The following is a 72089-nucleotide window of genomic DNA, read 5'->3' as shown; positions in this document are numbered from 1 at the left end:
TACAACATATTATCTGCAATATTGCAGAGAGTTAGTTCACCAGCACCGCTGGGATTCTGCTCGATCATTTTCTTTATAGCCAAGCAAGCGATATATGGGCTACTTTTTATTCCCCAAGGGTGTACACAAAAACGAAAGGGTACCATTCTACCATTTTCAAGGTCATCATCTTCAAACCACAATATACGAAACAAATCCCTTTGCGACTCAAGTAACTTTATTTGAAAGAAGCATTTAGTCACATCAGCCATGAGACCAAATCTACTAAGCCGAAATCTAGCCAAGACATCTACCAGAGGGTTTAACAAGTCAGGACCCGAAAACATTACATCATTAACACAAGTTCCTCGAAATTCAGACTTGCCATCGTAAACAATACGCTTTTTTAATTGTGACGTCACAAAGTATGGTAAATACCATTCAAATCCCTTGACATTTCCTGCTTCACCAGCACGCTCAATATAGCCATTAGATTTAAGATCTTTCATGGTGTCAGTAAGGAAATCACGAAGTTCAGGTTGTTTTAAAGCCTTCTTCCTTAAAGCAGCAGCTCTATCTGACGCCAACACAAAATTGTTAGGTAGATCAATAACTTCCTTCAACGGTACAGGTATCTCAAATCGACCATCTTTCAACTCAATATTCGGTTCGACAAGTTCTCTAGCCAAAATGTCATTGCGAGACAATTCACAGGTTTCATTTTGCAAGGTCAAATCCTGAATGACTTATTCAGGTCTGCTATTTCCATATCACGAGACTCAATTTTACGCTGAAAGCCAGAGATGACATCCGACTCTGAAGACGTCTGCACTCTGCACACGTTAGCAACGCTTTCATCTAAGGGTGACTTACCACCACAAGCCAACCAGCCGAGAGGAGTGAGTAAAGCATGCGGTTCACTACAATTTTCACCAACACGCTCTTCTTTTGCACACACCAAATAAGCGTTGTCGTTGCCAAGCAGTACATCTACAGTACTACAATCATACAAATGAAACATATTCACGTCATGAAAATGACGGAAACCATTTAAATCTTGTTTATGCGGTAAAGTTTTAACATCGTCAGCCCAAGCTGGGTTAACCACCGAATTTATATCACAAAACAGTTCATCAGTCTCTAACGACTGGATGTTGAGTTTTACAAGGTTAGCACAAGTAGGTTTCTGACCAGCCAGAGTATCCATTTTAAACGACGCTTTATCATACTGTGTAAGGCCAAGTTCGCACATCAAATCACTCGAAACAAACGTCAACTGCGAACCAGGATCATGCTGACAATACACCAACTTCGATTTGCCAGTTATTGGATTCAAAACACGAGAAGCAGTAACGCGGTTAAAAGCTGCTTTCATTTCCAATCTTAACATTACGCACAGGAACTCTGGCACCAGCATCATCTTTGCCAATCGAATCCAGAGAATCACGTGACGTCACATAAAAATCATGCAGAAGAAAATAGTGTTTCCTATCGTTGTTAGGGACACACTTACGACAGTTGTTTGCATGAACGCAATCCCTAACCATATGCTGGCGCAAACAATTCAAGCATTTGCCAGCTTTCACAATGACATCTCTCCGACCTTTAGGTGTCAAGCGCAAAAATTCTTTACAGTTAGACAAAAAATGAGATTCAACTTGACCACGTGACGAACAACAAATGCATGCCGGTAGGTTTTTACGTCTGGCTTCACCACCGCGCGGTGCGCCAACAGCAGTCGAGTACTGCGAACTCCCTGACATCACATCATCATGGGGTTTTACAGACGTCTGCCTAACCGGACATGAAGGCAATTTTCCTTTGCCAAACTTTTTAAAATGCTGCGACTCACCAGAATCGCCCATTAGCATAATGCTAAAATCAGTCGACTTGCGCGTTTCCTCCCGTACTACAAATTCAAACAAACTCTGAAAAGTAGGCTCATCAGTGCCACCATACTGATCACCTAAAAAGTCAAGATAACGCTGCTTAGCGTCAAACGGGAGTCGCTTAGCCAAATCCAAAACAAAACGTCCTTCTAATTTATCACGCTGACCATAAGCTTGCGCGTAAAGCAAACACTGCGACAATTCATCTTTAAACTCTTTCAAATCACTGGAAGAGATTGAATTCAATTTGCTACCATAGCGATACTTCCTAATTTCCGGTTTGGCGAAAAGACCTCCACGAACTCCAAAACGTTGAGACAAGCGAGCTAATGACATTTCTATCCTGTCTTCCTCTGACAAGCCAGGAGTGTCGGAAACCAAATTAGCAATCATTTGCGCAGCTGTTCTAACACAAGCTGCTTGTAACAATTAAAGTCAAACGAGTTCGTTTAAAGGGCGAAGCTGCCATTAAGGCCGTAACACGATTTTTAAAGAAGATAAATGGCATATTATTACCATCGCAACCAATCAAGGCCGCCTTATCGAAAAACGTCCTACTATTTTGATATTCAAAAAAGCAATCCTGTTGTTGAGAACTCGATTTATCGGAAGAAGACAAGCTATATCCCTTAAGGGGCTGAGGGGGCTCAGTCACATGCACAGCCCGATCACGCTCTTTACACAAGTTAAATTCAGGAGACACGATACGCCTCTCACAACCACCCAAATTACGTGTAGCTGGGAGATCAAAACCTAGCGGCGCAGAAAACTGTGAAGGGGGCAAAACATTACTTCTGATGGCGGCCCCGTGACCTGTACGCTCTGGGGGAGGAGTTTGGCTAAAATTCGCTGGCCTTGGCTCTAGAGCCTTCGTAAGACCCTTAGCCGCGTCCCCGAGACCTCCTGAAACAACTTGAAAACATGTGGATTGTACTGGTCCACTTACAGATTGAACAGGCGTCTGGAAAAGGTTATGTAAATTGAACCGCAATTGATGTTCACTTCTGGAATGCCTAGAAGAGCCCTTCTTAGAGCTACGTCGGGAGCCCGCCTCTGATCGATATTCAGCTAAAACTACCTGTTTACGTTGTTCAGCCCTCAACTGTGCGTCTTTGAGTGCGAACTCAGCAGCTCTCGCGGCAGCCTCAGCTCGTATGGCCTCAGCTCTCGCGGCGGCCTCAGCAGCTCTCGCTTCGGCCTCAACTCGTATGGTCTCAGCTCTCGTGGCGGCCTCAGCAGCTCTCGCTTCGGCGTCAGCTTGTATCTGGAGCTCCTCTCGTCTTAGCTGCAGGTTAATTTGTGCAAATATCCGTGACGAGCTCTCAGACATCCTAGTGCTTACATTTGAGGCGCTATCCTCAGGATGTATGTCAGCATCCAACATATCTGAGAACTCATTTACTTTTTGTTCGAAGTTATTTTTTAACGAGTTAAATTCCGGATCTACCCTATCACGAAGTTCTGCCAGAATTGCAGAGTTACAAATTTTACTCAAAAGAGCATGGAAATGCAGTAATTCCTCTTCTAAAGTAGATAAGTTAGATCGAAAAATTAACAGTTCTTGCTTATCACTCAAAGAACCTAAGGCTACAGAAAGTTCCCCAATTTGAGTCAAAATATCCCGTCTAAGATGCCGGGCCTCTCGAACTGACTTAGCCTCATCGTTACTGGGTCCCTCCCCAGAATGGCCTGCCCGACCGCAAAGAACATCATCAGGCTTAAACTCAGTCGAGTCGACGGCGGCCGAGTCCCTGTCGCCACCGAGTGTAGACATATTAAATGTTGGGGCTAAATTTAACAATTAAAAAATTAAGTTACACAAACACACAAAATTACAGTAGTTATAAAAAACTTAACTGCAAAGACCGTAAAATACAAAAAGAATTTAAATGCACGATACCGTAGCTGTACGAGTATATGAAGTCCAAAAGTCCACAAAACTTGCTTGGATTCGTTCACTTGAATCTTCAAGCACAGATGGATTGTCTTCAATCTTCTTTCTTGCCAATGAATGTCAAAGTTGTTTTCCTTCAGAACCAACAAAGAAACGCCTTTAATTTTTAGCTTGAAGTTCTTCAGTACCAACTGAGAAGAAATGTCTTTAATTTTCTTTTGCTTCTGTAGACTACCAACCAACAAGATCTTCTTTTATTATTTCTTGCTTCTAAGTGCTTTCTTGGCCTACCAACTAACAAGCCACGTCTTTATTTTTTATGTCTTGCCTGTGCTTCCGTACAAACACTAGCCAGAGAATCGTCTTTATTTTTTATGGTTACAACGGTAAACCATAATCTCTTCGTGGGAAAATTGTAACGTAAGATTCCCGAATCCGTTCGTCTGTATGTAATGACCGAAAAAGAAACACTCTTTGAAACGTCTTTTCAAAAAGTGTATTCCTGTAAAATTAGCCCGCGGCTATCGAAATCGAGATGCAACGCCGTACACCTCTAAAAACTGTCACTACAATACAAACTACTTAGATAAAGACGGAATTTTTGTCCAGCTAGCAAGCACTAAGCAAACAGTTAAATGTGCGACTAACTCTCAAGCAACCATTTCACGAATGACCAGAATAGATATCAATATCTCAAATTTACGTATGCAGTTCTGTGACGCAATAGTGAAAGACATTGTCACGCAATTCAAAACAGGTGTTCAAAGCTGGTAATCCAATGTTTCATGTTTAAACAGGTTTCAAACTGAAACAGGTTTAAACAGGTTTGACACAAGTCTTATGAACGATGGTGCAATTTTGGCACATTTTCTAGCAACTTCCATGACGTAATATTCAGTAGACTTGAACGGTTTTTATATGACGTTTGATTAGGTGAACAATTGTCTGGAACATAGCGGCCCCTAGTTATGACAGTCTGACATGGCATAACTAAAAAAGAATTAACGACAATTGTGAGCAAATGAATAAAAACACATGATACACAAATTGTTTGAATCACTCACGTTTAAGTTGATACGCAAATACAAAGGGCATGCAAAGAATGAACAGCAATAAGAATAATACACGACGATACATGAAGTTGGTACCATAGGTATATGCTAAAATGACGCTATATACAATGGTTGCGATAACAACCTACTGTTCCGGGCTCAGACAAGGGTCGGCCACCGCAGACAAAACCAGGCTCAAACCCTAACACTTAGGTGTTCTTTACGGGGGCGAGGCACGAAATATCCCTCAACACGTAGTCTACTTTCACTTTCCCCGTACTCTCATCATAGTTGCAGACGGCAACTTTGGCTCTACGAACCACAGGCTTCCCTTTCCTAATTTGTGGAACTACCTCATGCACTCTCCCAAGTTGATATTTCCCACGTTTACCAATGTCTTGGAGAGAACCCACCACTACAAGTTGACCAGGCTCCAAATTCTCGGCCATTTTTTGCCATTTTTTCCGGCCCTGAAGCCCTGGCAAGTAAAAATCGATCCATTTACTCCAAAACTGCTGAGAAAGTGACAAATTGAACCGATAATCCCTTCTTAGTTGGTCACGATCATGTGGTTGCCCAACAGCACAGTATGGGTCTAAGTATGGGGTCAAAAGTGAGGCAGGGGTGATGACAGTAAAATCTCTAGGGTCATCACTCAAAGGTACCAAAGGGCGTTCGTTCACGATCCGAACGGCACTGCTGGTGTACGTAAGCAATTCAATAAAATTAGGCTTACGTATTGAAGCGTCCAAAATGTGAAAAAATGCAATTTTAAATTGTTTTACCATTGCTTCCCAGGCGCCACCTTGCGCCGGAGCATACGGAGGTATAAATTCCCAGTTTATCTCCTTCTGTCTCAGGGCGTTGTGAAATTCAGCTGATTTTATCAACTCGGGTAGCTTCTTAGATGCCGCCTGAAAGGTGCTTCCATTATCGGAATAGATAGCATTAACCTGCCCACGTAAATCTGTAAATCTTGTAAAGGCAAGTAAAAAATCACTCAGCGACAATGACGTAACCAGCTCAACATGAATAGCGCGAGATGCCATACATGTGAACAAGAGTCCCCAAGCTTTTTTGTGACTTCTACCTTCAACAAAAGTTAAAGGTCCAAGATAGTCTAAGCCGCAATCAAAAAAGAGTTTCCTATGGGCAGTTGTGCGAGACAAAGGTAAATCAGACATGAGCTGCCTTATAGGCCGCGCTTTCTCAATCGCACATACACCACAATCATTAAGATACCTCTTCACGGAGGCATTACCATTAGCGATCCAAAACTTCTGTCGCGTAGACAACAAAGTGTGCTGTACTCCACAGTGCGCATTTCCATTATGATGCGACAGTACAACAAGCCTAGTGAAGGGGTGTTTCGAAGGCAAAACAATCGGATGCTTTGCTTCTAGAGAGATCTCGGGAGAATTACTTAAGCGCCCTTCAATGCGGATTACACCAGCGTCATCTACACAAGGTCTGTACTTTTTAAGTGAACGCAATTCTTTCAAGCGTTCCTTCTCACGTTGCGAAGCGCCAACACTACCCCGCTTTATCACTTCTTCAAGGGCATCCGGCGATCGCTTGGTCATTAAATGTACCACATCACCATACACGCTCTTCTGAACAAACTTCACAGTTAAGTCTAAGGCTCTATTAAGATAAGAGGCGTCCAGTTTTGGCTTCACAAAGCTACGCTTTCTCGTTTTACAGCACAAAAATTCAACAAAGGCGACTAAATAAGCGATTCTCTTTTTCATAACATACAAAGAAGGTGCGGCCTCGATCAATTTGTGAAGGCCACCCTGTCCAACGTCAAGCGACTCCTCTTCATCACGAAGATATAGGCTATGGACAGGTACTGAAGTGGCATTCTCTACAAATGGAATTTCCTCACACTGGTAGAGAAGACTAGAACCATTCAACCACAACTCTCGAAATTCTTTCTTTGTAATAAGATTTGGCCGTGTGCCAACATCAGCTGGGTTCATATCGGTAGGGCAAAAACGCCAATCCTGGGCTCCAGACAACAATAAAATATGCTCAACTCGACGCGTGATAAACTTATTCAAACGTAAATCAGGGTTTTTAACCCACTGCAACACAGTACGAAAATCACACCAAAAATATTTAATGCAGTCAGGCATCTTCAATGCCTTGTAGGCCTGCTTCACGAGTCTTGCTGTATTCAAAGCGGCAACAAGCTTTTTCCTAGCTATCGGCCAAGAAAACTGATTTTTTTACAACAATGGTAGATTTACCCAAAACGAAAGACACACTAGGAACTCCGTTAACCAGTCTACGTAAGTAAACAACAGAAGAGAAAGCTTGATTCGAAGCATCACTAAACCCATGCAATTGATATGAAACAATATCATCCGGACTGCACACACCAGAGTTTGCAAAATACCATCTCGGTAACGAAAAATCCTTAAGCAGGTCCGAAGAGCGAAGCCACGACTCCCACTCTTTAACAAAGCTATCAGGGACCTCGGTGTCCCAATCAAACTTGTCTATCGCCAATTGCTGAAGTATAAGGCGTGCTTTTAGAAAAAATGGCGCTCCAAAGCTTAGCGGGTCAAAATTTTGTCCAAGCTGACTGAGCATACTTCTGCGCGTGTGTTTAGCTAAGGGCTTTAAGGAACATGCGATACGCATCTCGTCAGACTCGGTTTGCCACACACAACCCAATGTCTTCGCTGATGGCAAAGTCATATTTTCAGTCTGAAAGTCAATGTCACGAATCAAAGGTGAAAGCATCTCATTATCCAAATTTGACAAGACAATCATAGCTTCCTTGTTAGCACTCCACTTAACAAGTTTAAACCCACGGCTATCAAACAAAGCAATTGATTCATGAGTGATTTGCTGAGCTTCCTCTAAGCTATCAGCCGAAAATATAAAATCATCCATGTACAACATATTATCTGCAATATTGCAGAGAGTTAGTTCACCAGCACCGCTGGGATTCTGCTCGATCATTTTCTTTATAGCCAAGCAAGCGATATATGGGCTACTTTTTATTCCCCAAGGGTGTACACAAAAACGAAAGGGTACCATTCTACCATTTTCAAGGTCATCATCTTCAAACCACAATATACGAAACAAATCCCTTTGCGACTCAAGTAACTTTATTTGAAAGAAGCATTTAGTCACATCAGCCATGAGACCAAATCTACTAAGCCGAAATCTAGCCAAGACATCTACCAGAGGGTTTAACAAGTCAGGACCCGAAAACATTACATCATTAACACAAGTTCCTCGAAATTCAGACTTGCCATCGTAAACAATACGCTTTTTTAATTGTGACGTCACAAAGTATGGTAAATACCATTCAAATCCCTTGACATTTCCTGCTTCACCAGCACGCTCAATATAGCCATTAGATTTAAGATCTTTCATGGTGTCAGTAAGGAAATCACGAAGTTCAGGTTGTTTTAAAGCCTTCTTCCTTAAAGCAGCAGCTCTATCTGACGCCAACACAAAATTGTTAGGTAGATCAATAACTTCCTTCAACGGTACAGGTATCTCAAATCGACCATCTTTCAACTCAATATTCGGTTCGACAAGTTCTCTAGCCAAAATGTCATTGCGAGACAATTCACAGGTTTCATTTTGCAAGGTCAAATCCTGAATGACTTATTCAGGTCTGCTATTTCCATATCACGAGACTCAATTTTACGCTGAAAGCCAGAGATGACATCCGACTCTGAAGACGTCTGCACTCTGCACACGTTAGCAACGCTTTCATCTAAGGGTGACTTACCACCACAAGCCAACCAGCCGAGAGGAGTGAGTAAAGCATGCGGTTCACTACAATTTTCACCAACACGCTCTTCTTTTGCACACATCAAATAAGCGTTGTCGTTGCCAATCAGTACATCTACAGTACTACAATCATACAAATGAAACATATTCACGTCATGAAAATGACGGAAACCATTTAAATCTTGTTTATGCGGTAAAGTTTTAACATCGTCAGCCCAAGCTGGGTTAACCACCGAATTTATATCACAAAACAGTTCATCAGTCTCTAACGACTGGATGTTGAGTTTTACAAGGTTAGCACAAGTAGGTTTCTGACCAGCCAGAGTATCCATTTTAAACGACGCTTTATCATACTGTGTAAGGCCAAGTTCGCACATCAAATCACTCGAAACAAACGTCAACTGCGAACCAGGATCATGCTGACAATACACCAACTTCGATTTGCCAGTTATTGGATTCAAAACACGAGCAGCAGTAACGCGGTTAAAAGCTGCTTTAACATTTCCAATCTTAACATTACGCACAGGAACTCTGGCACCAGCATCATCTTTGCCAATCGAATCCAGAGAATCACGTGACGTCACATAAAAATCATGCAGAAGAAAATAGTGTTTCCTATCGTTGTTAGGGACACACTTACGACAGTTGTTTGCATGAACGCAATCCCTAACCATATGCTGGCGCAAACAATTCAAGCATTTGCCAGCTTTCACAATGACATCTCTCCGACCTTTAGGTGTCAAGCGCAAAAATTCTTTACAGTTAGACAAAAAATGAGATTCAACTTGACCACGTGACGAACAACAAATGCATGCCGGTAGGTTTTTACGTCTGGCTTCACCACCGCGCGGTGCGCCAACAGCAGTCGAGTACTGCGAACTCCCTGACATCACATCATCATGGGGTTTTACAGACGTCTGCCTAACCGGACATGAAGGCAATTTTCCTTTGCCAAACTTTTTAAAATGCTGCGACTCACCAGAATCGCCCATTAGCATAATGCTAAAATCAGTCGACTTGCGCGTTTCCTCCCGTACTACAAATTCAAACAAACTCTGAAAAGTAGGCTCATCAGTGCCACCATACTGATCACCTAAAAAGTCAAGATAACGCTGCTTAGCGTCAAACGGGAGTCGCTTAGCCAAATCCAAAACAAAACGTCCTTCTAATTTATCACGCTGACCATAAGCTTACGCGTAAAGCAAACACTGCGACAATTCATCTTTAAACTCTTTCAAATCACTGGAAGAGATTGAATTCAATTTGCTACCATAGCGATACTTCCTAATTTCCGGTTTGGCGAAAAGACCTCCACGAACTCCAAAACGTTGAGACAAGCGAGCTAATGACATTTCTATCCTGTCTTCCTCTGACAAGCCAGGAGTGTCGGAAACCAAATTAGCAATCATTTGCGCAGCTGTTCTAACACAAGCTGCTTGTAACAATTAAAGTCAAACGAGTTCGTTTAAAGGGCGAAGCTGCCATTAAGGCCGTAACACGATTTTTAAAGAAGATAAATGGCATATTATTACCATCGTAACCAATCAAGGCCGCCTTATCGAAAAACGTCCTACTATTTTGATATTCAAAAAAGCTATCCTGTTGTTGAGAACTCGATTTATCGGGAGAAGACAAGCTATATCCCTTAAGGGGCTGAGGGGGCTCAGTCACATGCACAGCCCGATCACGCTCTTTACACAAGTTAAATTCAGGAGACACGATACGCCTCTCACAACCACCCAAATTACGTGTAGCTGGGAGATCAAAACCTAGCGGCGCAGAAAACTGTGAAGGGGGCAAAACATTACTTCTGATGGCGGCCCCGTGACCTGTACGCTCTGGGGGAGGAGTTTGGCTAAAATTCGCTGGCCTTGGCTCTAGAGCCTTCGTAAGACCCTTAGCCGCGTCCCCGAGACCTCCTGAAACAGCTTGAAAACATGTGGATTGTACTGGTCCACTTACAGATTGAACAGGCGTCTGGAAAAGGTTATGTAAATTAAACCGCAATTGATGTTCACTTCTAGAATGCCTAGAAAAGCCCTTCTTAAAGCTACGTCGGGAGCCCGCCTCTGATCGATATTCAGCTAAAACTACCTGTTTACGTTGTTCATCCCTCAACTGTGCGTCTTTGAGTGCGAACTCAGCAGCTCTCGCGGCAGCCTCAGCTCGTATGGCCTCAGCTCTCGCGGCGGCCTCAGCAGCTCTCGCTTCGGCCTCAACTCGTATGGTCTCAGCTCTCGTGGCGGCCTCAGCAGCTCTCGCTTCGGCGTCAGCTTGTATCTGGAGCTCCTCTCGTCTTAGCTGCAGGTTAATTTGTGCAAATATCCGTGACGAGCTCTCAGACATCCTAGTGCTTACATTTGAGGCGCTATCCTCAGGATGTATGTCAGCATCCAACATATCTGAGAACTCATTTACTTTTTGTTCGAAGTTATTTTTTAACGAGTTAAATTCCGAATCTACCCTATCACGAAGTTCTGCCAGAATTGCAGAGTTACAAATTTTACTCAAAAGAGCATGGAAATGCAGTAATTCCTCTTCTAAAGTAGATAAGTTAGATCGAAAAATTAACAGTTCTTGCTTATCACTCAAAGAACCTAAGGCTACAGAAAGTTCCCCAATTTGAGTCAAAATATCCCGTCTAAGATGCCGGGCCTCTCGAACTGACTTAGCCTCATCGTTACTGGGTCCCTCCCCAGAATGGCCTGCCCGACCGCAAAGAACATCATCAGGCTTAAACTCAGTCGAGTCGACGGCGGCCGAGTCCCTGTCGCCACCGAGTGTAGACATATTAAATGTTGGGGCTAAATTTAACAATTAAAAAATTAAGTTACACAAACACACAAAATTACAGTAGTTATAAAAAACTTAACTGCAAAGACCGTAAAATACAAAAAGAATTTAAATGCACGATACCGTAGCTGTACGAGTATATGAAGTCCAAAAGTCCACAAAACTTGCTTGGATTCGTTCACTTGAATCTTCAAGCACAGATGGATTGTCTTCAATCTTCTTTCTTGCCAATGAATGTCAAAGTTGTTTTCCTTCAGAACCAACAAAGAAACGCCTTTAATTTTTAGCTTGAAGTTCTTCAGTACCAACTGAGAAGAAATGTCTTTAATTTTCTTTTGCTTCTGTAGACTACCAACCAACAAGATCTTCTTTTATTATTTCTTGCTTCTAAGTGCTTTCTTGGCCTACCAACTAACAAGCCACGTCTTTATTTTTTATGTCTTGCCTGTGCTTCCGTACAAACACTAGCTAGAGAATCGTCTTTATTTTTTATGGTTACAACGGTAAACCATAATCTCTTCGTGGGAAAATTGTAACGTAAGATTCCCGAATCCGTTCGTCTGTATGTAATGACCGAAAAAGAAACACTCTTTGAAACGTCTTTTCAAAAAGTGTATTCCTGTAAAATTAGCCCGCGGCTATCGAAATCGAGATGCAACGCCGTACACCTCTAAAAACTGTCACTACAATACAAACTACTTAGATAAAGACGGAATTTTTGTCCAGCTAGCAAGCACTAAGCAAACAGTTAAATGTGCGACTAACTCTCAAGCAACCATTTCACGAATGACCAGAATAGATATCAATATCTCAAATTTACGTATGCAGTTCTGTGACGCAATAGTGAAAGACATTGTCACGCAATTCAAAACAGGTGTTCAAAGCTGGTAATCCAATGTTTCATGTTTAAACAGGTTTCAAACTGAAACAGGTTTAAACAGGTTTGACACAAGTCTTATGAACGATGGTGCAATTTTGGCACATTTTCTAGCAACTTCCATGACGTAATATTCAGTAGACTTGAACGGTTTTTATATGACGTTTGATTAGGTGAACAATTGTCTGGAACATAGCGGCCCCTAGTTATGACAGTCTGACATGGCATAACTAAAAAAGAATTAACGACAATTGTGAGCAAATGAATAAAAACACATGATACACAAATTGTTTGAATCACTCACGTTTAAGTTGATACGCAAATACAAAGGGCATGCAAAGAATGAACAGCAATAAGAATAATACACGACGATACATGAAGTTGGTACCATAGGTATATGCTAAAATGACGCTATATACAATGGTTGCGATAACAACCTACTGTTCCGGGCTCAGACAAGGGTCGGCCACCGCAGACAAAACCAGGCTCAAACCCTAACACTTAGGTGTTCTTTACGGGGGCGAGGCACGAAATATCCCTCAACACGTAGTCTACTTTCACTTTCCCCGTACTCTCATCATAGTTGCAGACGGCAACTTTGGCTCTACGAACCACAGGCTTCCCTTTCCTAATTTGTGGAACTACCTCATGCACTCTCCCAAGTTGATATTTCCCACGTTTACCAATGTCTTGGAGAGAACCCACCACTACAAGTTGACCAGGCTCCAAATTCTCGGCCATTTTTTGCCATTTTTTCCGGCCCTGAAGCCCTGGCAAGTAAAAATCGATCCATTTACTCCAAAACTGCTGAGAAAGTGACAAATTGAACCGATAATCCCTTCTTAGTTGGTCACGATCATGTGGTTGCCCAACAGCACAGTATGGGTCTAAGTATGGGGTCAAAAGTGAGGCAGGGGTGATGACAGTAAAATCTCTAGGGTCATCACTCAAAGGTACCAAAGGGCGTTCGTTCACGATCCGAACGGCACTGCTGGTGTACGTAAGCAATTCAATAAAATTAGGCTTACGTATTGAAGCGTCCAAAATGTGAAAAAATGCAATTTTAAATTGTTTTACCATTGCTTCCCAGGCGCCACCTTGCGCTGGAGCATACGGAGGTATAAATTCCCAGTTTATCTCCTTCTGTCTCAGGGCGTTGTGAAATTCAGCTGATTTTATCAACTCGGGTAGCTTCTTAGATGCCGCCTGAAAGGTGCTTCCATTATCGGAATAGATAGCATTAACCTGCCCACGTAAATCTGTAAATCTTGTAAAGGCAAGTAAAAAATCACTCAGCGACAATGACGTAACCAGCTCAACATGAATAGCGCGAGATGCCATACATGTGAACAAGAGTCCCCAAGCTTTTTTGTGACTTCTACCTTCAACAAAAGTTAAAGGTCCAAGATAGTCTAAGCCGCAATCAAAAAAGAGTTTCCTATGGGCAGTTGTGCGAGACAAAGGTAAATCAGACATGAGCTGCCTTATAGGCCGCGCTTTCTCAATCGCACATACACCACAATCATTAAGATACCTCTTCACGGAGGCATTACCATTAGCGATCCAAAACTTCTGTCGCGTAGACAACAAAGTGTGCTGTACTCCACAGTGCGCATTTCCATTATGATGCGACAGTACAACAAGCCTAGTGAAGGGGTGTTTCGAAGGCAAAACAATCGGATGCTTTGCTTCTAGAGAGATCTCGGGAGAATTACTTAAGCGCCCTTCAATGCGGATTACACCAGCGTCATCTACACAAGGTCTGTACTTTTTAAGTGAACGCAATTCTTTCAAGCGTTCCTTCTCACGTTGCGAAGCGCCAACACTACCCCGCTTTATCACTTCTTCAAGGGCATCCGGCGATCGCTTGGTCATTAAATGTACCACATCACCATACACGCTCTTCTGAACAAACTTCACAGTTAAGTCTAAGGCTCTATTAAGATAAGAGGCGTCCAGTTTTGGCTTCACAAAGCTACGCTTTCTCGTTTTACAGCACAAAAATTCAACAAAGGCGACTAAATAAGCGATTCTCTTTTTCATAACATACAAAGAAGGTGCGGCCTCGATCAATTTGTGAAGGCCACCCTGTCCAACGTCAAGCGACTCCTCTTCATCACGAAGATATAGGCTATGGACAGGTACTGAAGTGGCATTCTCTACAAATGGAATTTCCTCACACTGGTAGAGAAGACTAGAACCATTCAACCACAACTCTCGAAATTCTTTCTTTGTAATAAGATTTGGCCGTGTGCCAACATCAGCTGGGTTCATATCGGTAGGGCAAAAACGCCAATCCTGGGCTCCAGACAACAATAAAATATGCTCAACTCGACGCGTGATAAACTTATTCAAACGTAAATCAGGGTTTTTAACCCACTGCAACACAGTACGAAAATCACACCAAAAATATTTAATGCAGTCAGGCATCTTCAATGCCTTGTAGGCCTGCTTCACGAGTCTTGCTGTATTCAAAGCGGCAACAAGCTTTTTCCTAGCTATCGGCCAAGAAAACTGATTTTTTTACAACAATGGTAGATTTACCCAAAACGAAAGACACACTAGGAACTCCGTTAACCAGTCTACGTAAGTAAACAACAGAAGAGAAAGCTTGATTCGAAGCATCACTAAACCCATGCAATTGATATGAAACAATATCATCCGGACTGCACACACCAGAGTTTGCAAAATACCATCTCGGTAACGAAAAATCCTTAAGCAGGTCCGAAGAGCGAAGCCACGACTCCCACTCTTTAACAAAGCTATCAGGGACCTCGGTGTCCCAATCAAACTTGTCTATCGCCAATTGCTGAAGTATAAGGCGTGCTTTTAGAAAAAATGGCGCTCCAAAGCTTAGCAGGTCAAAATTTTGTCCAAGCTGACTGAGCATACTTCTGCGCGTGTGTTTAGCTAAGGGCTTTAAGGAACATGCGATACGCATCTCGTCAGACTCGGTTTGCCACACACAACCCAATGTCTTCGCTGATGGCAAAGTCATATTTTCAGTCTGAAAGTCAATGTCACGAATCAAAGGTGAAAGCATCTCATTATCCAAATTTGACAAGACAATCATAGCCTCCTTGTTAGCACTCCACTTAACAAGTTTAAACCCACGGCTATCAAACAAAGCAATTGATTCATGAGTGATTTGCTGAGCTTCCTCTAAGCTATCAGCCGAAAATATAAAATCATCCATGTACATATTATCTGCAATATTGCAGAGAGTTAGTTCACCAGCACCGCTGGGATTCTGCTCGATCATTTTCTTTATAGCCAAGCAAGCGATATATGGGCTACTTTTTATTCCCCAAGGGTGTACACAAAAACGAAAGGGTACCATTCTACCATTTTCAAGGTCATCATCTTCAAACCACAATATACGAAACAAATCCCTTTGCGACTCAAGTAACTTTATTTGAAAGAAGCATTTAGTCACATCAGCCATGAGACCAAATCTACTAAGCCGAAATCTAGCCAAGACATCTACCAGAGGGTTTAACAAGTCAGGACCCGAAAACATTACATCATTAACACAAGTTCCTCGAAATTCAGACTTGCCATCGTAAACAATACGCTTTTTTAATTGTGACGTCACAAAGTATGGTAAATACCATTCAAATCCCTTGACATTTCCTGCTTCACCAGCACGCTCAATATAGCCATTAGATTTAAGATCTTTCATGGTGTCAGTAAGGAAATCACGAAGTTCAGGTTGTTTTAAAGCCTTCTTCCTTAAAGCAGCAGCTCTATCTGACGCCAACACAAAATTGTTAGGTAGATCAATAACTTCCTTCAACGGTACAGGTATCTCAAATCGACCATCTTTCAACTCAATATTCGGTTCGACAAGTTCTCTAGCCAAAATGTCATTGCGAGACAATTCACAGGTTTCATTTTGCAAGGTCAAATCCTGAATGACTTATTCAGGTCTGCTATTTCCATATCACGAGACTCAATTTTACGCTGAAAGCCAGAGATGACATCCGACTCTGAAGACGTCTGCACTCTGCACACGTTAGCAACGCTTTCATCTAAGGGTGACTTACCACCACAAGCCAACCAGCCGAGAGGAGTGAGTAAAGCATGCGGTTCACTACAATTTTCACCAACACGCTCTTCTTTTGCACACACCAAATAAGCGTTGTCGTTGCCAATCAGTACATCTACAGTACTACAATCATACAAATGAAACATATTCACGTCATGAAAATGACGGAAACCATTTAAATCTTGTTTATGCGGTAAAGTTTTAACATCGTCAGCCCAAGCTGGGTTAACCACCGAATTTATATCACAAAACAGTTCATCAGTCTCTAACGACTGGATGTTGAGTTTTACAAGGTTAGCACAAGTAGGTTTCTGACCAGCCAGAGTATCCATTTTAAACGACGCTTTATCATACTGTGTAAGGCCAAGTTCGCACATCAAATCACTCGAAACAAACGTCAACTGCGAACCAGGATCATGCTGACAATACACCAACTTCGATTTGCCAGTTATTGGATTCAAAACACGAGAAGCAGTAACGCGGTTAAAAGCTGCTTTAACATTTCCAATCTTAACATTACGCACAGGAACTCTGGCACCAGCATCATCTTTGCCAATCGAATCCAGAGAATCACGTGACGTCACATAAAAATCATGCAGAAGAAAATAGTGTTTCCTATCGTTGTTAGGGACACACTTACGACAGTTGTTTGCATGAACGCAATCCCTAACCATATGCTGGCGCAAACAATTCAAGCATTTGCCAGCTTTCACAATGACATCTCTCCGACCTTTAGGTGTCAAGCGCAAAAATTCTTTACAGTTAGACAAAAAATGAGATTCAACTTGACCACGTGACGAACAACAAATGCATGCCGGTAGGTTTTTACGTCTGGCTTCACCACCGCGCGGTGCGCCAACAGCAGTCGAGTACTGCGAACTCCCTGACATCACATCATCATGGGGTTTTACAGACGTCTGCCTAACCGGACATGAAGGCAATTTTCCTTTGCCAAACTTTTTAAAATGCTGCGACTCACCAGAATCGCCCATTAGCATAATGCTAAAATCAGTCGACTTGCGCGTTTCCTCCCGTACTACAAATTCAAACAAACTCTGAAAAGTAGGCTCATCAGTGCCACCATACTGATCACCTAAAAAGTCAAGATAACGCTGCTTAGCGTCAAACGGGAGTCGCTTAGCCAAATCCAAAACAAAACGTCCTTCTAATTTATCACGCTGACCATAAGCTTACGCGTAAAGCAAACACTGCGACAATTCATCTTTAAACTCTTTCAAATCACTGGAAGAGATTGAATTCAATTTGCTACCATAGCGATACTTCCTAATTTCCGGTTTGGCGAAAAGACCTCCACGAACTCCAAAACGTTGAGACAAGCGAGCTAATGACATTTCTATCCTGTCTTCCTCTGCCAAGCCAGGAGTGTCGGAAACCAAATTAGCAATCATTTGCGCAGCTGTTCTAACACAAGCTGCTTGTAACAATTAAAGTCAAACGAGTTCGTTTAAAGGGCGAAGCTGCCATTAAGGCCGTAACACGATTTTTAAAGAAGATAAATGGCATATTATTACCATCGTAACCAATCAAGGCCGCCTTATCGAAAAACGTCCTACTATTTTGATATTCAAAAAAGCTATCCTGTTGTTGAGAACTCGATTTATCGGGAGAAGACAAGCTATATCCCTTAAGGGGCTGAGGGGGCTCAGTCACATGCACAGCCCGATCACGCTCTTTACACAAGTTAAATTCAGGAGACACGATACGCCTCTCACAACCACCCAAATTACGTGTAGCTGGGAGATCAAAACCTAGCGGCGCAGAAAACTGTGAAGGGGGCAAAACATTACTTCTGATGGCGGCCCCGTGACCTGTACGCTCTGGGGGAGGAGTTTGGCTAAAATTCGCTGGCCTTGGCTCTAGAGCCTTCGTAAGACCCTTAGCCGCGTCCCCGAGACCTCCTGAAACAGCTTGAAAACATGTGGATTGTACTGGTCCACTTACAGATTGAACAGGCGTCTGGAAAAGGTTATGTAAATTGAACCGCAATTGATGTTCACTTCTGGAATGCCTAGAAGAGCCCTTCTTAGAGCTACGTCGGGAGCCCGCCTCTGATCGATATTCAGCTAAAACTACCTGTTTACGTTGTTCAGCCCTCAACTGTGCGTCTTTGAGTGCGAACTCAGCAGCTCTCGCGGCAGCCTCAGCTCGTATGGCCTCAGCTCTCGCGGCGGCCTCAGCAGCTCTCGCTTCGGCCTCAACTCGTATGGTCTCAGCTCTCGTGGCGGCCTCAGCAGCTCTCGCTTCGGCGTCAGCTTGTATCTGGAGCTCCTCTCGTCTTAGCTGCAGGTTAATTTGTGCAAATATCCGTGACGAGCTCTCAGACATCCTAGTGCTTACATTTGAGGCGCTATCCTCAGGATGTATGTCAGCATCCAACATATCTGAGAACTCATTTACTTTTTGTTCGAAGTTATTTTTTAACGAGTTAAATTCCGGATCTACCCTATCACGAAGTTCTGCCAGAATTGCAGAGTTACAAATTTTACTCAAAAGAGCATGGAAATGCAGTAATTCCTCTTCTAAAGTAGATAAGTTAGATCGAAAAATTAACAGTTCTTGCTTATCACTCAAAGAACCTAAGGCTACAGAAAGTTCCCCAATTTGAGTCAAAATATCCCGTCTAAGATGCCGGGCCTCTCGAACTGACTTAGCCTCATCGTTACTGGGTCCCTCCCCAGAATGGCCTGCCCGACCGCAAAGAACATCATCAGGCTTAAACTCAGTCGAGTCGACGGCGGCCGAGTCCCTGTCGCCACCGAGTGTAGACATATTAAATGTTGGGGCTAAATTTAACAATTAAAAAATTAAGTTACACAAACACACAAAATTACAGTAGTTATAAAAAACTTAACTGCAAAGACCGTAAAATACAAAAAGAATTTAAATGCACGATACCGTAGCTGTACGAGTATATGAAGTCCAAAAGTCCACAAAACTTGCTTGGATTCGTTCACTTGAATCTTCAAGCACAGATGGATTGTCTTCAATCTTCTTTCTTGCCAATGAATGTCAAAGTTGTTTTCCTTCAGAACCAACAAAGAAACGCCTTTAATTTTTAGCTTGAAGTTCTTCAGTACCAACTGAGAAGAAATGTCTTTAATTTTCTTTTGCTTCTGTAGACTACCAACCAACAAGATCTTCTTTTATTATTTCTTGCTTCTAAGTGCTTTCTTGGCCTACCAACTAACAAGCCACGTCTTTATTTTTTATGTCTTGCCTGTGCTTCCGTACAAACACTAGCCAGAGAATCGTCTTTATTTTTTATGGTTACAACGGTAAACCATAATCTCTTCGTGGGAAAATTGTAACGTAAGATTCCCGAATCCGTTCGTCTGTATGTAATGACCGAAAAAGAAACACTCTTTGAAACGTCTTTTCAAAAAGTGTATTCCTGTAAAATTAGCCCGCGGCTATCGAAATCGAGATGCAACGCCGTACACCTCTAAAAACTGTCACTACAATACAAACTACTTAGATAAAGACGGAATTTTTGTCCAGCTAGCAAGCACTAAGCAAACAGTTAAATGTGCGACTAACTCTCAAGCAACCATTTCACGAATGACCAGAATAGATATCAATATCTCAAATTCACGTATGCAGTTCTGTGACGCAATAGTGAAAGACATTGTCATGCAATTCAAAACAGGTGTTCAAAGCTGGTAATCCAATGTTTCATGTTTAAACAGGTTTCAAACTGAAACAGGTTTAAACAGGTTTGACACAAGTCTTATGAACGATGGTGCAATTTTGGCACATTTTCTAGCAACTTCCATGACGTAATATTCAGTAGACTTGAACGGTTTTTATATGACGTTTGATTAGGTGAACAATTGTCTGGAACATTGTGGCCCCTAGTTATGACAGTCTGACATGGCATAACTAAAAAAGAATTAACGACAATTGTGAGCAAATGAATAAAAACACATGATACACAAATTGTTTGAATCACTCACGTTTAAGTTGATACGCAAATACAAAGGGCATGCAAAGAATGAACAGCAATAAGAATAATACACGACGATACATGAAGTTGGTACCATAGGTATATGCTAAAATGACGCTATATACAATGGTTGCGATAACAACCTACTGTTCCGGGCTCAGACAAGGGTCGGCCACCGCAGACAAAACCAGGCTCAAACCCTAACACTTAGGTGTTCTTTACGGGGGCGAGGCACGAAATATCCCTCAACACGTAGTCTACTTTCACTTTCCCCGTACTCTCATCATAGTTGCAGACGGCAACTTTGGCTCTACGAACCACAGGCTTCCCTTTCCTAATTTGTGGAACTACCTCATGCACTCTCCCAAGTTGATATTTCCCACGTTTACCAATGTCTTGGAGAGAACCCACCACTACAAGTTGACCAGGCTCCAAATTCTCGGCCATTTTTGCCATTTTTTCCGGCCCTGAAGCCCTGGCAAGTAAAAATCGATCCATTTACTCCAAAACTGCTGAGAAAGTGACAAATTGAACCGATAATCCCTTCTTAGTTGGTCACGATCATGTGGTTGCCCAACAGCACAGTATGGGTCTAAGTATGGGGTCAAAAGTGAGGCAGGGGTGATGACAGTAAAATCTCTAGGGTCATCACTCAAAGGTACCAAAGGGCGTTCGTTCACGATCCGAACGGCACTGCTGGTGTACGTAAGCAATTCAATAAAATTAGGCTTACGTATTGAAGCGTCCAAAATGTGAAAAAATGCAATTTTAAATTGTTTTACCATTGCTTCCCAGGCGCCACCTTGCGCCGGAGCATACGGAGGTATAAATTCCCAGTTTATCTCCTTCTGTCTCAGGGCGTTGTGAAATTCAGCTGATTTTATCAACTCGGGTAGCTTCTTAGATGCCGCCTGAAAGGTGCTTCCATTATCGGAATAGATAGCATTAACCTGCCCACGTAAATCTGTAAATCTTGTAAAGGCAAGTAAAAAATCACTCAGCGACAATGACGTAACCAGCTCAACATGAATAGCGCGAGATGCCATACATGTGAACAAGAGTCCCCAAGCTTTTTTGTGACTTCTACCTTCAACAAAAGTTAAAGGTCCAAGATAGTCTAAGCCGCAATCAAAAAAGAGTTTCCTATAGGCAGTTGTGCGAGACAAAGGTAAATCAGACATGAGCTGCCTTATAGGCCGCGCTTTCTCAATCGCACATACACCACAATCATTAAGATACCTCTTCACGGAGGCATTACCATTAGCGATCCAAAACTTCTGTCGCGTAGACAACAAAGTGTGCTGTACTCCACAGTGCGCATTTCCATTATGATGCGACAGTACAACAAGCCTAGTGAAGGGGTATTTCGAAGGCAAAACAATCGGATGCTTTGCTTCTAGAGAGATCTCGGGAGAATTACTTAAGCGCCCTTCAATGCGGATTACACCAGCGTCATCTACACAAGGTCTGTACTTTTTAAGTGAACGCAATTCTTTCAAGCGTTCCTTCTCACGTTGCGAAGCGCCAACACTACCCCGCTTTATCACTTCTTCAAGGGCATCCGGCGATCGCTTGGTCATTAAATGTACCACATCACCATACACGCTCTTCTGAACAAACTTCACAGTTAAGTCTAAGGCTCTATTAAGATAAGAGGCGTCCAGTTTTGGCTTCACAAAGCTACGCTTTCTCGTTTTACAGCACAAAAATTCAACAAAGGCGACTAAATAAGCGATTCTCTTTTTCATAACATACAAAGAAGGTGCGGCCTCGATCAATTTGTGAAGGCCACCCTGTCCAACGTCAAGCGACTCCTCTTCATCACGAAGATATAGGCTATGGACAGGTACTGAAGTGGCATTCTCTACAAATGGAATTTCCTCACACTGGTAGAGAAGACTAGAACCATTCAACCACAACTCTCGAAATTCTTTCTTTGTAATAAGATTTGGCCGTGTGCCAACATCAGCTGGGTTCATATCGGTAGGGCAAAAACGCCAATCCTGGGCTCCAGACAACAATAAAATATGCTCAACTCGACGCGTGATAAACTTATTCAAACGTAAATCAGGGTTTTTAACCCACTGCAACACAGTACGAAAATCACACCAAAAATATTTAATGCAGTCAGGCATCTTCAATGCCTTGTAGGCCTGCTTCACGAGTCTTGCTGTATTCAAAGCGGCAACAAGCTTTTTCCTAGCTATCGGCCAAGAAAACTGATTTTTTTACAACAATGGTAGATTTACCCAAAACGAAAGACACACTAGGAACTCCGTTAACCAGTCTACGTAAGTAAACAACAGAAGAGAAAGCTTGATTCGAAGCATCACTAAACCCATGCAATTGATATGAAACAATATCATCCGGACTGCACACACCAGAGTTTGCAAAATACCATCTCGGTAACGAAAAATCCTTAAGCAGGTCCGAAGAGCGAAGCCACGACTCCCACTCTTTAACAAAGCTATCAGGGACCTCGGTGTCCCAATCAAACTTGTCTATCGCCAATTGCTGAAGTATAAGGCGTGCTTTTAGAAAAAATGGCGCTCCAAAGCTTAGCGGGTCAAAATTTTGTCCAAGCTGACTGAGCATACTTCTGCGCGTGTGTTTAGCTAAGGGCTTTAAGGAACATGCGATACGCATCTCGTCAGACTCGGTTTGCCACACACAACCCAATGTCTTCGCTGATGGCAAAGTCATATTTTCAGTCTGAAAGTCAATGTCACGAATCAAAGGTGAAAGCATCTCATTATCCAAATTTGATAAGACAATCATAGCCTCCTTGTTAGCACTCCACTTAACAAGTTTAAACCCACGGCTATCAAACAAAGCAATTGATTCATGAGTGATTTGCTGAGCTTCCTCTAAGCTATCAGCCGAAAATATAAAATCATCCATGTACATATTATCTGCAATATTGCAGAGAGTTAGTTCACCAGCACCGCTGGGATTCTGCTCGATCATTTTCTTTATAGCCAAGCAAGCGATATATGGGCTACTTTTTATTCCCCAAGGGTGTACACAAAAACGAAAGGGTACCATTCTACCATTTTCAAGGTCATCATCTTCAAACCACAATATACGAAACAAATCCCTTTGCGACTCAAGTAACTTTATTTGAAAGAAGCATTTAGTCACATCAGCCATGAGACCAAATCTACTAAGCCGAAATCTAGCCAAGACATCTACCAGAGGGTTTAACAAGTCAGGACCCGAAAACATTACATCATTAACACAAGTTCCTCGAAATTCAGACTTGCCATCGTAAACAATACGCTTTTTTAATTGTGACGTCACAAAGTATGGTAAATACCATTCAAATCCCTTGACATTTCCTGCTTCACCAGCACGCTCAATATAGCCATTAGATTTAAGATCTTTCATGGTGTCAGTAAGGAAATCACGAAGTTCAGGTTGTTTTAAAGCCTTCTTCCTTAAAGCAGCAGCTCTATCTGACGCCAACACAAAATTGTTAGGTAGATCAATAACTTCCTTCAACGGTACAGGTATCTCAAATCGACCATCTTTCAACTCAATATTCGGTTCGACAAGTTCTCTAGCCAAAATGTCATTGCGAGACAATTCACAGGTTTCATTTTGCAAGGTCAAATCCTGAATGACTTATTCAGGTCTGCTATTTCCATATCACGAGACTCAATTTTACGCTGAAAGCCAGAGATGACATCCGACTCTGAAGACGTCTGCACTCTGCACACGTTAGCAACGCTTTCATCTAAGGGTGACTTACCACCACAAGCCAACCAGCCGAGAGGAGTGAGTAAAGCATGCGGTTCACTACAATTTTCACCAACACGCTCTTCTTTTGCACACACCAAATAAGCGTTGTCGTTGCCAATCAGTACATCTACAGTACTACAATCATACAAATGAAACATATTCACGTCATGAAAATGACGGAAACCATTTAAATCTTGTTTATGCGGTAAAGTTTTAACATCGTCAGCCCAAGCTGGGTTAACCACCGAATTTATATCACAAAACAGTTCATCAGTCTCTAACGACTGGATGTTGAGTTTTACAAGGTTAGCACAAGTAGGTTTCTGACCAGCCAGAGTATCCATTTTAAACGACGCTTTATCATACTGTGTAAGGCCAAGTTCGCACATCAAATCACTCGAAACAAACGTCAACTGCGAACCAGGATCATGCTGACAATACACCAACTTCGATTTGCCAGTTATTGGATTCAAAACACGAGCAGCAGTAACGCGGTTAAAAGCTGCTTTAACATTTCCAATCTTAACATTACGCACAGGAACTCTGGCACCAGCATCATCTTTGCCAATCGAATCCAGAGAATCACGTGACGTCACATAAAAATCATGCAGAAGAAAATAGTGTTTCCTATCGTTGTTAGGGACACACTTACGACAGTTGTTTGCATGAACGCAATCCCTAACCATATGCTGGCGCAAACAATTCAAGCATTTGCCAGCTTTCACAATGACATCTCTCCGACCTTTAGGTGTCAAGCGCAAAAATTCTTTACAGTTAGACAAAAAATGAGATTCAACTTGACCACGTGACGAACAACAAATGCATGCCGGTAGGTTTTTACGTCTGGCTTCACCACCGCGCGGTGCGCCAACAGCAGTCGAGTACTGCGAACTCCCTGACATCACATCATCATGGGGTTTTACAGACGTCTGCCTAACCGGACATGAAGGCAATTTTCCTTTGCCAAACTTTTTAAAATGCTGCGACTCACCAGAATCGCCCATTAGCATAATGCTAAAATCAGTCGACTTGCGCGTTTCCTCCCGTACTACAAATTCAAACAAACTCTGAAAAGTAGGCTCATCAGTGCCACCATACTGATCACCTAAAAAGTCAAGATAACGCTGCTTAGCGTCAAACGGGAGTCGCTTAGCCAAATCCAAAACAAAACGTCCTTCTAATTTATCACGCTGACCATAAGCTTGCGCGTAAAGCAAACACTGCGACAATTCATCTTTAAACTCTTTCAAATCACTGGAAGAGATTGAATTCAATTTGCTACCATAGCGATACTTCCTAATTTCCGGTTTGGCGAAAAGACCTCCACGAACTCCAAAACGTTGAGACAAGCGAGCTAATGACATTTCTATCCTGTCTTCCTCTGACAAGCCAGGAGTGTCGGAAACCAAATTAGCAATCATTTGCGCAGCTGTTCTAACACAAGCTGCTTGTAACAATTAAAGTCAAACGAGTTCGTTTAAAGGGCGAAGCTGCCATTAAGGCCGTAACACGATTTTTAAAGAAGATAAATGGCATATTATTACCATCGCAACCAATCAAGGCCGCCTTATCGAAAAACGTCCTACTATTTTGATATTCAAAAAAGCAATCCTGTTGTTGAGAACTCGATTTATCGGAAGAAGACAAGCTATATCCCTTAAGGGGCTGAGGGGGCTCAGTCACATGCACAGCCCGATCACGCTCTTTACACAAGTTAAATTCAGGAGACACGATACGCCTCTCACAACCACCCAAATTACGTGTAGCTGGGAGATCAAAACCTAGCGGCGCAGAAAACTGTGAAGGGGGCAAAACATTACTTCTGATGGCGGCCCCGTGACCTGTACGCTCTGGGGGAGGAGTTTGGCTAAAATTCGCTGGCCTTGGCTCTAGAGCCTTCGTAAGACCCTTAGCCGCGTCCCCGAGACCTCCTGAAACAACTTGAAAACATGTGGATTGTACTGGTCCACTTACAGATTGAACAGGCGTCTGGAAAAGGTTATGTAAATTGAACCGCAATTGATGTTCACTTCTGGAATGCCTAGAAGAGCCCTTCTTAGAGCTACGTCGGGAGCCCGCCTCTGATCGATATTCAGCTAAAACTACCTGTTTACGTTGTTCAGCCCTCAACTGTGCGTCTTTGAGTGCGAACTCAGCAGCTCTCGCGGCAGCCTCAGCTCGTATGGCCTCAGCTCTCGCGGCGGCCTCAGCAGCTCTCGCTTCGGCCTCAACTCGTATGGTCTCAGCTCTCGTGGCGGCCTCAGCAGCTCTCGCTTCGGCGTCAGCTTGTATCTGGAGCTCCTCTCGTCTTAGCTGCAGGTTAATTTGTGCAAATATCCGTGACGAGCTCTCAGACATCCTAGTGCTTACATTTGAGGCGCTATCCTCAGGATGTATGTCAGCATCCAACATATCTGAGAACTCATTTACTTTTTGTTCGAAGTTATTTTTTAACGAGTTAAATTCCGGATCTACCCTATCACGAAGTTCTGCCAGAATTGCAGAGTTACAAATTTTACTCAAAAGAGCATGGAAATGCAGTAATTCCTCTTCTAAAGTAGATAAGTTAGATCGAAAAATTAACAGTTCTTGCTTATCACTCAAAGAACCTAAGGCTACAGAAAGTTCCCCAATTTGAGTCAAAATATCCCGTCTAAGATGCCGGGCCTCTCGAACTGACTTAGCCTCATCGTTACTGGGTCCCTCCCCAGAATGGCCTGCCCGACCGCAAAGAACATCATCAGGCTTAAACTCAGTCGAGTCGACGGCGGCCGAGTCCCTGTCGCCACCGAGTGTAGACATATTAAATGTTGGGGCTAAATTTAACAATTAAAAAATTAAGTTACACAAACACACAAAATTACAGTAGTTATAAAAAACTTAACTGCAAAGACCGTAAAATACAAAAAGAATTTAAATGCACGATACCGTAGCTGTACGAGTATATGAAGTCCAAAAGTCCACAAAACTTGCTTGGATTCGTTCACTTGAATCTTCAAGCACAGATGGATTGTCTTCAATCTTCTTTCTTGCCAATGAATGTCAAAGTTGTTTTCCTTCAGAACCAACAAAGAAACGCCTTTAATTTTTAGCTTGAAGTTCTTCAGTACCAACTGAGAAGAAATGTCTTTAATTTTCTTTTGCTTCTGTAGACTACCAACCAACAAGATCTTCTTTTATTATTTCTTGCTTCTAAGTGCTTTCTTGGCCTACCAACTAACAAGCCACGTCTTTATTTTTTATGTCTTGCCTGTGCTTCCGTACAAACACTAGCCAGAGAATCGTCTTTATTTTTTATGGTTACAACGGTAAACCATAATCTCTTCGTGGGAAAATTGTAACGTAAGATTCCCGAATCCGTTCGTCTGTATGTAATGACCGAAAAAGAAACACTCTTTGAAACGTCTTTTCAAAAAGTGTATTCCTGTAAAATTAGCCCGCGGCTATCGAAATCGAGATGCAACGCCGTACACCTCTAAAAACTGTCACTACAATACAAACTACTTAGATAAAGACGGAATTTTTGTCCAGCTAGCAAGCACTAAGCAAACAGTTAAATGTGCGACTAACTCTCAAGCAACCATTTCACGAATGACCAGAATAGATATCAATATCTCAAATTCACGTATGCAGTTCTGTGACGCAATAGTGAAAGACATTGTCATGCAATTCAAAACAGGTGTTCAAAGCTGGTAATCCAATGTTTCATGTTTAAACAGGTTTCAAACTGAAACAGGTTTAAACAGGTTTGACACAAGTCTTATGAACGATGGTGCAATTTTGGCACATTTTCTAGCAACTTCCATGACGTAATATTCAGTAGACTTGAACGGTTTTTATATGACGTTTGATTAGGTGAACAATTGTCTGGAACACCCCTATACATCAAATTTTAACTGCATGCACGAAAAAATGCTTTAGGAAGAATTGTTTTACGAAGAATTAATTTTACGAACAATTGTTTTACGAACAATTGCTTACGAACAATTGCTTTACGAACAATTGCTTACGAACAATTTGTCGGACACCGTTGTGCTCGGAGTGCTAAAGCAGTGCACTTGTAATCAAGCTGTATGGTTGTTTTTTAAGGTTTTCTTAACACCGAGACCAATCAGCATAATAATTGTGTTACGGTATTTTTTGTTTTTATACTCAAATAATTTTTGAAAATTTCACTTAGCTGCCCTTTTTTTCTGTTTGTTTTCTAAATTTTAAAATTTTACTAACGTGTTGCGACCATGTCATGTTTTAAACTGATTGTCCTGTTTCTGTGTCATGCACGTTATAACGTCCGCGTTTTGTCATTTTTATCTTTTTCTATACCTCTGATATGTTTGGCATATATTGTTTTTCTTTATAATTGTCAGAAATAAAAACAAACTGAACTGAATAAAGTTTTAGATTGGAAACTCTATTTTGACAATCTTTACTCTTCGTTTGCAACTTTGCATAATGCATTCAGTGCTTCCACTTTGGTGGAAATTACCACAAATGTGGAAATTTCATCATGCTTGTGGTAAAAATGTGGTAATGAAAAATTTGTGGTAATTCAGTGGTAATATGGAAATTTTGTGTGGAAATGTTGCCAAAATGTGGAAATTAAAAGTTTGACATAAAATACTATCAATAAATAAGAGCATTTAAACTGTCGTTGTTGAAACTTCCGAAATCAAACAGATATGCAAAAAAAAAATACTTATAATAGCATGCGACTAGGATGTTCGGCTGTTTTCGGTTTGATTTTGGAATGTGTCCTGACTTTGAATGTTCGCTTCCTTCCTCTCTCTCTCTTCTATGTAATGTAGGCTACTAGTGTATTTATCGTGATATTTGAGAAAAAAATAAACCATTGATTGATTGAACCGAGGGTGACAAGTCATAGTCAAAGTGTCTTTCAGATTCTAGCTGCGGTGTCAAATACAGTACTTTGCTTACTTATTTCGAACGCTTTAATAAACTGAGTAGTTATTTTAGACCTTATGTTACACTATAGCCTATAGTGTAAATATAACCAAATAATAGCATTGCCGGATAAAGAATTCTGTCCTACTTTGAGGAAACTTTGCAACTGTTGAAAACAAAAACTTGTATTTTGGAAACTTTTTTAAGTTCTGGGTAAAGATCAAAACCCTTAGTACCTTACCTTAACCCTTCCTAACTTTAATCCTAACTCTGGCAACACCTGATTGTAATAATAGCAACAAGTGGGTAAAAATAGCCACTTTGTTAATGTAAAAGTAAGTCGAAATACGGTTAAAATCGTGAAGAAAATCACAGTAAAATATGTGGTAATCTGAGGACATATGTGGTAATGCAAGTGGTAATCTAGCTTTGTAAAAGTGGAAGCACTGAATGCATTAATTAAGTGCCGTAGGCTACGGTATCAAACTTTATGAGTCTTGGCATTTAGCATTGATCAATTTTTGTGCAATGCAGGGGGAGCGTGTATGAGCTGTGTGTTTTGAAAACATGGAAAACGGAAACTAAAGCTTGACCACATAAGCAGGGGTACAAGTAATTTCAAAGCAAGATTTGCTACGAGGTTTTGGTTGTGTAGTGTTGTAGGGATGGTGATATGTAGGCATAGGCGCCGGGTTTTGAAAATTGCCGGGGGGGCAAACTTTCTAGCCGACTGATAGCTTACATTCAAAATGCTGATGTTTGTTTGTTAGCATTGATGTTTGTTTGCGTCTATCTGCCATTGTATATTGCCAAGCTTTATAATGTAGGTTCAGGCCTCGAAATTCACGGCGGACATGTCTGCTGTCACAGCATGTGATGTCCGCGGGAAGTACCATCTAGATCGGTCATATTTGTCCGCCGAGAAATAACGCAAAACTAGCGATACAAATCGTCATTGCATAGCACGAACAATTGTTGCAATAATATATTTTCCAGCGCATTCTAGCGCGCATGTAGAAAATGTGAATACTGTATCCCTTAGCTTCCATTCAAGCAGGAAAACTTTCGATTTTGGTGCTGGTTTAGGATCGGCCGCCTTGGTTAGTGACGTCACAAAAATCTGTGACGTCATGCAAAAAACGCAACTACTTGTAGGAAGGGTGCAAAAACGCGGAATAGAAGTAAAAGCGGAAAGCCTATCGATTTTTAAATATTTGTAGGCATTATTATTGATCTAGCGCTAACTTAAACTATTACTATTTTGTACCAATTTGAATTTGTACCAATTTGAATTTTTACAATAAAAATACTTGCTTTATTAACGTAACAACTTTCACGTTTATATGTTATCTACAAAACGAGCAATCGTGGTTCAGTATAAGCCACCCACAGTTTGCTGTGATCGATGAATGCTGCCTCCACCAAATATGCTGTAGCTTTCTCATTTCTGCTCGGATTCTAACAATTTTACTATCGTTGGATGGCATTATGATTCATCTACTCGAATGGATTAATTGCCAGTCTAAAGTAGGCATTAAATTTATGTAGCGCTAACTTAAACTTTACTATTTTGTACCAATTCTCAGCAATTCAATTTTTACAATAAAAATACCAAACCAACACAAATCAAAAGAGTATGTCTTGGTTTATTCATATGTTAACTTTCACATTTATATCTAATCCACAAAACGAGCAATCGTTGTTCAAACGTAACCGCTCGACTAAGCTTTTTACCAAAACAATGCAAACACAAAGCGATCAGTTTCGAGTGTTCATTACAAGCCGCCCACAGTTTGACGCGATCGATGAATAGTGCCTCCACCAAATATGCTGTAGCTTTCTCATTTCTGCTCGGATTCTAACAATTTTACTATCGTTGGATGGCATTATGCTTCATCTACCCGAATGGATTAATTGCCAATCTAAAGTAGGCACTATATTTATGTAGCGCTAACTTAAACTTTACTATTTTGTACCAATTCTCAGCAATTCATTTTTTACAATAAAAATACCAAACCAACACAAATTAAAAGAGTATGTCTTGGTTTATTCATATGTTAACTTTCACATTTATATCTAATCCACAAAACGAGCAATCGTTGTTCAAACGTAACCGCTCGACGAAGCTTTTTTCCAATGCATTTTTCAAGGCGATTCGATCGTGGTTCAGTATAAGCCGCCCACAGTTTCATGTGATCGATCAATACTGCCTCCACCAAATATGCTGTAGCTTTCTCATTTCTGCTCGGATTTTGACAATATTCCTATCGTTGGAAAGCATGATGCCTCACCTACCCGAATGGATTAATTGCCAGTCTAAAGTAGGCATTACATTTATGTAGCGCTAACTTAAACTTTACTATTTTGTACCAATTCTCAGCAATTCAATTTTTACAATAAAAATACCAAACCAACACAAATCAAAAGAGTATGTCTTGGTTTATTCATATGTTAACTTTCACATTTATATCTAATCCACAAAACGAGCAATCGTTGTTCAAACGTAACCGCTCGACTAAGCTTTTTACCAAAACAATGCAAACACAAAGCGATCAGTTTCGAGTGTTCATTACAAGCCGCCCACAGTTTGATGCAATCGGTGAATAGTGCCTCCACCAAATATGCTGTAGCTTTCTCATTTCTGCTCGGATTTTGACAATATTCCTATCGTTGGAAAGCATGATGCCTCACCTACCCGAATGGATTAATTGCCAGTCTAAAATAGGCATTACATTTATGTAGCGCTAACTTAAACTTTAATATTTTGTACCAATTCTCAGCAATTCATTTTTTACAATAAAAATACCAAACCAACACAAATTAAAAGAGTATGTCTTGCTTTATTCAAATGTTAACTTTCACATTTATATCTAATCCACAAAACGAGAAATCGTTGTTCAAACGTAGCCGCTCGATGAAGCTTTTTTGACAATTTTACTGATGTTGGAAAGCACGATACTGCATCTACCCGAATCAATTGGTTGCATGTCCATTGTCCAAGGCAGTAGCGTATTTAGAGGGTAGGATAAAGGGCGATGGCCTCCCCCTAATGATCAGGTAAAAAAATAAAATACAAATTTTGCGAAAAAAAAAGTTGTAGCGCAATAATTGCTTGGATGATTCATCCTAGCGCGGGGGGCGGGGAATACTTTTTGCAATGTAATTTATCAACAGTTTTTCTTCCTTTTCTTGACAATTGCATGGCACAAATTCACGATAGATTCAATGAGCACTGCTCAGCTTTTAAAGTCAGCACATTTCTGCTTTCATTGATTCATGAAGATGAGGTCTGCACGATCGACGAGATTTTCGACTTCTACCATGGAATGCTGGATGTTGAACCAAGCAATTGCTTTGCAGCTACTATTGAATTGCGAAGATGGAGAGCGAATTGGCTTGCAGTTTCTGTGGATAAACGACCTGCGACTCTTGTGGATGCGTATCAAGCGGCTGAACAACTCGGCACTTATCCGATTATCCATAAATTATTACTTCGAATCTTTGCTACGCTTCCAGTTACAACTGCCTCCAATGAGCGATGTTTCAGTTCACTAAAGTACCTGAAAAATTATTACCGCACGACCATGACCGAGCCACGTTTGGATGGTCTAGCTCAGATGTATTTAAATAAGGATATTGTACTCGAGCATGATGCAGTCATTGATATATTTGCCAAGCACAGCCATCGCATTAAACTGTAAATTGTCATTGCGAATCGCAGAGAATGTTCAAAAGGTATTCGAGGTCGGGAAGACTAACTTATTGTTTATGTTCTGAAGTGTTTCATATCTTTCGTTGGTTCATTGATCGGAACAGTAACTTACATCTGCGGATTCGCTCTTGATTTTGGACCCTCTCTCCCCTTATCTGACAGTTTCAGCTAACCCCCTCCCCCCGTTCTGACGCATCATATGACATTTTGATATACCCCACCCCTATTTAAAGGCTCAAACAAGTCTAATTTCAACCCAAGTAGAATAAATTTAAACCAAGTAACTGCCATTTTCATCAAGTTTGAGCTTTCTGTGTACTACCGTTGACTACCCCGTGTGTACTACCCCCAGACCCCCATTGGACTCCAGCCGCCGATTCAGCCGCTGCGCGGCTGACTGACACAATGTCTTGGCCTCCCCCTAACAAAATTTCTAAATACGCCACTGGTCCAAGGTATACAGTACATTTATCTAACGCTAATTTAAACTTTACTATTATAACATCAATTACTCCAAAAGTGATATGACATTTGGACAACACCATGAACTCCAAACAGACTTAAGCAATGATATCCATATGCAGACAATAGGCAAAAAGTGTTTACTAATTCCTTTTAATTGAATCTTGCTTGAACATTTTTAAATGTTCCAGACATGTTGGATCAATGTGCTTGGCCTACGCAGTTCTTGAAGTCAAGATTCAGTTGGTCAAGCAAAAATAGTAGGCTACACATTTAGCCAAACGCAGCAGCACCACTTTTCAAGATTAAACAATAGAAACCCGTTAATGATGCAGAAATCAGTAGTCTAAACAACATCAAATTTTACGTCTTGAAGCAGTTTAACATCGCCTGTCTTAATACGAGAAGTAGAATGGGGTGACTTTGGTCCAGTTATGAGACACCGCTTACTTTAATTTTACAATGGTTCTGGGAGAAAACTTTAATTAACCCATATTGAGGGCTATCAAGAGCCCTTACATGTTACCAAGTTTGAAGTCATTTGGTCCATGCGTAGAGTTAGAAAAAAAAAAAAAACTATAAGTGGTTTTCACTCCAGTGTTTTCAAAAACTATAAGCAGTAATCTTTTTTCAAGACATGCTCATTGCCAACCCCAAAAAGGGGTGTCACTGGCCCCTTTCAGAGTTTTTAAAATACTTTCAACAATCAGCACTCGTGATTACGTATCAAATATCAAGTTAATCGAACGAAAATGTACCACTATGGCCTGGCACCTGGTTTCCGTTTGTATTTCCTATAGGTGTGGCACGAAGCAGCTAAATCCGTTTTCGGGATTTTGCTGTACTTCGTTACGTACCACAAACCTAAGTTGTTTCTGATAGAACACAAGGGTCGACTTGCCTTCGCTGAAAACCCCAACATCGGGAGCTCCCACTCTCGCATGTATGGCAACGTCGACCAACGGGTGTGAGGACTAGCGAACCTCCCCCGCATAGGCATGTCAATTTTTGAAATATTAATCTGCGCTCCATCAAGCCAAAATTGATGAAAATGGATACATAAATAGCGCTACATAAATATAGTGCCTACTTTAGATTGGCAATTAATCCATTCGGGTAGATGAAGCATAATGCCATCCAACGATAGTAAAATTGTTAAAATCCGAGCAGAAATGAGAAAGCTACAGCATATTTGGTGGAGGCACTATTCACCGATTGCATCAAACTGTGGGCGGCTTGTAATGAACACTGGAAACTGATCGCTTTGTGTTTGCATTGTTTTGGTAAAAAGCTTAGTCGAGCGGTTACGTTTGAACAACGATTGCTCGTTTTGTGGATTAGATATAAATGTGAAAGTTAACATATGAATAAACCAAGACATACTCTTTTAATTTGTGTTGGTTTGGTATTTTTATTGTAAAAAATGAATTGCTGAGAATTGGTACAAAATAGTAAAGTTTAAACCATCAGTTAATGGCTCCAGTGTTTATTTGTGAATTAGGGTTAACTGATTCGTATAGATGAAGCATAATGCCATCCAACGATAGTAAAATTGTTAGAATCCGAGCAGAAATGAGAAAGCTACAGCATATTTGGTGGAGGCACTATTCACCGATCACATCAAACTGTGGGCGGCTTATGCTGGACCACGATCGAATCGCCTTGAAAAATGCATTGGAAAAAAGCTTAGTCGAGCGGTTACGTTTGAACAACGATTGCTCGTTTTGTGGATTAGATATAAATGTGAAAGTTAACATATGAATAAACCAAGACATACTCTTTTAATTTGTGTTGGTTTGGTATTTTTATTGTAAAAAATGAATTGCTGAGAATTGGTACAAAATAGTAAAGTTTAAGTTAGCGCTAGATCAATATAATGCCTACTTTAAACTTACAACTAATGAATTCGGATAGATGCAGTATCGTGCTTTCCAACGATGATGAAATTTCTCAAATCCGAGCAGAAGTGAGAAAGCTACAGCATATTTGGTGGAGGCAGTATTCATCGATCACAGCAAACTGTGGGCGGCTTGTAATGAACACTGGAAACTGATCGCTTTGTGTTTGCATTGTTTTGGTAAAAAGCTTCTTCGAGCGGTTACGTTTGAACAACGATTGCTCGTTTTGTGGATTAGATATAAATGTGAAAGTTAACATTTGACTAAACCAAGACATACTCTTTTAATTTGTGTTGATTTGGTATTTTTATTGTAAAAAATGAAATGCTGAGAATTGGTACAAAATAGTAAAGTTTAAGTTAGCGCTACATAAATGTAATGCCTACTTTAGATTGGCAATTAATCCATTCGAGTAGATGAAGCATAATGCCATCCAACGATAGTAAAATTGTTAGAATCCGAGCAGAAATGAGAAAGCTACAGCATATTTGGTGGAGGCAGTATTCATTGATCACAGCAAACTGTGGGCGGGTTATACTGAACCACGATCGAATCGCCTTGAAAAATGCATTGGAAAAAAGCTTCGTCGAGCGGTTACGTTTGAACAACGATTGCTCGTTTTGTAGATAACATATAAACGTGAAAGTTGTTAGGTTAATAAAACAAGACATACTCTTTTAATTTGTGTTGGTTTGGTATTTTTATTGTAAAAATTGAATTGCTGAGAATTGTTACAAAATAGTAAAGTTTAAGTTAGCGCTACATAAATATAGTGCCTACTTTAGATTGGCAATTAATTCATTCGAGTAGATGAAGCATAATGCCATCCAACGATAGTAAAATTGTTAGAATCCGAGCAGAAATGAGAAAGCTACAGCATATTTGGTGGAGGCAGCATTCATCGATCACAGCAAACTGTGGGCGGCTTATACTGAACCACGATTGCTCGTTTTGTAGATAACATATAAACGTGAAAGTTGTTACGTTAATAAAGCAAGTATTTTTACTGTAAAAATGAATTGCTGAGAATTGGTACAAAATAGTAACAGTTTAAGTTAGCGCTAGATCAATAATAATGCCTACAAATATTTAAAAATCAATAGGCATTCCGCTTTTACTTCTATTCCGCGTTTTTGCACCCTTCCTAAAAGTAGTGGCGTTTTTTGCATGACGTCACAGATTTTTGTGACGTCACTAACCAAGGCGGCCGATCCTAAACCAGCACCTCGATTTTTGCGTTGCTTCAACGATTGATGACATTGACTCAGCGTAACAAAGGTGAATTCTTCGCTAAGAATCGATAGGAGTACAGGTACTTCTACACTCATCACGCGCAATTTAGTTCAAGTTTTACGTCACAATGTCTGGCTTTGATCTCCGAGTAATAATGATACGGCAAGGTTGGTTACTAAATTAGATTATACGAGTAGGCTATTACAGCAAGATGCAACAAAATTTGTTAAGTTTTGGTATTACAGTAAGAAAGAAAAGACCCAAGGAAAATCCACTTTCGCTCACATGACACGCAAAAATAAACTTAAGGAAAAAAGCCTGTGAAACTTTGCACAGCAGAAAATAGTAGCGTTGGTGTAGAAATTTTCCGACTCCTGCCCAGAGTATTGTGACGCACTAAGCCACATGACCTCGTTCGGGGGAAGTTAATCAGTTATGCGACGTATTGACCAGCTACACGGCCCTTTGACTCTTCAAGCGCAAGTCGTTGGTCTGATGAAAGCCTTTCAGAGTGACTTTACTGATTTTTTAAAAAGCCTTCTAAAACCGTAGTTATAGTTCTGAAATGGCGAAGAATTATTATCAAGATAAAGTGATTAAGCATGACGATCGACAGCTAAAACTGGTGTGTCCGCCGTGAGACTTGATTTGTCCGCCGAGATAGCTGCTCAGACCGGACATGTTTGTCCGCCGTCAACAAAAACGAATTTCGAGGCCTGTAGGCTACTTCGAATTATATGCTGGTCACTTTGAACTTTAGCTCTTAATACGCGTAGATACTAAACTGAGCAAACTGCACCTCGTTATTGACACTCCCAAGAAAAAACAAAGCAGAAGAAATCAAGAAAAACGTTTTTCAATCATTGTTACTATGCTTCAACGGCACCATGCTGGCGTTTATCAGCTGCCGTACTTCTGTTTCTTTTGTTATCTCAGGAGCAGCGCTCTTGTTGCAACAAGTAGATCTTTTAATTGAGATCGATTCGCAATGAAGGTCAAACTGACGCAAATTTGAACTTACAAACATTTGTTTTAGAATTTTTTAAAACTAATTTGCGGGGGGCAGCCACCCCGAGCTAAATTCATGGGGGGGGCTCCGCCCCCCCGGAGTCGGCGCCTATGTATGTAGGGATGGGCAAAATAGAATAATTAGCTATTCTAGAATATTCTAGAATACTGAAACCGAATATAGAATACAGATATCTATTCTAGAATAATTGACCGTTTTTACCATCAACACATTTTAATGATTTTACAAAAACAATGAACATCACAAAATTGCTTATTGCAGTGTAACAAATTTAGGCTTTTCAGATGTTGAAACGGGATCTCATCTTGGTGGCAGTTAGTGTAGGGCGATATATCGAATTAAAATTTTCGATACGATACGATATCTTTTCAATATTTATTTCAATTTCGTTCGATGTTTTAACTACCACAGCCCAGGGGCGCCGGAAGCGGGGGGGCAGGGGGGGCGGATGCCCCCCCTGCCCTCAATTTTTGTGCAGATGGAGGGGCAGGGGGGCAATAGTGCCCTTTTAAAGTCATGTAAGCTACTGCACATTTTGCAATATAACAATTTCTGCTATTCGCTTTTAGCCTAATTATAATCTTTCATTTTTGCCTCAAAATAATATTACGGCACAAAATTTTGCAACACAGTAGGCCTACAGGCCTTAAAACTCGTTTTTTTTTTTCGGCAGCCGTCGTGCCCTACCGGGAGCTCCCTCTCGGCAGATAAACCTGCGTGCTTTGAGGCCAAAATAAAAATAACGATATCACAAGTAAATAAAATTAAACTTGCAACAATGCGAAAATGATCACTTAGCGTTGTTGAAGTCTGGGCCTGGGCGACGTCCTACAATAGAATCGTTGCACTACGCAATAACTGCTTTATCAGGATTGTAATCCAGTACTGCGGGACCATCTGACGACACTCGCACGAGTGTCTCCAATGTGGCTGATTTTAAAGAAGTTCGCCACTCCCCTAGAATTCTGTTTAGCAACGAAAAACAACGTTCGACATGTGTTGACGATGACGCCAAGGTAATAAAATAAGTATTTCAATGATGTGAAGGACATTACTAAACGAAGCATGATTTTTGCAAAATATGATCAAAAAATGTTTTCCCTTTGGATGTCAACTAACCTAGTTCTCCTTTTTAACTACGATTCAACGTCCGACAACATCGAATCGACATAAAAACGACAATATTGCCAGGGGATGTAAATTAGCACTTCGGATTAAGACTTTGTTAAAATAAACGTCGGGAATTACAAACAAGACTGACAGCGCTGGTGATCGCAGATGAATATATTCCATCTGTTTAATTGTATCCGAAGTAAAACGCAATAAGCTACTTCGGCATTGATGCTCAAAGCGATATTTTTAGGATTCAACCATTGGGATGCATGTTGTATGAAATATTTCAAGACAGCATTGAACACGGGTTCATCAATTTTTTGTATTCAAGCGGCAAATCTCTTGTGAACATTATATACAATTGAGAGACCATCAGCTGAGGAAGGTTCAAGGTGAATGGCTGAAAATATTGGTGAATAAATGCAAACGGTATACAAAACTATACGCTGGATTTTTTCAAGTTGTTGAGGTTCAACACTGCATGCAAATATATAATATACCAGTATTTTTACCGGAGGAGACCGGAAGGTCGAAACGGTGTGCACTGTCTGGCGTCTGCAGTTACCAGTATTTTTAAATATCCATTCGCTGATAGTGATCCATCGCACATGGGAAAACTACAAGGTTTAGTCTTTAAAATGGTTGGTTGGTTTTGAATCTTTATGCTCGGACTGACAAAGCCTTGATTGGTTATTCCTGGTACTTTCGCATACTTGTAGAGGCTCTTGACACAGGGCCGGTTACCGAGATTGGCAGAGTGAAGTTTCCGATTGTTGAAGTCTTGTTGCTGGGGAATTATTCCATTCACTAGGTGCCGCTGAATGGAGAGCAGTCCTGAAATGCGTTGCTCAAGCGCACACCCCGAGAGTCGAACTTGCGCCGCGTGATTATGAGCCGAGCGTGTAACCACTGAGCTAACGGGGCGGAAATGATAGGAAGCTATTGTTGTCACAGAAACTTTCAGGTCATTTTTAGATCACTGGGCTTAAGTTTTGGTAGTTATTTAATTCTGTTGATCAAAGCACTACCGTTGGCTGCATTGCCAAGTAGTGAGAGCCCTTGAACGATACTCGAACGAGTGCAAACTTTCATCTTTAATTTGTATCAAAATGAAAAACCAGGAAGTTAGAGGAGGGGAAGTTGGCTAAAATTACTGGGTTACCAAATAATTGATGGTTAAAAATAATTTATTGAAATCCCCCCCTCCTTGCTGATTGGACCTGATGTGCTCCAATCAAGTGTTCAATTCCAATGGGGCCTTGCCGATTCACCATCTTGTGCTTTTGGCTCAAATTCTCAGACTGCACACCACATTCTCTACCATTGTCCTGTATGTCACCCCAGGACAGATATGTGGACCTCACAACGCTCGATGAACACACAATCCATTGGCTGCCGCCCCTGGATGTAACAACGTGATCTGTGGCGACCTCAAACACAAGAAAAAGAAGTGTTCAATTGACTGTAATGTTTGTTTTTTATTTTGCTCTGCCAGAACTTCATTTGACAATAACGCATTGTTGTACTTTGGTTATTTTATAGCTGATATTTTGTTTGAGTTTTTAAAGCATTTGTTGACATTAACTTGATGTCTGTTCAATGTTAGTGGCATTGGTATGGATGAAGTTGATCAAATTATCTTGACATCATTTGCAAACATTGGCTGGTGAGTTGACTTCATCATTTGGTTTCGTGGCTATGCTGCTGAGATATAACCACATTGCTCATCCTGGATGCGCCTTCATACCGATCTTTCAAACATGTTTTCAACTTTGCATGGTTTGCTCATTTTCACTGGTATCTTAGTTTATCTCTTGTAGCTTATATTCATTGTTTCATCTTAATATGTTGGTGATAAATATTATGATAGTGGTAAGCCAAGAATTAGTTTGTTGTTTAGTTAGTTTCTTTTCACCTTCACCTAATTTAACAGTGGAAGTCTGATTGATCCAGTCTGGCTCAAGGTTAGCAATCAGCATTATGTGCCGTGCTCAAGGGATCTGCAAGTTCTGGCAGGGAATCGAACTCCTTACCTTTTGATTTGCCTTAAAGTTATATACTTGCCATCGACTTCCAAAGCCATGACGTTGTAATTTTTATTATTATTAATGGTTTCACTTAGGAACTGGCTAATGGCTATAATTAGAGCACCATGCATATAGCAGTTCCATTGAATAGGTTGTGTTGATGTCTTAATGTGCATTGCATTTCTTAATGAGCCTACCTGCAATTTGTGTTGGTTGATGTCATAGAACTGGGTTAAGCCATCCTTCATATATTTGTGATTTCAGTGAGTTTGCAGAGAGTCTTGAAAGCCTTAAGCAACTAACAACTGAAAATGTTGTCGAGGCGACCGTGAAATGTTTGAAGATTATTAATCCTGACTTGAAGATGTCTCCAATCTTCCCACCAGGTATGTAATATTAACGTGGATTTGTATTTAGCACTGTATCCATCACAGATATGCATTGGTAATGCTTTTCAGGGCTGATTTTTTTACATTGATTCAGCATCTGCCGATGTTGCATCAATGTGAAAATGATGTATGTTGCTGTCTGGGTATTTAGTGCTGTACCCATCACAGATATGTGTTGCTAATGCATGTCAGAACAAACAGTTGAAGCAATCTGTGGTTTGTAAACAGCTTTGTATGGATCCGACTGATGTTAAACACCTTGGTTGCCAGTTCAATAGGATTGCTGTTGCCAGGGTTGTGCCTGTGATATGCCCTTCACATAAACATTTGCGGACATGAAACGATAGACACAGATGTATTTGCTCTCAAGAGAACATTCCTGTTGCAAAGTTGGGCTATTTCATGTTGCTGTACAAGCTCATGATGTTGCCTGGTTGTAAGCGGGTGATTGATGTAGAGTTGACTCTTGAATGAGCGTCAGCCTGTTCTGGATGACTTCAAAGCGTAGGCCACGCTTCAAAGCCATGGATGCAACTAAATGGCCAAGTAGGCACCAAGATTATGGTTGAGTGAACAAACCTTTGCATTTTATTTCCAGGAATGTCCGCTCGGTTTCGTGTGGGAAGTGCAATCGCTCAAGCGTGTCAAAATGCTGGTTACCGTGGTAACATCGGCTATCAAACCTTCTTGTATTCATCTGAAAGTGAAATCCGAAAGATCTTCATGTTTCTCGTTGAGAAGCTCCCAAGGAAAGAAGGAGCGAAAGAGGATGGAGGTAGATGCTCAGAATATCATGTTGAAAAATGAACATGCAACTTTGTGTGAGATTTCCAGCTAGCGAGGCTTTTAGCCTAAAGACGGTTTTAATGAAAACTATGTTTACGGGCTTAGATTTAGCCGTGGTTGCCATGGTGACAACCCTAACCACCATTCACAAGCTTATGGTGTTGTTCAGTTTCAATCTGAAAGTCTTGTGTTCTACATCGTTGCAAATTACCTTTCAGCTTCCACTTCTGCTATGAAGAGAAACATCAGCCAAGTCCTGCTGGCACAGTGCGCCACCATGTGGATGCCGCCATACTGTCGAGCAAGGAAAAGAAACGTTCCGTTTCGGACCCAGAACCTTCGATTCCCTTCCATGAAAGACAGTGAGAAGACTGGTGAGTTGCTTTGTGGGCTTGATTTCATTCACACAACGCAAGTAGAATGGCAACTGAATTTCAAAGTTATTTTATTCCAATTATCCCAATGTTTCAACTTTTAATATTTTCTTTTTCGACTTAATGCTTTGATTCACTATAAACTTTAAAAGCTTATTTCGTGATGACAAACTGTTTTGAATTTATCTTTCACTCGGAATAATGACGAAACAATCTCTTCGTGATGTCATGTCTCTACAGCGCCACCTTTCATCCACCAGCAGCCATCCAACCGTGACGCTCTATCGCCGTCAGTTCTCGAAAGGAACGCGAACGACATCGCCCTGCAATACGTCGCTCCCACCTGGGTACGTCTGGTTCTACTACTTCTTACTTATGAGGCAACATCTCCCAATTGTTGCAATCAGTGCAATGTCTTCATATCAGGGCCTATGAGATCCACATGTTATGCAGGTCGAAACACTGGACAGTGATTTATGATGTGCTGTGCTGTTTAACAGTCACCACAAACACAGGCTTTTGAGTCACACAATCCCCAGATAAACATATTATGTTTGAAGCGACCAACACCAGTACGGAGGCGATTTAAAGTCACCCATTCTTTTCTCGGCAGGTCTGAGCCAGGTGGTACTATAGTGTCTGGTGTGACTTGGAGCTGATCGGGCGTGAGATGGTTAGAATAGTTTAGTTGGCCTTCACTAGTTCTAAAATGTCGATTTTAGCCTTGGCCAGGCCTTCCACATTCAACTGCAGCAAGGTGATGTCTTCCCATACGACAACTGAAGTTGCCCGCCCTGAACAGCTATTTGACATGAAGGGCGCATGCTCTGGGTCGGTATCACTCTGTACAGGATGTAGTTGCATCGAGCTTTGTGAGCTACAACTGCTGTCTCGATTTGTTGTCACTCGCTTGATTGCAAGAATCAATTACCAGGTCTCACCACTAAGAGGTTGACAACTTGAGCCCTGGGCACGTCTGGTTGTTAGGTCATCAATGATGACTCTGTTCATTTTGGTTACGAAACAATGTGTGACGTTACATAATTTGATTGGTTAGAAAGAATCGGCGGGAACGAAGAAACCACCCAAGCAGTCTTTCCAATGGAAGCTACAGGCAGCTCGCACAGGTCAGTGGTTGGAGTGATTTGTTGAAGCATTCCCTTCAACCTCGCTGCACCCTCAGAAGTTGGTTCTTCTTAGCCTCTGCTTGCCAAACCTAAAGTAATGACTTTTATTGATGCGACTAGCTCTTGTAAAACAAATACTTTCCTTCTCCTAAAAGTTGAGCAAATCAACTTACATTCTTATTATTTTATAAACTTCTATTGGAAGTGTTGACTTTTTCGTTATTTGACGTTGATCTTTCATCCAGGAACTCGCGAGTCTGTGTTGACTTCTACTTTCGATGACGTAATCAGTTTGTTGAGCGGGGAATCCCCAAGAAACAAGCAATCGAGATTCATGAATTCCAAGAAGCTGCAATTCACTGAAGTATGTTCTTTGTTGATGTTGCGCCAAATTGATGTATTCTCTTCTCGCATGGAAGTTTGTATTCTGCCCTCCTAGGTGATTGTGTGGTTATGAATGGATGTGGAGCGCCTGTTTGTGATGTTGCTTTTTTATTTGTTTATGTTTCATCACGTCTGAAGCTTCTCCGATGCATTGTTTTGTCACATTTCGACTGTTCAGCTAATTGTCTGCTCTTCTTTAGAACGAACTGGTCTTCAAGAAGCAGGCGGCCAGTAGACCCTCCGTTCCAAAGAAGCCCAACCACTTGAAGGGGGCCAAGAATGAGGCGGAAGCCGATGGGGGCGGCCATAAGGTAGGAAACGCGTGCAAAGATAAAGGATTAAAGAATTAAGAGCGCAAGCTTAAAGACTTTTCCATGTCGCGTGTCCCGTTTGCGCAATCACGTGACCACAATGATTCATTGTTGAAAAATAAAATATTAAGAAATGGCATCTTCTTGTGACGATGCAACCTGGATGCCACAGGAGGATGTAGAGAACGTCGGTGAAGTTCCTACTTCCAAAGATGGTAGAGATCCTGTTAAGGAGGAGACGATGGAGGAGAGGTTCAAGAGAGAGGAAGATGAGTTGGAAGAAGCTATAGAAGATGCTGAGAAGACACACCATCATCACCAGGAGGAGATGAAGACGATGCAGGCAGCTCTTCAACAGGTAGGAATGGTTTGAGCTTTCAGCGCAAAGTAAACTTCATGAAAAATTTACTGTAGATGATCATCATTTGTTGAGATGAAACTGTGATGCAAATGAATCATTAAGGATTGGATGCGCTGGCAGTTGATCATTAAGCGATAAAAAATGTCGGCCGATTAAATAGTTAATCCGCAGACTAAATTTTTCTCATGCCTTAATCATAATCCACTGATTAGATTCCCAGATTAGTGATCTAACGATAAACTTCAAAAGAACCTCAATTAATTAATCAGCCGATTAAAACATCCTCTGTTTGTACACCCAACCTTAATGCTATAATGTAAATGAAACACTTGAGGTTTACAATAGTTATTTTAAACGAGTACTTGTTCGTTCGATATAATTTGGTTTGTCTGCCACCTATGAAGATGCGCAACATATGAAACATCAACAAGTACGCCAACATTCTTGTTTGTTGAATGACGAACTAGAGTTGTCTTTGTTCACGTGCTAGCCTGGTCTTTATGGATCAACAATACACTAACAGTGCTCCATTGTGTCACTTGGGTGACAATCGGATGTTGCTTTCAGATAAAACTTGACATTTCGGACATAGAGGCGAATGTGGAAGAGGAGAAAGAGAAGCTGGAACTGAAGAAGAAAACGGTTTATCTTCTTCCCAACGCTGAGGAAAGCATGGAGAAGCTGAAGGTGTGTCCGTAGATGAGTTTTGTAATTCTCCTAGAGACTCCTCCTTTCAGCGAGGTTGTTCAATTGATAGGATCAAAACAATCTATAAACTAAATGTTGGATAGCGATAATTACTTGTTAAATTGTTGCTCATTGATTTTGTTTTTTGTCACTTCATGAACAGCATTTTTTAACGGTGAGATGGCGCAAATGAGGCGATTGCTTTCTAACCACGCGAACCTGCTTCAACTACCTGCTAAAGCTGATTGTTAAACAACACCGCTCACCCCTACTCTGGTGTAATTAATTGGGCTGTCGCAGTTGAAGAAAGAAAAGCGGCCAAGAGAGAGAAACTGGCCACTCTACTCTTGTTATATCACCATCCTCCAGCGCCCCCATGTTGGTTTGATGCGTAATGAATATCTGCAACAAATTTAGCTCGCACTTGAGAATATCCTTAAAAATAAAGTAACCTACACAAATGTTTGTGGGTTTGTGTTCGCTGATATAAGAAATGGCGGCGTCAACTCTAATTGTGTCGACGCAATGGCTCGTTCATGTTCTTGTTGTCACTATCTGCTTTGTAAAACTCTGAGGACAACGCGGGTCTGCGATGGTGATGGATATGAAATCAACTTGTTCATTTTTTTAGAATCTGATAGAAAGAAGCTCTGGAAGACTTCTCTCTCTCGCCAAGATGTGGGAAGAACGGAGAGTCCCAATGATCCAGGAGATTCGAGATTTAAGAAACAAGAATTCCTCAAACGAGGTAAGGACGCGTTGCTACGCAACAATCATTGTAACGCGTCGGCGGTGAAGTTGTGACGTCATTGTTCGTTTGACAGTTCGACTCTGAGAAGAAGTTGGAAGAAATAAAGGAACTCCGGAGGAGAATGAAAGACGCAGGAGATGAGACGAAGAAGAAGGAGCAGATGATCAAACAATTGGTGAGGCTCATAGGACTTTGCATGTTGAGATTCTTAATCATCCAGACTTGATCCGATCCCGCCATCTTTTCGTCTTGAAGCATTTTTCAGTTCAAACACTTCTCACCCGACGTTGGTGGAAACGAAGTTTATCATTTCTTTTAACTCATTACGTAACAGACGAGCGAGTTGGAGTCGTTGAAGCGCGACATTTCGCGGCAGTCGTACACGAAGCGCATCCTGGAGATCGTGTCCAGCATCCACAAGCAGAGGAAGGAGATTCAGCTCGTGATAGACGACATGAGAGGAGCTCAGAAACAGATGAACCAACTCCGGGACAGAACAGACCGAACGTTCACTGCCGCCGACGAGGCGATGTTTAAGGTTTGCTGGGCTGAGGACAACTGGGTTTGACGAATGATGCTTCATATTATTACACTGGCTCTCCATCAGAGGCCACTAGTGGTGTTTCCGTGCTTCTTTTATGTTTAATTTGTTACCTTTTCTTTTGTTGAGGGTGGCTGCTCGACTAGAAGACCTTCCAGGTCACTTCGCAGCCGCCCGTTGCAGTATCAATACATTCTACGTTATCGTTTGTCTTATCCGACTTTACTGAATATGTGTATTTATACTCGCAACAAAAAATAAATGTCAATCAGTAGGCCTACTTAGCTGTTAGTTTGGTTAAGGTGGCACTTCACTAGGCTTTTGGTAGCTTTTGGTAAAAATTAAAAGGTTAGATTTAAAAAAAGTCTTACATAGTCTTAATTTGTTACCTTTTCTTTTGTTGAGGGTGGCTGCTCGACTAGAAGACCTTCCAGGTCACTTCGCAGCCACCCGTTGCAGTATCCACACATTCTACGTTATCGTTTGTTTTATCTGACTTTGCTGAATATGTGTATTTGTACTCGCAACAAAATAAATGTCAATCAATCAATTGTAACTACGAGGCTTCCACGGAGCCATGCGATCATTATGAGTCGTCAATGGAATAGCGCACTGAAAGTCCCTGCTCGGGTTGAGGTGGAACTTTCGACATCCTTCGGACAACGATTATTCTGACCCAATCAGAAGCCGCCACGTGGCATGGTGGCCATTACTGTGTGACGCAATGTTTCTAATTATATTTCTTAAAAGTTGCCGGGTTGTTATGGCAATTTCTGATGCAGGACGCGAAAAAAGACGACAACATCCGGCAAGCATACAAGTACCTGGTCGCCCTGCACGATAACTGCCACGCTCTGGTGGACACCGTCGAACATACTGGCGCCATCATGCGGGAGATAAGGGAGCTCGAAGACCAGGTAACGTTGTCATGGCAACCGACGCTAGTTGTCATGACAACCGACGCTAGTTGTCATGACAACCGACGTTAGTTGTCGTGAACGTTCGAGATCTGCCCCAACTCGTGTCGCTCTGAATCGACCGTCAGCGCCTGAACAGGACTTTCCGTGACTCACTGCATTGGTTAACTCAGGTCCTAGTTGATGAAGATTCCCAATGGAATGAGCCTCCTATTCATTACCAACGCTATTGGCAACACTGGAACATTAAAGTTGAATTTTTGTTTTAGATCGAAATCGAAACAAAGAAGAACGCCGAAGACAACCTCCTCAAAATAATGAAAGATTACAAAGAAATGAAGAAGGAGAACAATGAATTGTTGAAACAGTTGAAGCAAAATTAATGGTTGCCCATTAACACCATAATTACATATTTTATTTTGTCCACCGCGCTGTTGGCTGCATCTAATCATACGCCATTTCTTGATGCATCGCAGAGCACGCCCGATTTGGTTGCTTTTCGACTTGACAGCTCCTCATAACGGTGAGCGTATTTGTAATCTGCAGGTCGCTGCAGCAGATTGAATGTTTTGATTGGTGGACGCTTTAAGCATAGAACAATTTTCTCTGTGAACCAGCTGACTGCAGTCGTTGTGACTCTTCTGGCACTCAGCCAGAGAGTTGATTCTTGCTTTAGACTTTGTTAATTACAGAATAAAGAGTGGTGGGAATCGAACCCACACCATCGAAATTACTATTCCCTAGCCCTAACCCTGTAGTCCACGCTGGCGACGGCGAAACTTTCAATTTATTTGCTTTCTAACTTGTATAGGTAAGGTCGCATGACTGCAATCAACTGATTTAAATCTTGCCTTCTGATTGGTTAATAAACCTCATCAAGCTGCAGCGACCTACAAATTACAAAGTCGCTAACGGGCCGTTTTGAAGACTGCAAATTTTTTGTAACTTAACTGAACACGCACTCGATCAGTTGCATGACCAAATGCTCCCATCACATCATCCTGGCTATATACATGTTCAACCTCAGTGATTGCGTTTAGACAGCACACGCAAACCTGGTCTTATAATCAAACTGATTGTTGGAGGCTACGTGTGGAAAGTTCTTTTTGGGGCCACAAAACCACCTATCGCATCTCATCACTGATCAATCCTCCTCTTCTTCTGTATTGATCCTCCAATATTATTTCATCTTCCCATTGATTTTTGTTTCGTTTATTTGAATTATTTTGTTGTTTCACAATGTCGATACTAACGACCTGTTTTAGCCTGATGCTGCGAAAGCGAATTGTACTAGCTTTCGAAACACAGTTCCCTAGTCATGTGCTATGACGAAATGGTGTTGAAGTCAGTGAGTCGTTCGTTTAATGTGGCTCTTTTATTTGGCTTGAGGCTGTTGGGTTTCTGACTTTGTTATATTTGAACCAATGCTAACCTGGCAATGCAATCTATCATCGAAGAAACTTAATTTCAATCTGATTCTTCAATTTAACTTCAGGGTCAACCCTCACCAATGCTGTGGCGTTGTGAGCGAAACTGGTCACGGCCTGTTCCACGTCACAAGAGAGTTGGTGATCACTGCATTTGATTCATCAGTTTATTTCGGCCAACGACAAAAATCAGTTACGTTGTTTATTGTCAATAATATATTTTAAAACAATAAATTGTGATTACAATGTTTCAGTTTCAATCCGTATTCTTACTGTCATCAGAACGGGACTAACATTATGCTACAATAGAAACTATTGTGCCAGAGAGTTTGTGACTTCATTGTAAAAAGAGCATTAACAACGGAGGCTGATTGCTAACATAATCTTCATCCCGAACGTCAGGGTCGGCCGGTTGCCCGCAGTGGCTCATCCATTTAGAAAAATCGGGCAACACTGAAGTCGGCCAGTTTTCAACCGAGGAATCGAATATTTTTGCGCTCGACTTCACAGCCCACAAATTTATCAGTGTTGCCCGTCAAACCAAGGGATTGCACACTCCCAGCACAAATCATTAATTATTATCATTGTGGGCTATTGGTCATCAAAACCATGCCCAAGCAAAACAAAGTAACCTTAGCGGGTTTAACACGATGTATTACTATTACATACAAAACAAATAACATATTGACTCAAACGTTTTCGACACGTACGTGTGTCCTCATCAGGGATTAAATCTGCAATATACATAAAATGAAAATCGTAAGATAAATTTGACTTTGCACTACAACTGTAACGACACTCTGGACTGAAAAGCACAATGTGAACAAATGACACAAGAATGATTACGGTGGGAAACAGATCACGTGAGGTGTAAACTACAGGCATTGGACAAATAACTAGAACACACGCAAAAGGAACGATGAGCCACAGGCGAATAACTACCGGTTGATTATTATTGGTCATGAAAACCATGATAATAACTGGTGAAATCTGCACAACAAGCAGTAAACTATTTTTATTGAAATATTGTTATTCAACGAACATAAACCATCCATCTGGCAACATTACTGGAAATCTTTGCACAGAATGATCAGCTTTCTTACTTGGCCGAATGGTGAGAACGTCTGCATGATCTGAAGGACGTCGGTTCGACACCGCTCCAGAGCACACTACCTACTGCGTTTCTACAAGACGCATCACGGCATGCCAAAATAATGGGAGCAGCTGACTTAATGACTGCAGGTCCCTTGATTGCTTTCATGTGTTGTATCTGTGATTCGCAGTCAGGGATATCTAGAGAAGGGGATGCGAAGGCTCACAGCGATGGCCTTATTCTCATGACACTACTAGGGCGGTAGTTTGTAGCACGTTAAACATGTGGTTCTTTTTATAATCGTAGAAAGTTTTGTAGTGCAGCTGGTACAATGAGCTACAGAAGACAGTTAGCAAATGTTACGTAGAGCATATTTAAAGAATACTTGTTTACAAAGACAGTTGAAAAGTTACCAGTAAGCTGTTTTTTTTAACAAAGCCTTTGCAGTAGGCTAGATATAAAGCAAGTATATGAGTAGTTGAATTAACAAGCAACCATGAGCATGTTGTGAATATCCAGGCCTGGTGCTAATAGCGCAATGCAAGTTATCATAACAAGATTTATTAAACTACTATCGATGCCAATTGTTATTTTACGATAAACACAGATTAATTATTTGTTTGTTTATCTTTATTCTGCATTGCGGGAAAGCGGACTTGAGCGCTATGCATCGATGTACGCCTTCCGACATACACCTGACCCACGCTGCAGCCGACGGCAATGTCTGTTTTCCGGTTGTCTACTTTACTTATGACTTAAATTTGGTATTACCCATTACTCGAAAATCGAAATCTATTTACGATGAACAAAAGCCCTTCTATTGTCAGACGTAATAAAAGCCTTCGTATCCCCTTCTTTAGATAGCCCTGTTCGCAGTATTACTGTATCACAAAATCAGGAAAAAAGACAGAAAACTCAAACACACAAAAGTTTTAAAACAAACAATATAATATAAGTACATGATAAAAAAATTGCATAAGAATAATTTTTTGATCATTAAAATGTTTCTTTAATAAAAAAAAGGATCACGTTGCATTGCGTACGACCGATGTAGCCAGAAATTCCATCCAATGCAACACTTGCCTCCTCTGGGTTCACAAAAAGTGCAGTGGTTCAAGCGGTGGGCTGAAATCGGACTTAACATTCAAGTGCAAAAGAAGGCAGGGTTTATAGTAGGTGTGTCAGAAGTGCAATGTTGTTTGCGAACGAACGCTGGGCTGTGACAAAAGAGGTACTTGGTAGAATCAAACGAAATGACCACGCAATGATGCGAAGGATCTGCAACATCGGTACTCCATATTAGACACACTACTTGCCATGGTGGGCGTACCAAAGATCGAGAATGTCCGACCCAATAGTCTCCGCTGGTTTGGACATGTTAAACAGAACAGTGGATGGATAAATCATTGCCGAGATGTGCCAGTTCCAATCACAAAGAAACCTGGACAACACCGAAAGACGTGGGCTGAGAATATAACGAATGAGTCTCATACAACTCAGCACATTACAGTTGAACAAGTGATGACTGAGCTATCACCATTTCAGCAAGTGACTGAAATTGGTAAATAAATGCACCTAAGTAAGTAAAAATTGACCAAGCCGATACTTGGCATGTATTAAGTCAGCAAATTTAGTTTAGCAAGCGATGGCCAAGCAAGTCCAATGCTAGATAAAAATTGTATTTGCTGACTTAGACAGTACCGGTAGCTGAAATGTACTTGCTGAGTGGAGACTGAGTATGTGCCTTGCCAGACCACGTCCTACCCCCGACATCTGAGAAATAAGCAAAATTACCAAAGTTAAAAAATGTATTATCACAAACTAAAACTTAAAAAATAAATCGAACGTTTTCAAATTCAGGAATGTTTGCCTCAATTTCCCAAATATTCTTCTCTGGATGATAAGCCTCCACAGCATCTGATCCTCCTCCAGCGACGTATATTTTCCCAATAAAAACACACGCTCCATGAAGGGATCTTGCATAATTCATCTCCGCAACGTTGCACCAAGTTTGGTTCCGTGGATCAAACCGTTCGACTGATTTCAATTTTTTATTATTATTGTTCACCCCACCTATAGCGTATATATGATCATTGAGAACAACACCTGCTAGACTACGTCTTTCAACTTTCATTGAAGGAAGAATCTTCCAACCACCTTGGCGAGGATCGTGATGTTCAACTGAGTTTAATAGATCATCATTGTTCCAACCACCAATTGCATATATTCCCCCGCCGGTAGAAACCAAGGCAGAGCGAAAACGTCCTTTATTCATGTCATCAATACTTTTCCATTTGTTCTCATCAATGTTATAACATTCTCCAGATCGTAGACCACCCCATTCCTTCCACCCACCACAATTGTAAATGCGATCATCGAAAACAACAGAAGCACCATCTTCTCTCTTTCTATTTGTAGAAGCTAATTCCTTCCAACCTGACGCCTGGTCGTCCAAGTCCAATCTTTCCACTGCGTTGGTATTCTTTCCACTTATGACGTAAACTTTCCTTTTGTGACTCACAACTGATCCACAACTGTGATCAAACTTTGGGATTGGCAGATTACTTGCTTCTTTATATTTGAAGTCATATTTCCACACTTGCTTTCCAGCAAATGCAATGAAGCATTTCTCTGCTTTCTGTTGCTCAATAATGGCTTGATTATTTTTTTGTGTCCGAATTCTAGAAAGAGTTGATTGAAAACACATTTTGGTGCATTCATGACAATTCATGATCAATTCTTCTTGGCTGACAACATCTTGCAAAAAATCCCAGGATAAATTTTCAAGTTTCAATGAACTGAAAAGTTCAGTCAAGTGTTGCTGACGTGCATCGACGTCATGTTTGATCCATTCCATCATTCCATGGAAAACAATTTCCTCAGACGTCACTTGTTTATCTTCAATTTCAAATATTTTCTTGATGTCTTCAAATTTCAATTCGTTGAATTGTTTTTCCTTGATTAGACTTTCAAAATTGTTTGCAATCACAAAATCTGCTTCTTCTACAAGTTTGTCAAGATCATACAACTTTGAGTATGAATGAATTTGTAGACAGTTTGTTACATCAATTTCCTCAAGTAAAAACTCCTCACAGAATTCCTTCAAGTGAAGAATCCCCATGTAATTAGCTGCTTCTATTACGTCATACACATTCTCACTTGTGATTGTGATGTCACAAGTGTAAATGAAGTTCAAAACAGCTTCAAGTGTTTCTTCAGTCACTCCTTGGACATTTCCTTTTCCTTCATACTTTTCCTTCATTTCCACAGAAAACATTTTTGATAAAAATGTTGAAAACACTCCAAGGATACATTTGTGTCCAGCAAAGTCATTAGATCCAGCAGTTAAAGTGACATCACAATAGTTTTTCATTTTGATTCTGTCATTGTTCAACATTGCCAAAATTTCTAAAGCATGATTACTTTTATAGTTTTTAGACTTCATTATAAATTTAAAATTAACTGATTGTTTCCCTGCAAAAATAGAAATATCCAATTTGCTCATAAAAACAATAAACTTTCAAGGAACTAAATACACATTTATTTTATGAATGATACACTAAATTTGAATGTTATTTCTATAAAAACATAAAATTAATCTCAACTGCTGTGCAAATAAAATATTTGACGTTTTTAATAAAATAATAAAACAAACTTTATAGGTCATCAATCCAATTATTGTATGGAAATAACCACCACACGATAGCAGCAGGAATGACCATTGACCACAACAGCAGCAGAAATGACAACAACACAACAGCAGCAGGAATGACCACAACACGACAGCAGCAGGAATGACCACAACACGACAGCAGCAGGAATGACAACAACACAACAGCAGCAGGAATGACCACAACACAACAGCAGCAGGAATGACCACAACACAACAGCAGCAGGAATGACCACAACACGACAGCAGCAGGAATGACCATTGACCACAACACAACAGCAGCAGAAATGACCACAACACAACAGCAGCAGGAATGACCACAACACAACAGCAGCAGGAATGACCACAACACGACAGCAGCAGGAATGACAACAACACAACAGCAGCAGGAATGAACACAACAGCAGCAGGAATGACCACAACACAACAGCAGCAGGAATGACCACAACACAACAGCAGCAGGAATGACCACAACACGACAGCAGCAGGAATGACCACAACACGACAGCAGCAGGAATCACAACAACACAACAGCAGCAGGAATGACCACAACACAACAGCAGCAGGAATGACCACAACACAACAGCTACAACACAAGATATTGTTAATTGAAAATGGTCCAAAAAAAACAAATGCAGAAAACTTTAGGGGGTGCCTAAAACTTTAAAGCATCATATTTCCAAAACTATAATAAAATATTGAGTTAAAATTTGTAATGCATGGCTATATCATGCCAAATAACATATTGACCTAGTTTGAGCAAAAACGAAGACGTTTGGCAAGGAATGTCCCACATACGGTACTCTAAAAAATGTATGTTTTTTAATTATCTTAAAAACTAATGCATTTAGAGAAAAAGTTCCTTTAATGACACATAGAAACATAGGTATTATGCATCTTTTGACACCACAACTGACTTTCTACTATGAGTGGTGAGCAAGTTAGGGGATTTTTTACTAAATTTGACCTATCATGACCTTTATTGGGGGGTAGGTGGCTGGGTTTTGGGTCCTACCAAAAAAAATGTGCAAATGTTAGTTTTTAAAGGTTTGCCAGGTTTTCAGAACCCTCCACATTGAAATTGCAAAAAAAAAATTTCAAACCACCCTACTGATGATGGCTATCCCTCACCGAGGATGATGATCTTGTAGCAATCCAGTATCATGCCAAACAAGATTTCCTTCCTAAGTGAACCATTTTAATCCATACGTTATTTTCTAAAGATTTTGTATTTTTCCATCTAAGCTGCTTTAAATAGAAAAAAGGGAACAGAAAATAAAACTGTTCACTCTCGTCCTTTGATGAGAGAGACGAACAGCGACAGGAGAGCAGGCCTTGAAACTGAAGGCGACAATTAACCTACAAAAACAAACATTTTGTCCGCCAGATCTCGTCTTTCCGTCGGCCGCATTGGTCCGTCATAAAATGAAAAATTTTATGCAAGCGGCCTTGTGAATAAAGTACTTTGCCACTTATAATCACAAAGGATTAGAAAGCAGACAAAGCACCCAATAAATCACAATACACACTGTCTATGCTTGAATTGTTAACATTATTGATTGACCAATCAGCTGATGTCTGACAATAAGCAGGATGTAAGTAATATCACAATACACTTTATTGATGCGATAAATCATTTGATGCGTGTCGAAGTTCCTTATCGTCTTTTCGGCAGCGTTATTCATAAGGCAGTGGCTATTTGACCGGCTCCGGTCTTTGAATCTGAAACACTATTTGACCGGTCATGACGTCACTACATAAGCACTTTCTTCTTTTTCTTATTCAAAGCAAAAGACGATAAGCGCCTTAAGTTTTAAATTCAACACGTTTTCTTCAACTGAGTCCGTGGCGCATACGTAACGTCTCGGGCTGCCATTCTAGAGGGAATGAGTTCGATACTATCCGGAAGCGTTCTTTTTTTTTTTTTTTAATTAAATTTTGACCCAAAGTGCATTTTTATCGTCAATTTTTAATTTGAGTAGCCTACAGCCCATTTTTTTAAATCTTTCCAAATGTGAGTAACAAAGTTAAGTTTTTTAACTTTGTAAATAAAAGAATAACAGTTATAACCTCTCAAGTACATGTAGCTCCACACAGAGTGAAATTTACATGCCTTTTGACTCCTTTTTATTTCTTTAAAAGTAATATCTAAAAAGACATTATTGACCCAAAAAGAATGTCTAAAAAGACATTTTGAAAAGCAACTACGGACAAAGGCCAGTGTTTCGATCTCCCGTTCAGCGTAGCGTAGTAAAGTGAAAGTGGAAAGTTGTCTTGAAGGGTTGGTTGAGATGATGATTTGAAACTTGACTGATTGTTGTGCGACAATGAGACTGGATTTAATTTTTAACTTCGGACTTCAGCGAAACGTAATCTTACAGCCTATTAGAAGGTGTGATTTTTTTCAGAGAATTTGTGCTAAGAAATGAAAGGAATTTGTTAAAAATAAAGACTAGAAAAAACTTTTTTAATTAGTTTTGAAACTTTTTTATTCACTTGTTGATTCATTCATATCAGTTTGTATCCTTTTGTAGTTAAAAGAAAAAAAAAAGGAACGCTTCCGGATAGTATCGAAATCATTCCCTCTAGAATGGCAGCCCGAGACGTTACGTATGCGCCACGGACTCAGTTGAAGAAAACGTGTTGAATTTAAAACTTAAGGCGCTTATCGTTTTTGCTTTGAAAGAAAAAACTGCTTATGTAGTGACGTCATGACCGGTCAAATAGTGTTTCAGATTCAAAGACCGGAGCCGGTCAAATAGCCACTGCCTATTCATAATCACTCAGTGGGAACGACATGGGCATTGACGCTCGAGTTGAAATGCAACAGCTCGCCACATATGAAGCTTTTTCTGGTGGCGTAAATGATTGCGCATCCCAATGTATGAGGGGACAACATCGGGGGCACGACATCAGCAGAGGACAACATCATCGCCACCCTGAAATGCTACCAAAATCTTCGCAATAAAAAAAACAAAACAGCTGACGGTGAGTTTTTAAATGGCTGAGGAGTCCAATACTAGCTTTAAAAGTTCGGTTACATTTGGGACATTTAAGATCCTTAGGGAGAATTGGTTGTTGGTGTAATTGTCATTATTTTCTATACAGAGGCTAGGCAGTTTACTACCTGTACGTACATGTAAAAATATAAGGCAGTTGAATTTGAAACACTATTTGACCGGTCATGACGTCACTATACAGTCACTTTTTTTCTCTTTCAAAGCAAAAGACGAGAAGCGCGTATATAATTTCTAAATTAGACAATTTTATTCAACTTGATCCGTGGTGCGTGCGATACTTCGCCGTCTCCTATTCTAGAGGGTATGAGTTCGATACCCGGAAGCGTTCTTTTTTTTTTAACTAAATTTTGATCCGAAGTGTATTTTTGTAGTCAATTTTTAATTTGAGTTGCATTACATTTACATACCATTACCATTTTTTTTAAAAGAAGCATTGTATGTAACTAACTTGTTGACTGTTGAGAGCTAAAATGTAATGTTTTGTTCGGCAAACACGGTCACATCAATCAATCAATCATTTTATTTTTCGTCATTAACGCGTCCGGGACGAAAAAGACACTAACTAGAAAAGTTGATATAGACCTACCAGCACGTTAATGAACGGGAAAAGGAGGCAAAACCTTGAAAGGTTTAAAACGTGCCTGAATGAAAAATTATGTAGTAGGCTATATATCAGTAGTTAGCACGGCCACAAACGGAAAATTACCCAGAGAAATTAACAAATTCCAGCAAATTAAAAAAACTCTAACTTTATTACTCACATTTGAAAAGACATAAAAAATTGGGCTGTAGGCAACTCAAATTAAAAATTGACTACAAAAATGCACTTCGGGTCAAAATTTAGTTAAAGAAAAAATAATGCTTCCAGGTAGTATCAAACTCATTCCCTCTAGAATAGAAGCCAGCGAAGTATTGCACGCGCCACGGATCAAGTTGAATAAAATTGTCTAATTTAGAACTTATATACGCGCTTCTCGTCTTTTGCTTTGAAAGAGAAAAAGAAAAAGGTGCCTGTATGGTGACGTCATGAACAGTCAAATAGTGTTTCAGATTCAAAGACCGGCGCCGGTCAAATAGCCACTGCCAAAATATAATCTGGCAAGATTGTGAATAATTTTATACGCTGTTTCAATCTTTGAACTGCTGCAAAAACTTCTGAAAGCTAATCCTGTTTTCACGAAAAATTCAAGATCCTGCAGGATTTGAATCCTGTGAACTACTGATGTGAAGCAGGGATGCCAACGACAAATTTCCAATAAACTTAGATTGTGTGTTCAAAAAAACCAGGTCCAGAAAAGATGTACAGAACAGGCGTTCCATGCCTTTTTTTTTAAACCCAGATCTAGGTGGAAAAACCTAGCGCTGGCATCCTTGAGAAAGAATAAGATTAAAGGTTTCCTCATGAATCAGCTGATTACTAAATAGTGCTGCCAACAATTTTTCTGTAATTAAAGTTGCCCTGAGAAGCAACGATTGTTGAAATGGTTTGGTTTTGAATCTTTATCCTCGGACTGACAAAGCTTTGATAGGTTATTCCTGGTAGTTTCGCATACTTGTAGAGGCTTTTGATGCAGGGCTGGTTACCGAGATTGGCAGAGTGAAGTTTTTGATTGTTGAAGTGTTGTTGCCGGGAAGTTATTCCATCCACAAGTTGCTCAACCGCACCACCTAGAGCCGAACCAGTGCCGCGTGATCTCTAGTCGGGCGCGTAACCACTGAGCTAACGGGGCGGACGAAATGTTGTTGGCGGGAAATTATTCTATCCATTAGGTGCCGCTGAGCAGTCCTGAAATGCGTTGCTCAATCGCACACCTCGAGAGTTCAACCAGCGCGCGTGATCTTGAGACGGGAGATTAACTGCTGAGCTAACGGGGTAGACTTAAGCGCTTGAATAAAGATCAAGCGACGCTGGTTCGGCTCTCGAGCAACGCAGTACAAGGACTGCTTTCCATTCAAGGGCATCTTGTGGATGAAATAATTTCCCGGCAACAAAACTTCAGCAATAGAAAACTTTACTTTGTCAATCACGGTAGCTGGCCCTGCGTCAAGATCAAGAGCCTCTACATTCTACAAGTATGCGAAACTATGAGAATAACCAACCAAGGCTTTGTCAATCGGTAGACACTTCAATCTGTTTCATCCGTGGCCGAGTGGTTAGCGCGTTGGGCTCGCAGTCGAGAGCCTGCATGTTCGACTCCAGCCACCCGCACTTGCTGTTGTTTCTCTGTGCAAGAAACTTAACGATAATTGCCTCTACCTAGTGATCGATTTCGAGTAATGGGTAGTACCAAATTTAAGTCATAAGTAGAGTAGACAACCGGAAACAGACATTGCCGTCGGCTGCAGCGTGGGTCAGGTGTATGTCGGAAGGCGTACACCGATGCATAGCGCTCGTCCGTTTTCCCGCAATGCAGGATAAAGATAAACAAACGTATTCCAATCTTCGAAAACAATAACGCAATCATGCGTAACGTATATGCGAATCAGCTAATTTAAGTCATGTGACTCAGCACGTGATATTCTGACCGTTCTTCTCGAAAGATTTTTGATGCAACTAGCGTGGCATAACGGTTTAGGGCAAAGGAATAGTCATTTCGAATACGTGGGTCTGATTCCCACCCTCTGCAAATAGCCTATTCTTTTTTCTTCTGAACAGAGTGCAAGAAGGATCTTTATGACCGCGATCTGACTTATTAGGAAAATTGTGACTAAAACACCAGTGATGTCATATACGTCACGCATGATTGCATTATGTCTTTCAGACAGTGGTGTACGTTAAAGTTCCTTCCTTGTCAGTTCGAGGATAAAAATTCAAAACCAACCAAACTGTCATGTCATGAAACTTTGAATCATGACTCCAGCTAGCGTTCAACCCAAAGTTGAGTCTACCAAGCTCGTGCCAAATAAAATTAAACCTCTCACCCAGCGATGTTTTATTGTTATTGCAGACAACTTATACAGTGCATTATTTCTCAGAATCTTTATTCTGTTGAAACTCTGGTGACTTCCAAATTGTTTTTCTAGATCCGCTACTGGTTCAAACCACTAACGCAAACCCGGTCATGCGGGAAATTTGCCAAACAAGCATCCAATCAATGATTAGGAATGTACTGGTTGTGTGGTTGGTAATGTGCTGATTCGTTGGTTATCTTCAGCAATGATTCAACTCCGGGCGTCATACACTTCAATCAATGACGGCCGCATCCAGTTTGTTAGCGGCATCTAGTAGATGGAATAATCCGCAGGCAACACAATTATAATAATCGAAACCTTCACTCCGTCAATCTCGGTGACCGAGCTAGCGACAGTGGTTCAAAACCCGTTCATTGACTATGAGATGTTGGCAATTCATCTACAAGAAAGCGACATTTCAAACTTGACATTTCTTTAATTTAGACCACAAGGCGGAATATCTGGAAGAGGCATGAAAATCAACGTCATACAACATCGAATCAACGTCATACAACATCGAATCAACGTAATGCAAGCAACGTTCAAACCAAACAAGTTTCTTAAACCAGACAATGTCAATTCTTGAGACATCGCTGGTACGATATTGTTTCATCACAATGCGGTGCAGAGTTTAGTGACAATGACGGCGTTAGAAGCAAGTGCACTCGCAGAAACAGTTGCCAGTGGTTACGAATGGACATGCCGACTAAATAAATTACGTAGATGTGACGTCATAACCACAGAGCGGTCACTGTGACGAATAGATTGGAACAGATCGTTGCTAATTCATCGCAGGAGGAGGCTGTAGGGGTATCCCTGATACTTCCGGCGGAAGACGGAGATGAGGACGCTGAAGAAGAAGACAACCAAAGAGAGACCCACGATCGCGACAACTGTGGACAATAAAGCGATGAGACGCGATTATAAGCGGGAGGTCACCACACAACCTACAGATCATTCGTAGCACCTTCAAGCGGTAAGCTGCATCGATTGTAGCAAGAAGTTCTTTGTAACGTGACAATGTGACATAGTACAAGGACATCAAACGTCCTCCTATCTACAAAGCCATCGGTACTTTATACGTCATCAAATAAAGTTTCCCCATGACCGCTTAGGCCTGTTGCCTGAATCATAATTTCGTAGCCGGTTGGCCACATTGCGACATCAAGCAGTATGCACGTCACAAGACCTTCTTGTTGCGGTTAAGCTGGTGCCTGGCGCTACCGGCATCATGTACCAGGGCTTCCTGTCGGACCCCACTTCAGAAAATGACTCCTGACAACCTGTAAGTCTAAGATTAAGTCACATAATCACCTCTCCGTTTGGGTGCGTCGGTCTCGCTTGAGTGGGCCTCGTTGAGGAGAGCGAACCCGATGACAATGGCAGCATTGATGACCATCACAATGTGGGTCTCGGCCACCAGCTGCCCCTGGCTGCTCCCGTGGATGTAGTGGATCGCCCCGTTCTGGGGATTGCGATTGTAGTATGGAGGGCCTCGGATGTGGTTCCACATCTGTCCTGACGTCATTCCCAAAACGACGAACTGAACAAATAGTGACGTCATCGACACATCATGCGCATTGCTGGCTGACGTGAATAAAACGTTGCGGTTCTGTTAAACTAACAGTGTTTCATTCCAGTCTTCGATTTTCGGGCTAGCAATCTTAGCTTGTGCTTGGCTTCATATCAACCAAGTCAAGTTGAGCTTGAATTGTTTAAGAGTTACCCCGTTTGACAAACTTAAAACCTTAATTTCCAAATAACAAGCATAAATCCTGTCACTGAACTCACGATGGACAGAATCCCCCAAAATGTCTTGTTCTGGAAGAATTCAAGGCTGTTCCGTCGGAGGTAGAGGAGACCACCGGCTCCAGAGAAGAGAAGGACCAGGACGATGGTACCGGTGTAGTTGGGAGGACGGAAGATACGAACCTGATCATCATCAAAACTATTATTCAAAACTAACTAACATCAAAACTACATCATCAAAACATTTATAAGTGAAGAAACCACAGGACCTTAATAGTTCTCTCGCACTGTTTTGGTTGAGTGGAGCAATTTGCTACTAAGTCATAAGAATCTAAACTCCATCGAAGCAAAATCATGCGACAAAACTTCTTAGTTAACCACTGAGCGGCTCACCGAAACTTCGGTCCTTTCCGCCATCCACTTGGCCAGGTTGTCAGCATGGAACCCGAGTCGCTGGATGTCGTAGGTGTCCGCCGACTTACGTTTCCCCTTCGCTGGGAAGTGGATGAACGCGGGAGCTGAGTTCAATCCCAACTGTGAACACACAATCATTGCGTCGTTGGTTAAGAACTCGCAGACACGCACCACCGATTTATTGGCCGTTCATCATTGATTCAACAAATATAAAATGTTACCAATTTTATTTAAAAAAAAAAAAAAAACAATTTTATTGAACTGATGCCAAATAGAACGAATATGTTTTACAATACAACAGACGTGCACTGAATAAGACAGAAATTGCATTCATTAATTAAGCAAGTTCGGTGTGCTTGCAGAGCAAGTACAATTTTATTGTTTTGAGCATGAAGCCATGCAAAGGTATTTTCAGGTAGCAACAATACTCAAATTCAAATGTAGACAAAAACTATGCATTCCAAACTCACAGACTGGAAAGCATCGGGGCCGTCATCGAAATCCACAACGCCGAAGAACAGACCATTTCCGTAGGAGGGTGAAAACCGGTAAGAGTTGGCAAGGATTGAAAACTCGTCGCTGGCTTCCTGGCACACGCTGCATCCTCGTTTCGGGTTCAACGCAGTGAACATCACGATCACCGAGTAATTCCTCGGCTTGGTTCTGCAGTTGGGCAATTGTCATCAGAACAAAGGGAACAATGCTCCAACACCAAACTACCTGAAGCGTCTATACCAGTGGTTCCCAACCTTTTTGTTGTCACGGACCCCTTTAGACAAATTAATAATTCTGCGGACCCCTACCTGAATTTTGCCTGAAACTCAATTAACATACTATTGACTATTGCAAATAAATTTATTTTCACACCAGTCAGTTCAATCACAGTACTATTGTAATAATTATGGTACTCAACTACTGTACTGTGTCATATTGCATTGCCGCTGTGACTCCTGCGGCATATATCAGGTTAAACAGTTGCTCAAATAAGAAAATGAATGAATTGTTCAAGAAATGTCAGCAGTATTTGAATATTAAGGTGACCCAAAGTGCCATGCCGAAACTTTTTTCAACGTAAGCAAATTTAATGAGGGCTGTTGTTACCTTTCCTGAACTAAACGACTGAACTGCGGTTGAGTTTTGACAATGCAACACGCATGTCATCTTCAACGTCCAGTCGTCCACTGTCCAGGCAATTTCGATGTTGTTTTTATTGTAACAAGAGCTGAGAATCCTGCCTCGCAAAGGTAAGTGGTTATGAATGGTAACAAAACAATAATCGCTTGCTTTGCCAAGAATGGATAAGTTTGCAGTTGTGAGCACCAAAATTCTTCCACAGTTTTTGAATGAAACTCAATGCGTAATAACTCTTTTGATCTCAAATCAATTAGGTCATCTTTACTGAGATCGTCATCGCTAATGTTGTTCAAGTCAAAAAGAAACGGATTTCGAATCCATGTTTCAACTTCCTTCGGCAGGTGTTCTAAATTAACATAACGTTGAAATGAGATTTGCAGGGTTTCAAGTGTGCGCAAAATTTTTCTTTCATAGAGATCAAAAGAGTAGCCTACATTCTTTTTGAGTTTCATCCATCAAGATAAGATCTTCTAACATTGGAAAGTTAGCGTAATTACCTGCTTCCAATCTGCGTTTCCAAACCGGCAACTTGGCTAAAACCGCTTTCAGTTTTTCAGCTGCATCAATTACGGTATTGTCACACCTGGTCCTTGAATGCCACGATTAACATTGTTAATATGACCGAAAAAATCGACTAAGTAGGCCATGCCGTATAGAAAACTTTTACTCTAGAACAATTTTGAGAGGGGACTTCCTTTTGCTTTCAAAAGAGTTGATACCTCATTTTTAGCTGCTGCAGTCGTTTTAAAACTTCTCTAGATAACCAACGTATCTCAGAATGTGACAAATGTACTCCGTAATCTGACCCTACTTCTTGACAGAAGGCTTTAAAAGCACGGTGGTTTGCAGCTCTGCTTTTGATGAAATTAACGACTTTCACGCAATTCGTCAGAATTTCTTTGAGACTTGCTAGTAAAGTTTTTGCTGCTAAGGCGTAGGTCTAACTGTGTAAGAAGCAACGGGTAACAGCCACGCGAGGAGCTTCGTTTTTTACTAAAGCAGCAAATCCGAATTTGTTCCCGAGCATAGTTGGTGCTCCATTAGTGCATATAATATAAAACAAAGTTTTTTTTTGCCAAAATTCATCAAGGTAATCACGGACCCCCAAATGCTTTCTCACGGACCCTCTAGGGGTCCGCGAACCCAAGGTTGGGAACCACTGGTCTATACCGTTGTGCCCACAGCAAACATTGCTAGGATGACAGAGCTGTACTTTCGCGCCGTGGAAACAACGAAATTCATTGCATTCTAGAGGTAAAACCATTGGCAGTATGTCAAAGGAAGCAGCAGCTGCGAGACTTAGTTTTGCTAAATATGAGTAGCAGCTCAAAGCATTGATTTTATGAAGAAAAGTGTTTAGTGTAGTTTTGTGTATGCAGTATCAAAAAATTTTAAAAGTGTGAAATATTTCATCAAGACAATTGATTAGTTGTTTCAAAAACAAACCAATGATTTGATCAACACATTCAAGTCCAGCGACTAGTCAATTGGCAATGGTATGATATGATCACATAAACGACTTTAACTTCAAGGAAGATACAATTGTTTTTGTCATAAATTGAAGCAGTGAATTTGAAAAGTTATTAACCACAAAAAAAGCAATAACCACACGCATTCTGGATACAAAATCCGACAGGTACTGACCTAACATAGGTGGAAAACTTTCCTCCATTCATCTTAATCACTGTTCTTCTATTTCCCCATTCCATTAACTGGGATACTTTTTCTTCAAGAACATCCTGAAAACGCAAGTTGTGACTTGTCAGCAGTTTTTTAAACATTAAAGTAAAGTAGATCATCATCAAAACACTTCAACACAAATATTACCATTGGTGGAGTCTTTTGGTACGCCCATCCCATATGCGAAGCCTTTGGCGCTTAAACCACTGTTTGAAAATGTCACCACAGGCATTTTATGATATTCAATTATTCATTAAACATGAGCGCATCTATTATAGTCAGTATCATACTGTTTTTTTTTCGCTGAGACTTTTCGGTCATTTGTCCGAAATGACTTGAAAAAATTCGGTCATTTTTTATTTATTTCGGTCAATATTTCTGATGAAAATATTTCCTTTGAAGTAGCTGATACAAACTATAATTTGCACTTTCTGACTAGCTATGACATTAAGTTTTGCTGAGAAATGTTGTTTTTTTTTTCGGACATTTTGACTATATATTTTTTCAGACAAATTGACTATATTTTTTTTCGAACATTTTGCTAAAAAATTGGTCAATGACTGATAAATGACTGAAAAAAAAAACCCAGGTCAGTAAACTGTTAGCCAGGACCAGCATCACTTTCATGAGGCGTAGAAGGAAGTGAATATAATTCTAATGTTAGCCAGTTAGGATTAAAAGCAATTTCAACACAAACAAAACAAGTGGAATAAAAATAAACGGAGCACGTCTTTTAGGTGCTTGCCAAATGGTTGCGCACACTGTGGCGTCAAGATATTTAGGTGCTAATCCAAGTAAAATCTATTTCCTTAGGTGCTTGATGGTAACACTGCAGACAGTGGCGTACACAGGATTTTCTCAAAAGGTGGGCAACTGGGCATTTGAATACTCAGTTTGCATTGACGATAGTTTGGTAGTTTGCAACAGCTAGGTTACTCATTTGGATAGATTTTGTATTCGGTAGCTTTTCATTTTGTATTCTAGGTAGTAGGTAGTCATTCATTCAAACACTGAACAAAAATATTTTGGTCTTACAGAAGGTCAATTTGAAACAAGATTTAAAAACACATAAAGTCCTTCAACAATCAAAAATACAAAAACGAAACTGAACTTTCCAAACTAATCTGGTCTTTGAAAAATCATACCAAAAAATTTACAATCAAATGGAAAATTATCACCAGTTTAAGGCCATACAGATGCTTGTGCCTTACAAAAAAGGGTTTTATTGCCACAACTCAGATCCTTCATCATGCATCAACAAAAGAGACAAAATAATTTCAAAGTGCAGACAGAAATAAATTTAAATTAAAAAGCTATAAATAGCTTAACTCTCTTATACCTTTGCCTTCAAATCATTATTACCCAATTTATGTTTATTGTTATGCATGCCAATATTTTACTGTCATTTGTGATACCATTTTTACCATTTACTGCTACGTCATAATTAACGATTGTTTGCTGTTTTTGCCGGTAAACGATTTTGGACCTCATCATTTACGCTTTTACTTGACTGCTTTCCATCAGTTGGTTGCATTTCAACTCTTTCCTGCTTCCTTTTATTATTGTTTTTCAGTGTTGCGCCTGACGATTGTACATAGCATGAAACCTTAGGTAGCGCATAGGTAACTTAGCCAATAGCCAGTTTATTTTTTGTAATATATATATGTATTTACCATATTCTATTTGAACAAGTACCTTCTAATGATTTTAATAAGATGAAGCAGGCTATTAAGGTTTTTAGTGAGTGGTAACTGTATTTAATGTATATCTTGAAATGAATAACTAAAATAATAAGATTGAAAGAGGTAACGGCATAAACGATCAATTGAATTATTTTGATTAAGTTCAACTAATGTCAACATCCACTTTGTATGCATCAATGCAGGGGGAAAGAATCAATAACATCAGGGGATCTTTAACTTTTTCGACTGCGCCCCTTTGACGTTGCTTGCACAACTTTGTATGCCCCCTATTTCTAGTTTAAGTTATAAATTAAAGTCAAACTATAGGCTATAAGAATTATATGTTTTGGATTCCAAAACAAAGTTTATATACTTGTATTTTCCATTATACATCAATCCAAACAAATAGAACACAATCTACTTTTCTTTACATTTTAATGAGAAGGATGTAGCTGCATTTTCGAAGCCAGCAGTTCAATTCGTGGCTTAAGTGAAGACAATGCACATCGCATGTCATGTTCACAGTGAAGTTTGTTCCAAGCAAAAGCAGAAAAGCCGAATTGAAGTAAATTCAATGATTCTACACCTTCAATGAGCTCACAAAATTACTCCAACACATAAACATCAGCATATTACTCCCATATCAAAATTGCTGTATAAGAGAATCCAACGAGTAGCCTTCAGGGGAAGGAGGCTGGGAAAAATTTCAACAAAACATAATGATGTGTATCATATAATGTCTACATCAATCCAGCATTGTAAATACACAATGAATAAAGTTAGTTTGCTGTGATTTAAACAGCGATTGTCTCAATTATACACAAGTTTTCGAACCTAACTGATTTTGTTTACAAACTATGCTTAACCGTTCAGTTGTATACTAAATAAAGGATCCTTACTTTTCACCCTCAATAACACCGAGAAACCAATTCAATTTGTTTTTCAATGCTGACGCAAACATGTAGAAAACAATAAGGTAAATGCATGAATTTTGCACCAACAAAAGGAACAGTTGAAAAAAACTGTTGAAAGGTTTAAAATATGCATCGATAAAACACTGTTTGGAAAATAGTGTTTTAACAACGTACAGCCACAAAACCTAAAAAAGAGACAAATTAAACTTTTATTTCATTGGTTGTAATTTTTAAAAACAGACCTACAATCAATACTTGCATTGTGTAACAAGGGAGATTTTAATTTTACAATATACGATACCGTAGCCTACAAAAGAAATTCAAATTCAAACCAAAATTGAGGTTGAGACACATCAGCATTTACTTTATTCTTCAGTTAAGTTTGATATTATTTCTGACCATAACGAAAACATTGTATGTCTAGGATAGCAGAGGTCTAGAAAACGGTAGAAGCGACAAAACACGAACCTTTAGATTATTGTGAGCTGGTATACAAGTCCCCCCCCCTTGGCAACTCATAAAGAGGAATTGACAAAACATGTGAATTAAAGTGTGTGAACAGTAAAGCAAAGGTAAAGTAGTTTCACCCTATATGTTCGGTTGAGTCTTGTCTTTGTCGTAAGTTACCAGGGGGGGGGACTCGTATACCAGCTCCGATTATTAAAACACACACTTAGTTGCCTTCTTTGCTTCATTTATTATCGTACCTGCTTTGTTCTTCCATCAGATAGGACACATAAGTTGGCAAGCATGAAAGTGACTAGCAACATCAATTGCAAAATCTTCATCTTTCTATTTCAACTACGGTAATAATCCAAAAGATGGAACAGAAAACTAACAAATTGCAAATCAATCAAAACTCCGACAAGTACGTGGCTGCTGCAAAAGTGACTACCGTGCATTCAGTACAAGGAACGGACAAACCACAAATCAAGATTTTGCTTCACATAGGTTCCATACATTCTCTGCAGCAAAGCTTGTAGCAATGTGTTGTCAACAACATCTTAAAAAAAATTTCTAAATATTTTCAGAAATTAATCTTTTAAATTTTTTTTTTTTTTGTGGAATCATTTACGCTAGAATTGCAAAAAAATGTGGAAAATTTAAGACTGGCGTCAGGTGTTTTCCCTGTCATGAAATTTTTAAAATTCAGATTTCAGAATCAGATCAGTTCAGTTCAGTTCAGTTCAGTTTTCAATTCAATTCAATTCAATTTATTTTTCTTTGTCAGAATGCAAAAGAAATGATATTGAGAAAAAGAAATACAGTAACAAAACTAACAAAAGGAAAAGGTGGCAAAACCTTAATGGTTTAAGACGTGCGTGAAAGGATCTAATATTGCGGTATATGCATCAATAAATATAGTCAAGCACGGCCACCAAACCTGATACTTTAAAATAAGTTGATGAATTAGTTAAGAATCAGTCGCCTCCTCGTTCCTGGAACAACTGGAGCGCCAATTCTTAAAGCAATGAGAACACGACTGAACCCAACATCACAAAAACAAACTAATATACACAGTTACACACACATATTGAAATTACATAACGGACTATCAAAACAAGGACTATTTACAGATTTCATACAGAAATAAAGTGTTCGCAGCAACGATATTAAGTAGCCTATATATTGTAGAACAAATACATAATATGGCAGCTCATTATCAAGATAAAATAGTTAAAAAAGCTTTGTTTTTTAAATTAATTTCCTGCGCATGTAAGAGCATAACAAGCATGATGATATAGCAGCGTGTTTTTGGTATTTCTAATAAGAGTTGAATCATCTTTGATAGCGTCAGTGAGGGATGGAGTGTTTTTGGTATCGCTAATGAGAGGTGGAGACTCTTTGGTAGCGCCGATGAAGGATGTAGTGTCTGAGTTGTTTCATGCATCTTTTCCAAACCAACCTAAATAATAATCTTACGAAAAGTCAAGCGATCCTCTGAACGAACATAATAGCTTATAATAATCAGGGGAGTAGTTAGATGCAAGCTGGTAGTAACTTAGTGATATATTCTTATCTGGCAAATATTAAATTATGCAATACGGTATAGTAGCTTATTCATGGAAGAGTAAAGATAGTAATCATCATCCTTATCCGGTTGTTTTTATTTCTGACCATCATATCAAAACAATACACGTCAACATAGCAAAGGTCGAGAAAAGGGTAGAAGCGACAAAACGCGAACGTTAAAACGTGCTTGAGACCGAAGTAAGTTATTGATTTGAAAGAAATTTGGCACGGTCGCAACACCTTCAGAAAAATTTAAGATATAAAGGGTCACAGGCAGTACCAGTGTTGTCAGATTGGGCGATTTATCTGCAATTGGGCTACTTTTAGTTGGGCTTGGCGCCAAAAAATGTTGGTTTGCGACTTGCGCTTTTTTGGGCTACTTTTAGTCTCTGATTTGGCGCGAGACGGCGCCTAAATTTGGCAGAATTTTAAGTTGTTTGACAGTGAATTTTGAGTTGGCAGTACTGAATAATTGGTAGAATCCGACCAGCCTTTGAAAATGTGGGTAAAGTTTCGGTTTATTACGGAAAAAATGACGTTATTTTTTTGATTCGGCATGAGGATTGATTTTACTGCTGACCATTAGCAGCTTTGACTGTTGTTACAGCAATGCTGTATTCATTTTCATCCGGGAGAATGGAAGGACTGACTGGCGAGTGGCGAAAGCGAAATTGCACTTGTATCGAATATCGGAAATTATAGGGTAGTTATGATCTTGGTTTAGTACGGTACCGTACCATAATTTTTGAAGCTTTTATTGCTGTCTAAGCTATAAATTAAAGTGGGAAAAATTGAATGTCAGTGGAGAAACTTACTGAATGTAAACTGGTCTTCCTTGTATGATTGAAAAACAATGATAGATTCTTGTATTTTTTGTACCAAGGTGTACGAGTTTAGAAATGCTGCAGGGGAGTATAAATTTAGAGAAGTTGCTCAATTGGCACTAACAATGTAGCCTATACCAATCAGCAATGCATTACGGTAGTTGAGCGAGCCTTTTCGAGAGTTTCTGCAATCAAAACCAAACTGCGAAATCGTATCGGACTTCAACTTTTGTCAGCGATTGTGAGGATCAGAACTTTGCTGCAACAATTGGAAAAATGCTGTTTGATCCCCGGTCATCAATGCGGAAGCATGACAGCTCTATATATGAAAATGAAGCTTCAGCAGTTGATGATAGAATTTTGTTGGGTGTTGGTTCTTGGTAGTTCATCTGAGTTGACGGGCTTATGCCATGCATTAGCATCTACTATGGAACCATTTGTATCTTGAATTTGAAAATAGGAATTTGTATGAAGTTTGTATAGCATTGGCTCGTCTAAGTTTTTTTCTGTTGAACAATGCTTGATTCAATATTGAACATTGTACTTATTGTATGTTGTATTAATGTATGTATTTTGTATCTACACAATCAGCATGATGGACAAAGATGTTGCTTTGTCCATGACTCTTGGGGGCATGCCCAAAAACCCCCTAGAAAGCCTGCGCCTTCGTTGCTCAACCGTCGACGTCGCGACGGCAAATTGGGCTACTTTTAAGTTGCTTTGGCGCATTTTTGGGCTCTTTTTTTTAAAAAAATCTGGCAACACTGGGCAGTACAGGTTCAAGTTCAATGCTGGCAAGTACGGTAGGTCGTCAGTCAGTTTATTTATTTGTCACAAACACAAACATGAAAAGAAGATCTTTCGGTAAATGACGACTCAGCAATTACACTTCAGCTACTGCAAAGCAAGGCAGCAAATCGACAGCCTAATAAAAAAACTTCGTAAGTCATTTTGCTAAGTCAAAAAACGAATGACTTAGGCAAGAAATTAAATTGCCTATGTCCATCTCATGACTTAGGCAGTTTAATTTTTTGAGCATGCTATACTCTGTAGTGAACAATCTGAAAAGGTGACCTAGTCAAAACAACCGCTCTGCGTTTTCTAATCATTTTTGTATAAATATCTCATTTTTGCAAAAAAATGACTTAAACAGTTATTTTATTAGGTTGACGAAATGATGTTTACGTGATTGGCCATCGCTTGCTAAACTGAATTTACTAACTTGTCACATGCCAAGTAATGGCTAGGTCAGTTTCATCATTAAGGGGATGGGAGCTTCATCAACACCATCAGGACATCATCATCTACCAGCTCATCCATTCCATCACCCACCAGGACAAGAAACAATAACTTAAACTGGATATCAAATCTCAATCGTCTTAGGCTACTGTGTAATGTGCAGTTTAACCATAGAAAGAGCTCAACACCTGCTCTTCTGGGCCACATTGAAATGGGCTTTTGCCTGAGGATGGGTTTCTTTTATGTCCGGTTTTCTTTCTCTATCCTATTATTATGACTGCTCATCCACATCAATATTGGAACTGGCAAATTCAATTCACAACACTTTTTATTAGGCTGTCATTCATTACTACATGTGTGCTTCTCTCTGTTTTTGTTTTATTTTTTGGGTTTTGTGGCCGTTCTAACTACTGATAGCCACTTGCCACTTGCTCAAATGATGCTACAGTAGCTCAGCTCACAACTGCTGACTTGTAGGAGACTTGGCAAGTAGGCTAAATGAAAAAAATTCTTTCATTATATCTACCTAATTTTATTTAGCGGTTTACAATTTGCATGGTATATTATTGTGAATATGTAATATATACCGTACTGAGTATAAATGTAGTCCTGTATCTTCAATTTTATTTTGCATTGCTGGCTATCTGTTGCCGGTAACTTATTTTGCATCCCAACTAAACTTCAGTTCAGTTGTTTATGTTTCCGACCATCATAATAATAAAAAAGGTGTTTATATAGCAAAGGTCTAGAAGCCACAAAATGCAAATTTTGAAACAAGACTGAAATAAGTTATTAAGTTTGGTTTGGTTTGGTTTTGGTTTGGTTTTTGAATCTTTATCCTCGGACTGACAAAGCCTTGATAGGTTATTCCTGGTACTTGTTCGCATACTTGTAGAGGCTCTTGACGCAGGGCCGGTTACCGAGATTGGCAGAGTAAAGTTTTCCGATTGTTGAAGTGTTGTTGCCGAGAAATTATTCCATTCACTAGGTGCCGCTGAATGGAGAGCAGTCCTGAAATGCGTTGCTCAAGCGCACACCCCGAGAGTCGAACCAGCGCCGCGTGATTTTGAGCCCGACGCGTAACCACTGAGCTAACGGGGCAGACTTTGGGTTTTGTTAAATGACTTTGGTTCAAGTTAAATGACTTTGGTTCAAGTTAAATGAAGTTGGTATGGTCGTCACAACACCTTCAGAAAAATTTAAGATGAAAAGGAAATAAAACAGATTTATAAAAAGTAACTGAAACACAGAGTGAAACTGTTTTTTAGTTACGGAAA

General features: G+C 40.4%; 3 protein-coding genes across 4 annotated transcripts; 1 reads left to right on the top strand and 2 right to left on the bottom strand.

Annotated features, from left to right (window-relative positions):
* The first annotated feature begins 39730 nt into the window (after positions 1–39730).
* On the top strand, positions 39731–48750 carry LOC145783408 (coiled-coil domain-containing protein 22 homolog). 2 transcript variants are annotated; one of them, XM_082595276.1, is made up of 16 exons: positions 39731–39810; positions 39953–40012; positions 40638–40759; positions 41361–41537; positions 41767–41922; positions 42163–42269; positions 42980–43049; positions 43295–43413; positions 43634–43744; positions 43917–44102; positions 44673–44792; positions 45424–45540; positions 45617–45718; positions 45878–46081; positions 46867–47001; positions 47271–48750. In XM_082595276.1, exons 2-16 carry the CDS (start codon positions 39963–39965, stop codon positions 47382–47384), a joined length of 1890 nt encoding a protein of 629 aa, XP_082451402.1. In that variant the 5' UTR covers positions 39731–39810; positions 39953–39962; the 3' UTR covers positions 47385–48750. The 2 variants fall into 2 exon arrangements, with proteins under 2 accessions (XP_082451402.1, XP_082451401.1); XM_082595275.1 differs by lacking the exon at positions 39731–39810 and having other exon boundaries at positions 39887–40012.
* A 2599-nt stretch (positions 48751–51349) lies between these two features.
* LOC145783576 (kelch-like protein 24) lies at positions 51350–52968 on the bottom strand. The gene is made up of 2 exons (XM_082595472.1): positions 51736–52968; positions 51350–51594 (listed from the first exon to the last, which is right to left on the bottom strand). Exons 1-2 carry the CDS (start codon positions 52964–52966, stop codon positions 51350–51352), a joined length of 1476 nt encoding a protein of 491 aa, XP_082451598.1. The 5' UTR covers positions 52967–52968.
* Positions 52969–59137: 6169 nt separating this feature from the next.
* Positions 59138–67610, bottom strand: LOC145783120 (dolichyl-diphosphooligosaccharide--protein glycosyltransferase subunit TUSC3-like). Its single transcript, XM_082594899.1, has 7 exons — positions 67444–67610; positions 64105–64199; positions 61797–61989; positions 61306–61446; positions 60955–61095; positions 60478–60706; positions 59138–60056 (listed from the first exon to the last, which is right to left on the bottom strand). Exons 1-7 carry the CDS (start codon positions 67522–67524, stop codon positions 59950–59952), a joined length of 987 nt encoding a protein of 328 aa, XP_082451025.1. The 5' UTR covers positions 67525–67610; the 3' UTR covers positions 59138–59949.
* Positions 67611–72089: the final 4479 nt, after the last annotated feature.

Source organism: Aplidium turbinatum, chromosome 14, assembly GCF_918807975.1.
Source record: "Aplidium turbinatum chromosome 14, kaAplTurb1.1, whole genome shotgun sequence".
Lineage (NCBI taxonomy): Eukaryota > Metazoa > Chordata > Ascidiacea > Aplousobranchia > Polyclinidae > Aplidium > Aplidium turbinatum.
The sequence above is the reverse complement of the archived record's forward strand: the minus strand, read 5'-3'. Positions and strand labels throughout refer to the sequence as shown.

What these genes read in the sequence shown, in the direction of transcription:
- LOC145783120 (XM_082594899.1), bottom strand. Translation starts at nt 67,524, where the DNA reads ATGAAGATTTTGCAATTGATGTTGCTAGTCACTTTCATGCTTGCCAAC. An exon ending in CGGAAAGGACCGAAGTTTCG is followed by an intron (nt 61,096 to 61,305) that starts GTGAGCCGCTCA and finishes GATGATGATCAG; the next exon opens with GTTCGTATCTTCCGTCCTCC. An exon ending in TTTGGGGGATTCTGTCCATC is followed by an intron (nt 60,707 to 60,954) that starts GTGAGTTCAGTG and finishes CTATTTGTTCAG; the next exon opens with TTCGTCGTTTTGGGAATGAC.
- LOC145783576 (XM_082595472.1), bottom strand. Translation starts at nt 52,966, where the DNA reads ATGAAGTCTAAAAACTATAAAAGTAATCATGCTTTAGAAATTTTGGCA. An exon ending in CGGGGGAATATATGCAATTG is followed by an intron (nt 51,595 to 51,735) that starts GTGGTTGGAACA and finishes TATACGCTATAG; the next exon opens with GTGGGGTGAACAATAATAAT.
- LOC145783408 (XM_082595276.1), top strand. Translation starts at nt 39,963, where the DNA reads ATGGATGAAGTTGATCAAATTATCTTGACATCATTTGCAAACATTGGC. An exon ending in AATACGTCGCTCCCACCTGG is followed by an intron (nt 42,270 to 42,979) that starts GTACGTCTGGTT and finishes TTGATTGGTTAG; the next exon opens with AAAGAATCGGCGGGAACGAA. An exon ending in CCGATGGGGGCGGCCATAAG is followed by an intron (nt 43,745 to 43,916) that starts GTAGGAAACGCG and finishes TGGATGCCACAG; the next exon opens with GAGGATGTAGAGAACGTCGG.